This window comes from Mesoplodon mirus (genome assembly GCF_964341445.2).
Source record: "Mesoplodon mirus genome assembly, chromosome: 3".
In the NCBI taxonomy this organism is placed as follows: Eukaryota; Metazoa; Chordata; class Mammalia; order Artiodactyla; family Ziphiidae; genus Mesoplodon; species Mesoplodon mirus.
This window is the reverse complement of record NC_138978.1, coordinates 113,166,563-113,228,858: the sequence shown is the minus strand read 5'-3', so window position 1 is coordinate 113,228,858 and position 62,296 is coordinate 113,166,563. Positions and strand designations below refer to the sequence as shown.

The following is a 62,296-nucleotide window of genomic DNA, read 5'->3' as shown; positions in this document are numbered from 1 at the left end:
CAAGGAGGATCAAGGAAGACACGCACCCCACCTTCGTTCCCGCGCTAAAATATTGCCTTTTAAAATCCTGTGTTTGATTGAGGAAATAAGATATGAATAGGACATGTCACTTGTGTTTCAAACTAAACAATATTAGAGATGACATACTGACTCAGATCAATGATCTATCCCAGAATATTTTCTGGAAGAACATGCTTGCCCCACAGACATTTCAAAATGTTAAGTAGCCCATAATCTCCTTAATCACTTTTTAATAAAATAGTGAAGTATTATTCACTATTTTATTTACTCCATTAAAAACTCATCCATATTTTAATCTCCCATGTTTAACGTATTCATGTAATTAATCATTAATTTACTGAGGTCTTACTGTGTTTCAGGTACTATATTAGGCACTAGGAACATACAGTTTAATTACAAAGTATCTTCCTCAAAGGAATTTACTAGTTCAAGGAGGAACTAGGTGAGAGAAACAATTGATATTCTATAGTGTGACAATGATAGTCACCAAATATAATTGAGCAATATACCAGGTGCAGTGTGAAGCATAAAGATAGGTCACCTATTTCATCCCGGAGATTTCTGGAATAGGTAACAGATTACGTGAATCTTGAAGGTGAAATAGGTTGGGCAAGTGGAAAATATAATAGGAGGATACAGCATGAGAATGTGTGTAGAAGCATGGAAAAACACAGCACTTTGGAAAATTCCAAGTAGCAGCCTGGAGGATGTTTGTATAGTATTATACATTATATTACTACTGACAAAAGTAACCATGCACAGATCCAGTATTGAGTAAAATTATCTCATTTATGAATGTACTTGTTATTAATATACCATACATTTTCCTAGTGGAGACTATTGGCCTAATGTGCTCAGCTATAAGAAAGAACTTACCTACGTATTTTAAGAAAATGTGTCTTTTGACCTCATATTACCATTTTCTCCTCTCTACAACTGTAGTCTATACTTATTCAACAAAGGAACAAAATTGCTATAGTAAGTAATAGTATGCTTTATTAGAAGAACTTAATTTGTAGAGTAATCAAGGGAAAAGATAGTAATTTAAATGAATGGTACTATCCAATATTCTTCCTCCTCTGAGAAAATTCCACTAGACTATGCCTCTGGGTCATATCCTGAACCAAAAGAATATTTTTTTTAATAATTTTAAAATTTTAGAATAGTTTTAGATTTACAAAAAATTGGGAAGATAGTACACAGTTCCTGTATATCCCACACCCAGTTTATTTTATTGTTCACATCTTACATTACAGTGCTACATTTGTCACAACCAATAAACCAATCAGTACATTGTCATTAACCAGAATCCATACTTTATTAATATTTCTTCCATTTCTATTTAATGTCTTTCTATGTTCCAAGATCCCATCCAAGATACATTACATTTAGACATCAGGTCTCCTTAGGCTCCTCTATACTATGACAGTTTCTCAGACATTCCTTTTTCTTTGATGAGCTTCACAGTTTTGAGATGGTCAGGTATTTTGTAAGATATTCCTGATCTTGGGTTTGTCTGATGTTTTCCTCATGGTTAGACTGGGTTATGGTTTTAGGGAGGAAGACCACAGAGGCAAAGTACCCTTCTCATCACATCATATCAAGAGTACATACTATCCACATGACTTTACTGTTGATGTTAATCTTGATCACCCAGCTGAGGTAGTGTTTGTTAGATTTCTCCACTGTAAAGTTATTTTTCTCCCTTTACCGCTCTTTGGAAGGAAGTCACTCTATGCAGCCTACACTTAAGGAATGGGGAATTTCCTCCAACTCCTGGAGGGCAGAGTATTTATATAAATTGTTTGAAATTCTTCCATATGGGAGTTTTCTGTATTCTACCCCACTTATTATTCAATCACTTATTTATACCATTATGGACTGATGGGTATTTTTTATACTTTATATTATAATGCAATGCTAGGCTATTTATATTGTTGTTCAAATTGTTCCAGCTTTGGCCATTGGGACCACTTTCAGTTGGTTCCTGTGTCCCTGTGACATATCCCCCATCAGTTTGCTTTTTGAGCACTTCCTTACTTTCTGGCACTACAAGAAAGCATTTTTCTGTATAATATAATTGGGGAAATGATACAACCTTTTAATATAATTACAAAAGCAAGATGTGGTAAATTGATGAATATTAATACACATTCACCAGTAGCTAGGGCTTTGTATCTTGAGTTGTTTTGAGTTCACTTTCCTATTCACATCCTACTTTTAGCTTGGATTAGAATTTAACCAATGATTTTTTTTTTTTTGGTAACCTCTCATATTATAAGTAAAATGAGAGAATCAATGAACTTAGAATTACATGCTTTTTATTTAAAGAGGAAACTGGGGTACTTATTGCTGATAACTAGGAATTACATTATCATAGGACTTTAATTCAACAGACTTACATGCTGAAAGAGGGATATTTATTTGTTAAAAGAAGGAAATGAAAAAGAAGCAGCTTTCAATTTACCTTTGAATTAGAAGAGTCTGCAGATTCAAAGATACTAGGTCCATTTCAATAGAGGATAAATCCCCAGTATCACAAGGATTATGGAAGAAAAAAGACCTTCTAATTCTCAAAAAGCATTTCCACAGGTGAAATTAGGTGAAATAGCGGGGAATTGTACAAATAGTTACATGATTAGGAGGAAGTTGTAGTTCTCACATTTCTGGTTCTCTTATTTATTGTACATTGGGAAAGATAACGATTTCTAATGTTGTTCTTCCAGTTGTTCAAATTTATTTTTTGGTTAAGCAATAGGTAGCAATCCCAAATGTATTACACCACAGCTTATTTATGAACACATTTGGCTGGTACATCCAGTTCCTTTCTTCATGAAATTAGGTGTGCCAGACATCTAACATTTAGTTAACTACTCTGACAGACAAGAAGAGAGCAAAACTTCTAGGGATGAGGAAACAGAATCAACAGCAGCACTTGGACATAAACTGGAGTCCTTGGTTTCATTTCATTTGCTTTGTTTTCCATAACTACAGTGTGCGACATAAGAAGAACTATTATAAGCAGAATACCCCTACATTTAGTTGTTATCAATCCTAATTTATTACATAACTGACCTCTTTGAATACTTATTACTTAGGCTCTCTGTGTGGGAGGGTGAGGAGGGGAGAAAGTAGGAGGTGGGAGGAGAAAATCCAATCACATTTGTAGGCCACACCACAGCAGTTGATGACTACTTATCATAGTTCTAAGATAAAGTCTTGTATCCTAATACAGGAACTAAGAGATCAAAAAAGACTGGACAGCTCATTTAAAATCCCAAGTTTTCCAGCTAAGTTGAACATGTTGGCAGCTGCTAGATTGTTAGAATGATCCATGAGCCTAGAAAGTTGAAGGTAGTTTCTTCATTGAGAAAATAGAGATGTTTTGCTTAGAGGAAAAGAGTGAAAATGACAAGGTATCAGACACCCTAGTGAACAGCTAGTGAAACAAAGTGTTTAAGTATCTATATATCTTATCTTAGATATATACAACTGTTATAAATCCATTATTTCCCTTATCTCTCAGGAAAAATACATTTAGTTACAATATTAAAAACAAATAAATTGATTCCTTCTAGAGTATTTTTAATTTAATCTTTAAAAAAGATTAAACTTCCAGTGGAAAACCAAATACTGTCAGAAGCACAGTTACATGGAGTCACCCATTTCTTATGTAGATATTGGCTTATGCTCCCCACCATAATATTTGATAAATGACAGCAAACATTTATTAAGCACCTACCACAAGGGTGGAGTCAAGATGATAGACTAGGAGGACGCAGAATTCGCGTCTCTGCACAACTAAGGCACCTACCAGGTACTGGTGGGGGACCACGGACACCTAAGGGGATGGGAGGAACCCCCAGCCACCGGGAAGGATGTGGGGCATGCGGCATGTGAGGGGTGAGGAGAAGTGGAGGCAGGACGGGACTGGCACTCCTGAGCGGTGGCTGGGGGAAGGGAAGGGATCCCACTCCTGCAGGGGAAAATTGGTCATTGGGAGGGCAGAGGAGCAAAAGGGAGAATGCCCAGGTTTCCCCTGCCCACTTGGGCCCCCAGGAGCCTGCTGAGAAACCGGGCCTGATCCTCTGCTCACTGAGGCCCCCTCTAGCCATGCAGGTCCTGAGGGAGTGGGAGGGAGGGAAAGGGGAGAAAAAGTAAAGGCTGGACCTACAGGACTGGCACCCTTGAGGGGTGGCTGGGGGAGGGGAGGAGTCCTACACCCAGTGGGACCCACCCACGGTTAGGGGTCAAGCGGGGATGGGGGAGAGCCTGGGGGAGACCCGGGGAGAGGGGGTGTGGAGGAATGGAAGGGAACCCGGCCAGTGTTTTCCCTGTGCACTTGGGCACCGGGGAGCTCCCCAGCCTAATCCTCTTCCCTCGGAGCCTCCCTCCCACCACACAGAGCCCAAGCCCCACCCCTACATCCTGCCCAGGGCCCTACCTCTACACTCGGAGAGCCCCTCTGAGAGCCCCTCCAACCACGCTGGGTCTAAATCCCATCCATAGGCCCTCACCCAGGGCCTTACCTCCAAACTTCGGAACTCCACATTCCGAGGGCCCTCCTTTGGAGGTGCTACCTCTCCCCTTTCACGGGCAGGTCCTAAGCAGGGCTCCACCCCACGCTTGAATGTCACCCTGACTAGGCCCTGCCCCATGCTCAAAAGTCACCCTCACCACTGCCTAAGTTCCACCCCTGCCTAAACTCTGCCCCCCATAGCCAAGGCTTTTTTTTTTTTCTTTTTCTTTTTCCTCTTTTAGATTGGGGTTCTGTTTTACCTTGTTGTTGATTCATTTATATTTTTATTTTTTCTAATAAATCTTTTATTTTTCTTATTTTATTTTATTCTTTTTACTTTGTTATTGTTCTACTCCTTTTGGCTTGTTCCCCCCTCTTTTTTTTGTTTTGTTCTGTTTTTATTTTTATTTTTTTGCGGTACATGGGCCTCTCACTGTTGTGGCCTCTCCTGTTGCAGAGCACAGGCTCCGGACACACAGGCTCAGCGGCCATGGCTCACGGGCCCAGCCGTTCCGCGGCATGTGGGATCTTCCCAGACCGGAGCACGAACCCGTGTCCCCTGCATCAGCAGGCGGACTCTCAACCACTGCACCACCAGGGAAGCCCCCCCGTCATTTTTTTTTCTTTCTTTCTTTTTTCTGTTGTGGTTTTGTTTTACCTTGTTGCAGTTGTTTCAATTATATTTTTATTTTTCCTAATACATTTTTTATCTTTCTAATTTTATTTTGTTTTTTATTCATTGTTATTGTACTGTTCCTTCTTTTCTCTCTCTTTTTTTTTTTAACCATGCCACGATTTGCGGGATCTTGGTTCTCAGGCCAGAGGTTGGGCCTGAGCTCCTGTGGTGGGAGCTCTGAATCCAAACCACTGGACTAACAAGGATCCTCAGACCCCAGGGAATATTAATCAGAATGAGGCCTCCCAAAGATCCTCATCTTGGCACCAAGACCCAGCTCTATCCAACTGCCTGCAAACTCCAGTGCTGGACGCCTCAGGCCAAACAACCAGTGAGACTGGAATACAGCCCCACCCATAAAAAATAAATATGACAAAGATATGTTGCAGACAAAGTAGCAAGGTAAAAACCTACAAGACCAAATAAATGAAGATGAAATAGGCAACCTACCTGAAAAAGAATTCAGAGCAATGATAGTAAAGATGATCCAAAATCTCAGAAACAGAATGGAGAAAATACAAGAAACATTTAACAAGGATCTAGAAGAACTAAAGAGCAAACAGTGATGGACAATACAATAACTGAAATTAAAAATACTCTAGAAGGAATCAATAGCAGAATAACTGAGGCAGAAGAACGGATAAGTGAGCTGGAAGATAAAATGGTGGAAGGAGCAGAATGGTGCAGGGAGCAGAAAAAAGAATGAAAAGAACAGAGGACAGTCTCAGAGACCTCTGGGGCAATATTAAACACACCAACATTTGAATTAGAGCGGTCCCAGAAGAAGAAGAGAAAAAGAAAGTGTCTGAGAAAATATTTGAATAGATTATAGTCAAAAACTTCTGTAACATGGGAAAGGAAATAGTCAGTCAAGTCCAGGAAGTGTAGAGAGTCCCATACAGGATGAACCCAAAGAGAAACATGCTGACACACATATTAATCAAACTATTAAAAACTAAATACAAAGAAAAAATATTGAAAGCAACGTGGGAAAATCCACAAATAACATACAAAGGAATCCCCATAAGGTTAACAGATGATCTTTCAGCAGAAACTTTGCAAGCCAGAAAGGAGTGGCAGGACATATTTAAAGTGATGAAAGAGAAAAACTGACAACCAAGATTAGTCTACCTGTCAAGGATCTCATTCAGATTTGATGGAGAAATCAAAAGCTTTACAGACAAGTAAAAGCTAAGGGAATTCAGCACCACCAAACCAGCTTTACAACAAAAGGCTAAAGGAACTTCTCTAAGCGGGAAACACTAGAGAAGAAAAAGACCCACAAAAACAAACCTAAATCAATTAAGAAACTGGTAATAGGAACATACATGTTGATAATAACCTTGAATGTAAATGGATTAAATGCTCCAACCAAAAGACACAGACTGGCTGAATAGATACAAAAACAAGACCCTTATATATGCTATCTACAAGAAACCCACTTCAGATCTAGGGACACATATAGACTGAAAGTGAGGGGATGGAAAAAGATATTCCATGCCAATGGAAATCAAAAGAAGGCTGGAGTAGCAATACTCATACAAGATAAAATAGTTTTAAAATAAAGACTGTTACAAGAGATAAGGAAGGACACTACATCATGATCAAGGGATCAATCCAAGAAGAAAATGTAACAACTATAAATATTTATGCACCCAACATAGGAGTACCTCAATACATAACGCAAATATTAACAGCCATAAAAGGGGAAATCAACAGTAACACAATAGTAGTGGGGGACTTTAACACCCCACTTACACCAATAGGCAGATCATCTAGAGAGAAAATAAATAAGGAAACACAAGTTTTAAAAGACACAATAGACCAAAGAGACCTAATTGATATTTTTAGGACATTCCACCTGAAAGTGGAAAAATACACTTTCTTCTGAGGTGCACATGGAATGCTCTCCAGAACAGATCACAAATCAAGCCTTGGAAAATTTAAGAAAATTGAAATCATATCAAGCATGTTTTCCAACCACAATGCTATGAGATTAGAAAGCAATTACAGGAAAAAGAACAGTAAAACACAAATACATGGAGGCTAAAGAGTGCGCTGCTAAATAACCAAGAGATCAATGAAGAAATCAAAGAAGAAATCAAAGAAGAAATCAAAAAATACCTACAAACAAATGACGACAAAAACACAATGATCCAAAACCTATGGGACACAGCTTAAGCAGTTATAAGAGGGAAGGTCATAGCAATTCAAGCTCACCTCAAGAAACAAGAAAAATCTCAAATAAACAATCTAACCGCACAACTAAAGCAACTAGAAAAAGAACAAAGAAAACCCAAAATTAGTAGAAGGAAAGAAATCATAAGATCAGAGCAAAAATAAATGAAATAGAAACAAAGAAAACAATAGCAAAGATCAATAAAACTAAAAACTGGTTCTTTGAGAAGATAAACAAAATTGATAAACCTTTACCCAGACTTATCAATAAAAAAAGGGAGAGGACTCAAATCAATAAAATTAGAAATGAAAAAGGAGAGATTACAACTGACACCACAGAAATACAAAAGATTATAAGAGACTACTACAAGCAACTCTATGCCAATAAAACGGACAACCTGGAAGAAATGGACAAATTCCTGGAAAAGTACAACTTTCCAAGATTGAACCAGGAAGAATTAGAAAACATAAACAGACCAATCACAGGTTATGAAATTGAAACTGTAATTAGAAATCTTCCAACAAACAAAATTCTAGAACCAGATGGCTTCACAGGAGAATTCTGTCAAACACTTAGAGAAGAGTTAACACCTATCCTTCTCAAACTCTTCTGAAAAATTGTGGAGGGAGGAACACTCCAAAATCTCCCAAATCATTCTACAAGGGCCTCCATCACCCTGATACCAAAACCAAACAAACATATCACAAAAAACGAAAATTAGAGACCAATATCACTGATGAACATAGATGCAAAAATCCTCAACAAAATACTGGCAAACAGAATCCAACAACACATTAAAAGAATTATACACCATGATCAAGTGGGATTTATTGCAGGGATCCAAGGATTCTTCAATATATGCAAAACAACCAATGTGATACACCATATTAACAAATTAAGGAATAAAAACCATATGATTATCTCAATAAATGCAGAAAAAGCTTTTGGCAAAATTCAACACCCATCTATGATAAAAACTCCAGAAAGTGGGCATAGAGGGAACCTATCTCAACGTAATAAAAGCCATATATGACAAACCCACAGCAAACATCATTCTCAGTGGTGAAAAACTGAAAGCATTTCTTCTAAGATCAGAGACAAGGATGTCCACTCTTGCCACTATTATTCAACATAGTATTGGAAGTCCTAGCCACAGCAATCAGAGAAGAAAAAGAAATAAAAGGCATACAAATTGGAAAAGAAGTAAAACTGTGACTGTTTGCCGATGACATGATACTATACATAGAAAATCCTGAAGATGTCACCAGAAAACTACTAGAGCTAATCAATGAATTTGGTAAGGTTGCGGGATACAAAATTAATGCACAGAAATCTCTTACACTCCTATACACTAACAACAAAAGATCAGAGAGAGAAATTGAGGAAACAATCCGATTTACCATCACAACAACAACAACAAAAAATACCTAGGAATAAACCTACCTCAGGAGGCAAAAGACCTGTACTCAGAAAACTATAAAACACTGATGAAAGAAATCAAAGATAACATAAACAAATGGAGAGGTATACCATGCTTCTGAATTGGAAGAATCAATATTGTGAAAATGACTATACTACCCAAAGCAATCTACAGATTCAATGCAATCCTTATAAAATTAACAGTGGCATTTTTCACAGAACTAGAACAAAAAATTCCACAATTTTATATGGAAATACAAAAGACCCCAAATAGGGCTTCCCTGGTGGCGCAGTGGTTGAGAATCCGCCTTCCGATGCAGGGGACATGGGTTCGTGCCCCGGTCTGGGAAGATCCCACATGCCGCGGAACGGCTGGGCCCGTGAGCCATGGCCGCTGAGCCTGCACATCCGGAGCCTGTGCTCCGCAATGGGAGAGGCCACAACAGTGAGAGGCCCGCGTACCGCAAAAAAAAAAAAAAAAAAAAAAAGACCCCAAATAGCCAAAGCAATCTTGAGAAAGAAAAACAGAACTGGAGGAATCGGGCTCCCCATCTTCAGACTATACTACAAAGCTACAGTAATCAAGATAGTATGGTACTGGCACAAAAACAGAAATATAGATCAATAGAACAGAATAGAAAGCCCAGAGATAAACCCATGCACATAGGGTCACCTTGTCTTTGATAAAGGAGACAAGAATATACAATGGAGAAAACACAGCCTCTTCAATAAGTGGTGCTTGGAAAACTGGACAGCTACATGTAAAAGAATGAAATTAGAACACACCCTAACTCCAGATACAAAAATAAACTCAAAATGTATTAAAGACCTAAATGTAATGCCAGACACTATAAAACGCTTAGAGGAAAACATAGGGAGAACACTCTATGATATAAATCACAGTAAGATCCTTTTTGACCCACCTCCTAGAATAAGGGAAATAAAAACAAAAATAAACAAATGGGACCTAATGAAACTTAAAAGCTTTTGCACAGCAAAGGAAACCATAAACAAGATGAAAAGACAACCCTCAGAATGCGAGAAAGTATTTGCAAATGAAGCAACTGACAAAGGATTAATCTCCAAAATATACAATCAGCTCCTGCAGCTCAATATCATAAAAACAAACAACCCAATCCAAAAATGGGCAGAAGACCTAAATAGATATTTCTCCAAAGAAGACATACAGATAGCTAACAAATACATGAAAATATGCTCAATATTACTAATCATTAGAGAAATACAAATCAAAACCAAAATGAGGTATCACCTCACACTGGTCAGAATGGCCATCAGCAAAAAATCTATTAACAATAAATGCTGGAGAGGGTGTGGAGAAAAGGGAACCCTCTTGCACTGTTGGTGGGAATGTAAATTGATAGAGCCACTATTGAGAACAGTATGTAGGTTCCTTAAAAAACTACAAATAGAACTACCATATGACCCAGCAATCCCACTATTGGGCATATACCCTGAGAAAACCGTAATTCAAAAAGAGTCATGTACCACAATGTTCATTGCAGCACTATTTACAATAGCCAGGACATGGAACCAACCTAAGTGCCCATTAACAGATGAATGGATAAAGAAGAGGTGGCACATATATATATTGGAATATTACTCAGCCATAAAGAGGAATGAAATTGAGTTATTTGTGCTGAGGTGCATGGACCTAGAATCTGTCATACTGAGTGAAGTATGTCAGAAAGAGAAAAACAAATATCATATGCTAACGCATATATATGTGATTTTAAAAAGCGGTACAGATGAACCTAGGGGCAGGGCAGGAATAAAGACACAGACTTAGAGAAGGGACTTGAGGACACGGGGGGGAAGGGGAAGCTGGGATGAAGTGAGAGAGCAGCACTGACATATATACACTACCAAATGTAAAATGGATGGCTAGTGGGAAGCTGCTGCATAGCACAGGGAGATCAGCTCGATGCTTTGTGACAACCTAGAGGGGTGGGATAGGGAGGGTGGGAAGGAAGCTGAAGAGGGAGGGGATATGGGGATATATGTATACATATAGCTGACTCACTTTGTTGTACAGCAGAAACGAACACAATATTGTAAAGCATTTATACGCCAATAAAGATGTAAAAAAAAAAAAAGAAAAGAAAGTGCCTACCACATGTCAGGAACTCTGCTAAGGACAAACAAAGATGACTAACAGAGTACCTGAGCTCACAGTCCAGGAATTACTGGAAGGAAAAAGTGATGGGTCATAAGAGTAAGGGAGGCAAGTCAGTACAAATGAAAAGCTGAGATTTCACTGTAGGGAAAAGAGGAAAAAGGATTAATGCTTTGGAAAGAGAAATAAAAGTAGATTTCTGGGCAATGTGAAGCTGAGAGTTGTTCAATCTTGTCAGGTTCTAAAGGCGTCTCCAGATCCAGCTTTCAAAGAAAACTGGGACAATGACAATGGAACAGCTAAAAATAGGTCATAATTATAGCAAAGAAAGCCACAGCCAGCATAAACCTGGCCACTGTTATTGTTGAAGTTGTGGAATTGCTGCTTTCAGTTACTCTTGTCATTAGCGGCTTCCTGATACGATCTTCTGTGGTGAGGATAGCTTTTCGAGCTCCATCCCACTTTCCAGGGCCCTGTAGCCGATACTGGATTGACGTACAGGGTCCCCAAAATAACTGTAATGCCAATTTGGGGTCAGTGAAGGCCAGGGACAGCAGATTGGGCCTGACGCCCACCAGATCAGCAAGCTCATCCATGGTATCTATGTAGTCTCCCTGAATGGTATGGCGTTGGCTGTCCACGTACCTGAAGCAGAGGAGATAGAAGCCATGCCTATTAACAATTCAGTCAATCCATCAATTAATCAATGCTTTCTATCTGCTCTTGGCTCAATATTGGGCTAGGAGCTGTAGAAAATAGAGAAGACACTGTCTCTATCCTTAAGGGCCTTATAGTCCACTGGACTAGATAAGATAGATACACATGAAACAGAGAAGAATATAAGACTTTTGGTAAATCATGTGGTATTAGACTCCTAAATAGAAATGTAGAAGAGGGTAGTTAAAATCGAGGTATGATAAGTTCTTGAAGGATGTGGAAGAAATAGATAAGCTGAGAACAAAGAGGAAAGTATTACAAGTCAATATATGTAATGTAGATTATATTTTGTAGGAGTTTGGCAGTGAAAGGAAGGAGGAAAATAGGAAAGCACCTAGAAAGTGTATCAGGGTTAAATAAAAAATGTCTTTCTCCTCCGTGCAGAAGGGAGAGTTATGCTGGTATAATCAATTGAAGAAAACCACATCTTTGGGCATGGGATGATTGTGCCTCTGACTTTTCCACAAAAATTTAGGAACTTCATCAACAGACTTTGTTCAAATAAAGATCACCAAGTGAATAAACACAAGTTCTGAAATTCAGATTGCTAAATGTGTCCACCCAAGCACTAAAATATTGGCTGATGGTACCACCTTCCCAGATCCTATAGATTACTCATACCAAGAGCCACTGTGACCTAAGTACACTGTCACATGACAGCCAGCAAAGTGGCCTCTGCAGATTTGTAATCTACCTACAGATTTGTAATTTAACCATATCTACCTCTCATTAATTCATCACTGCCTTTCCTTTCTCTGGCAGCTCTAACAGCCCTTCAAGTAATCCTTGCCAAAATAATATACCTGGTTTTCTCTCCATGTGCTTTTTCCTACTTGACTTTTCTTTTAGGCCCTAAACATAGAATGTTCTTAAGCTTTTCTCTCCTTTCCCATCCATATTCAAACCACTTGGTGGTATTTCTCTATTATATTGTCACAAACTATTATTTCCTTTTCCTCCAAAATATAATCTAAATCCTTAAACAGACACGAGGACAATAAATACAGTACAACATTGCTCTTATTAAGAAAGAAGTGGGAAAAAGTAACCATCTATCTTCCTAGGAGAATTCTTACCTTTTGGCCATATCCTCTCGAACCTTAGCTATTTCTTTTATCATTTCATTTTGTGAGGGCAATGTCTTTACCCCTAAAGAGAAAAATTGAAATTTTAAGTGTAAAATTAAAATTACCTCAGTATGAACACTAATCCTATTAACAATTACCATGTTATGGAAAATCCAAAGGAATACAGGCTAGTTGTCTGTACCAAGGAGGTTACACCTACACTTGATCACCTTAGCCTACCACCACCAGAATATAATCATATTAACCTCAGTATCTTACTCTTTTCTACTTTGACTTTGGAAGATATTTCTCCTGATCTGCTTTCCAACCAATACCTGCCTCCTCCCTAACATAGTCTTTCAATTGGGAAATGAAATATGGACATGAGGAAATGATAAATGGCCTTAAAAGTATACGGAAAATGAGGTGCAAAGTAAAAGGGTGGGGGGAATATGGGAAACACACCTGTACTTGTACTCTTATTAACAAAGAGGCTTTATACCACAGGGAGAAGGAAGTAAAAGTAAACTCTCAGTCCTGTTGTATGCCTACAGTTCCATGGAAGATAAGCCTTACCTTCTAAATTTTTTTGTTTACTGAGAGTGAGGGTAAGGTCAAGGGCAACTCATAATATCCAATCTTAAGAGATAAATTTAAGCACCAATGAACAGTTCCAGTGGCAGGAATTTAACACGAAGGACATGGCTAGACAAAGGTAGAATAGTATTTAAGTTGACATAGACAACTCTCAATTTATATGATTAGCTTAATGCCCAGATTAATAGGCACTATGCCATGTAGAAAACTTTAGCCACACCCAACTCTAAAGTGTTACTCCACAATATTCTGGAACGTGTAATTTTAGAATGGGAATATATCTTACCTAATACAATCCTTCTCTCTACAAATACTCTCAAGGGGTTATCTCATTCCTCCTTAAATATCTCTGGTGATGGGGATCTCATCACCTGAGGAGATGATTTAATTGTTTGGCTGCTCTACTTGCTGGAACATTATTCTTTTCATTGACCTCAGAACCTGGCTCCATGCAACTGGCACCAGTGGACTTAGCTCTGCCTTCTGGGGCTAAGGAGTTTAGTATTAACAAATGACAGTGTTTGAACCATTTGATAACAACTGTCATAACTTCTTTAAGTCTTTTCATTATCAGCCTTAAAACCTTAACAGTTCCCCATATAACAGGTTTCACGTTCTCTGCCCCACTGGTTGCCTTTTTCTGGGCACACTCTAGTAACTATCCTGGTGTGTCCCTCTTAAAACATGAGACTCAAATTCAACACCCAAGAAATAGCCTTTTGTGTTTTGTCATGTGTTCTTTTCATTTTAGCCTTGGGAATTATTACGTATGTTCATAACTCAATGAGGAATCACTGAAATGCTTCATTTGAAGTTAATCACAGGTCTTAAGATGCTCATGAAACACAGTTTGAGAGTTGATTTCCCAATTATTTCTCATAGAACCACCGTAATTTTTACTTCTCTTAACTAGAAACATTATGGAGAAGGAGGTCATTTCTTGCCTGTGACGCAGCCAATTCATCCAAAAAACAAAACAAAACCAAAACCCAATCAAACAAAAAATCACTATAAATTAGATAGGTAAATAGATAGGAATATATAAAGATGTGTACTGTATCCGGTGGTGCAGTTCTTAATTCATTGATACTGTTGTTGCAGTGTTTCCTCGTTCAGGCACATGTCATTTTTACCATATGTATCTCCCTCCTTCCTATCTTGCTCCTCCTCTTATATTACCAGTTTACATCAATGGACATAGCCCCTGAGCAGATTCTTTTTCTCGCTTTCATCTCCAACATATATTCCATCCAAATCTTTTCAAATTCACCAATGAAATTTCACTCAAATTTGTCTCCTTGTATTCCTTTACCTTAGTTTAAAGCCCTCATTACGCCTTTCTTGGACCTTTGTCACAGGCTCACAACTGACCTATTTCCCATTTCATTTCCCCCTAACACATCTTTTGAATTACAAATCTGATTTGACTCTCCCTCTCCCAGTTAATCCTTCAATTGTTTTCTGTTGCCTACATTGAATGTGAACTTCTTGCATGGCACCTAAGGATTTTTCTTGGTTTTGCTTCTATAAATATCTCCAGCTTCATTTTCTTTAATTCCTATAATACTTTATTTTCCAGAATTCTGAACTCCTTATAGTTCTCAGGACTTGGTTTATTTTGTCATTTTCTCTAACTTTGTATAAATATTACTAATTTTTCTCTTCTCTGTTATGGTCAAGATGGCCTTGTCCTTTTAGTAAACTCTTATTTTTTACAGTGTATTTGCAGTTGTAGGGAGAATTGGGTACTTATTCCTTTCTGCTCCCATAGCCAGCTCCTCTACATTGTTATCTGACCCTTGTTTAGGGTATAGTAAATATCTGCTGAATGAATGAACACATTAAATGTCTGTTTACTTGTCTGTCTTCCTTGCTTGACTCTGAGTTCCGTAGAGATAGGAATTTTCTGTGTGGTAATATTTGCATCTCCAGCACCTAGCAGAGGGTCTGGCATATACTAAGAGGCCAGTAAATGTTAGCTGAAGAATGTTGTTGAAAAACAGTGTGGAGGGCTTCCCTGGTGGCGCAGTGGTTGAGAGTCCGCCTGCTGATGCAGGGGACACGGGTTCGTGCCCCGGTCTGGGAAGATCCCACACGCCGTGGAACGGCTGGGCCCATGAGCCATGGCCGCTGAGCCTGCGCGTCCGGAGCCTGTGCTCCGCAACAGGAGAGGCAACGACAGTGAGAGGTCCGCGTACCGCAAAAAAAACAAAACAGTGTGGAACTGAAGTTCAGAGATTTCCTAAGCGTTCCAAGACAAGGTTCAAATGGGGTAAGCCTGAATTATAACTCTGTGGAACTAAGTCTTTCAGTCGGCTCTCAGGCCTAAGGCAGATTGTATTTATGTAGTCCTGACTAGTCCCTGCACGTTTAATGTAAAGATAATGTTACAAGAGAAGGAGGTGTGGCTGCCATTCTGCTCTTTCAGTCCAGTCCAGCCTTTTACCATGACTGGAAATTGAGAAAGTAGTTCATAAGCTGAGATCCTCAGATAAGAACTTTCTACTATCGAGTTTAAAAAACCTCCAAAACTAAACTTGCAGTCATTGAATAGAGATGTATTAGCTACCTCCCATGTGCTAGGCACTGGTCTAGACTTGGAAAACAAAGGCAAATAAACATGATTCTTTTATTTAAAGAGCTTTCAATATACTACAAAGAAAGGGAGGAAATAAACAGGCTTTTTCCACACAAATAATGAGTAAAGGGGAGGCATACCAGGCAGAGAGAACAACAGAAGCAAAGGCATAAGGTACAAGAGTACCTGTTGTGTTTGCTGCATAGTGGGTAAGTCATTCAGTGCATCTAGAAGATTGTAGGATGGATGGTAAAGACTAGTGAAAGGTGGGCCTGAGAAAGCAGCCTGTATCCAATTTGTGGAGGAACGTGAATGCCATGCTATGACATAATGCTTCCTTGTGATCCAGAGAATTGGTATCATTTCATACGGTTTGCAAGGGAAGAAAGTTACTAAATGAAAGGGGAACACTTGCAAGGACTCTTGAGAGGGCTACGAATGAGACAAAAGAAAACTAGATTTCTGTCAAGGCAAGCAAGTGGGTTCAGTGTTCTAGAAAAGGGTGGAATATTTTCTTGACAAGAGAACAGTAATCCTAGAGGACAAAGGAAGAAGGGAAATGTGGCTTGGTGGGTAAAGGACAGGCCAGGGAAGAGGACAGGTTGAGTTGGGCAGGTGTGAAAGAATGGGAGAAACTAGCTGATTCTAAAGTCTTAAAATTGGCACAGTGAAAGCAGAATTCAGAGATGAGAAAGCAAGGATTTGGTAAGCAGAGAGTAGAACAAAAAACTCAGGGTTCCTTTTGGAAACTTGATAAATTTATAAGGATTATCTGATGATTCCTTCCTTCCAAGTGTTAGAAGAAAGCTAGAGGGATTAGCACTAAGATTTGCTAGCAGAGGAAACTGGGCTTTTTGTGCATTTCCCCTAAGATCCCCTAATCCCATAGCCATAATGCAGAATCTTCCAAATACTCATTTTCCCTAATCCTCTCAGTGGTTCACTTGGTCCTGGAAAAGAGTCTCAATTGTTCAAAGTGTACAAGGTGCTGTGGCCTATTTTAATGCAACTTTTTCCTCTTACTTAATTGACCCAATTAAAAGATCCACTTTATTTGACTGGAATTAAGCCAACTTAATGGGTTACTTGCATTGGATTGCTGGTCCAGTGCTCAAGGAGTACATGATCTACTGGATAGAATTAAAAGGAATTAAGAAATGAAAAGAACTTTGGGACTTCCCTGGCAGTCCAGTGGTTAAGACTCCATGCCTCCACTGCAGGGGGCATGGGTTCGACCCCTGGTTGGGGAACTATGATTCCCACATGCACCACTGCACAGCCAAAAAATTTAAAAAAAAAAAAAAAAGAAATGAAAGAACTTTGGGGAAATTTGGAAAAGTTTTTTATCTATCAACTCTAACATCATTGCTATTTTTTCCTCTGCTGCCATGAGGATCTTCAATAGGTAAAAAGAATCTGTAATTTCAATAAGAACTCTTTAAAAACATATTTATTTATTTACCTGGCTGCGCCAGGTCTCAGATGTGGCATGCAGAATCCTCTTCGCAGCGTGCTGGATCTTTAGTTGAGGCATGTGGGATCTAGTTCACTGGCCAGGGATCAAACCCAGGCCCCCTGCATTGGGGATGTAGAGTTTTAGCCACTGGACCACCAGGGAAGTCCCTCAACAAGAACTTTGAATAGTTTTAATTAAACATTAGTAATGGTACAAAGAACTTCTTTGTTAGAAGGAACCTTAAAAGTCATTTGATTTCTCCCTATTCTGAGGCTTGAGTCTACTCCATACTGGCCTGGCCAAAGTTTATTTTTAATGTTAAGCTGATATTGTGCAAAGCCTCAAAATTTCACTCCTTGGTTCTGGTTCAACCCTTTGAAGTGATACTAAGCAAATATATAAAACCTTCTGCCATGGGGCATCTCTTCAGGTATCTGAAGGGAACTTCCATATCTCCCCTAAATCTTATACTCTCCAGGCCAAACCTTTCCAGCTCCTTTAGTTGTACTTCAAATGGCACATTTTCAAACCCCTTAACCACTCTTGTCTCTCTCCTTTTAATGTACTCCAGATTCATTTTTAAAATGTCTGTGGGTGTGGTCTCACCAGTTCAGGGAAGAACAGCTGTAAATTCCAACACATTATAGTTTTTTAATGATGCCAGATATAGTTAAGTCTTTTGGAAGCCACATCATTCTGCTGATTCATATTGAGCCTACTATCCCCAGCCCCAAAGTTTTTTCTCATGTTTTCCTAGCCAAAACGTTCTGAAAGGGGGAACATAAAGGGGAGAAAGTAAGACTTTGAGTGGCTGAATCTTCTTCATTCTGGACTAGTCTTTAACCAGCTCTTAATTTTTGTCTGAAATGAAATCACAGTACTTCTATATGTGAATTTCTCTAACTATAATGAAAGAAGATTAAATTCTTTTGCTTCACAAATATGTACCAGTTGTCTAAAATCTAGATGAGTGGATTTTAATCTAGAGTGCACATTGGAATCACCTGGGAAACATTTTCTCAGCACTCTTATGTCAGTCCCACACCAGACTTATTAAATAAACACCATCAGGAAAAGCATGTCTGTTTTTGGGGAAACTTCCTAGGAGATTCTGCTATATGTCTGTGGTTGTAAATTACTACTTTATATTCCCTCAAAAATTAATTTTTGAGCACTAATTTTGTGCCAGGCACTGTTACAATCATACATACTGTCTCAGCTATTTATAAGCAAGAACATAAACATAATTAAACAAACCACTAAGTAATTAGGTAGTCATCTTGCATGGTCACTTACCTTTAAATACTTGAGTGACCCAGCGTCCTTGGAGCTCTGAAATGGGCATAATGGCACCCAAGGGCTGGATCAAGCCTATGATTGCAAGAGTTGGCTTTTCTAGGTTAGGAGGGAAGACCTTTTTATACAGAGATATCTTGTTTTTGACTACTTTGACAGAATCTTCAAGAAAAGGAAAGGCAAAGCTATAGCCTGTAGCAAAGATAACAGCATCAATGTCATCCTCCCTGGAGCCATCGTCAAATATGGCCGCTGTCTCTGTGAATTCCTTCACATTTGTTTTCACCTTCACCAAGCCAGAAATTATACAGTTTGGCAGATCATCATTTATGGTTGGTTGCTGACTCAGAGCTCTGTGAAAGATGATAAAGAAGGAAAAACGAGAGAGATCATGAGAGAGAGAGAGAGATCATTGCCATGTAAATAAAATTATATTTTGATTGAGGTGGTTAATCAATATGCCAATAGTCTCCCTTTATTCATGAAATTTGGGAAAGGTCTGATGTATATCAGCTTGATAAAGATAAGGATCTCAGAGTAAAAGTTGGACCCTGGGGCTTCCCTGGTGGCACAGTGGTTGAGAGTCTGCCTGCAGATGCAGGGGACACGGGTTCGTGCCCCGGTCCAGGAAGATCCCACGTGCCCGGGCTAGGCCCGTGAACAATGGCTGCTGAGCCTGCACGTCCGAAGCCTGTGCTCCGCAACGGGAGAGGCCACAACAGTGAGAGGCCCGCATACCGCAAAAAAAAAAAAAAAAAAAAAAGTTGAACCCTGGATGACATTGAAAGAGAAGCTATTGGAGAAGTGAGGGAAGGATTGTTTTATTTGCAGAGTACATGCATGTTTTCTCAAGGACTAATAATTTTCTCAGTGATATGATAAGGCTACAGTCTAGTAACTTCTACCCATATGTCAAGAAATCTGCAGAACTGGACTATCAGCATTCTGTTGAGTCTCTTTTCCGCTTCAAAGGCCCAAGAGCTAGGTTTGGACCATCATTTTCCAAAAGGTATAATAAATTGCATGTGTATAGTGACTTACAGTTATAAACTGTTTTTACATACATTAACGTATTTGAGTCTCACACAAACCCAACGAAGGAAGCAGGACAATTGTCATTATCCAGGTTTTATAGATGAGGAAACTGAGGCCTAAAGAAGTTAAGTGGCTTGCCCAAGGTCACACAGCCTAGGATTTTAGGATTTATATCAAAATGTTTATTCATGAACTCCCTTGAGATACTCTAGGCATGGTAAGTAGTGTTTCCTCTAAATAACATAGGATAAGGTGCAGAATCTTAGACCTTTCTAAAACAGTGTGAATCCTTGGATCCTGTGTTAACAGGCTCTGAGAATCCTCAACCCATCATGTTCAGACAGAGCTGGCCTCTTCTTAGGAACAAGATATGTTTAAACAGTATTACTGGTTTGCTGCATTTAGTAATTCTTTGACACAAACCTTTAGGTACAGATTCTGTTCTCATTGCAACCTCATCATTTCATCTTTCTCTCCAAACTTACTCCTTTCCACTAACAGTACCACCATCCGCATTGTTGCCCAAGCCACAAAACTGTGAGTCTTAACATCTGGTCACCAAGGCCACGCTTTCTCCTCTTAATACCCCCAGAAGAGTTTTACTTGTGCTGTTTCACCTGGGCCATTATAGCTGTCTCTAGGGCCTCCTGCTCCATCCCCTTTCAATCTATCTTCTACATCATTTTTGGAGTGATTGTTCCAAAATGTATTTATTATTATGTCACTCACCTGCTTAAAATCTTTCAGTGGCTCTGGGCTGTCTTCATTCTAAACATTTTATTTAGCAGAGCATACAAACATTTTCATATATCTGCCCAGTGAACCAGGAGATATACTCAGTCATTCTTCCATCTTTGCCTGTAGTCCAGCCAAACCAAACTATGTTCAGGTCTCAGAGCATAATGTATTTTTTGCTATTCCAAGACCTTGTATTTATAATTAGAATGCTACTTCCTTACCCTATTTGTTTGACTCTCTTCTATTATTCCATATAACCTCAATATATTTTGTGATCACCAAAGTTATGGATGCTACAGTTTCCATAATTGGGTGAAATAAATGCCTGAAAGGTTGTTGGCAGACACAGTCTCAAAATATCACCCCACTGATTAATTTCAAAGGAAAAAATATCTTTACAGTAAAGAAACCTAGTAGATACCACCTAGTCCAAGTGATCAAATTTTACATCATTAATATGCAATAAACTGCTATCATACAGCTCCTGATGTGATCCACCAAGAAGGCACAACATAACATATGAGTATTCACACCAAAATTGTTTAACCTAAATAGAGGAAGAACAACTATGAAAGTCCAAATTTAGAGACTTTCTGCAAAATAAATGGCTTCAATTCTTTAAAAAAAATCCATGTCAAAAAAAGAGAGAATTATTTCAGACTGAGAGATTAAAGAAATATGACAACTAAATGCAATGGTGTAATACATGACAGGATCTTGGATTTAAAAATAAAAAAGCTACAGGTAATTCCCTGGCAGTCCAATGGTTAGGACTCTGCACATAAGCCACATGGCATGGCTAATAATTTTTAAAAGCTACAATATTATTGAAACAATTTCGGAAATTTGAATATGCAATATATTAGGTAATGTTATTTTTATCAATGTTAAATTTACTAAGTGTGATAATTATGTTTATGTAGAAGAATGCCCTTTTTCTTAGGCAATATATGCTAAAGAATGTAGGGTAAAATGTCTTACTGACTGCAGCTTACTCTCGAATGGTTCAGAAAAAAAAAATGTATGAATACATGTATGTATATATGGATGCCATATATGTATGGATCTATCTATCTCCAGAGAGAGGGAGAGAGAGAAAGCAAATATAGTAAACTGTGAATAATAAGTGAATCTAAGTGAAGGGTATATGGGTGCTTATTGTACTTACTATTTTATAGCAAGTAAACCTAAACATTGGACTCCCTGTTGGCGCAGTGGTTAAGAATCCACCTGCCAATACAGGGGACACAGGTTCGAGTTCAGGTCCGGGAAGATCCCATATGCTGCGGAGAAACTAAACACGTGAGCCACAACTGCTGATCCTGCATGCCACAACTACTGGAGCCTGAGCGCCTAGAGCCCATGCTCCGCAACAAGAGAAGCCACCGTGATAAGCCCAAGTACCATAACAGAGTAACACCTGTTCACCACAGGTATAGAAAGCCCACGTGCAGCAACAAAGACCCAACACAGCCAAAAATAAATAAATAAATTTATGAAAAATAAAATAAAAGTCAGAAGGGAAAACAGCATTTAAAATCAGCCTTTGGAAATGCTATCACAGTCTACCTTGTAGGCTGTGTGAGGACTCCTATCCTTCATACTCTCATAGGACTCCATGCATTTCTTTATCATATTCTATTGTCTCTTTTCTTGTTAGAGTATTAAAGGAAATATCCATTTCTCGAGTCTGTCATTTATTACTTGTGTGATCTTGGGCAAATTAGGTTCTCTAAGTGTCAATTTTTATATTTGCAAAATGGAGATCAAAATAGTACCAACCTATAGGGCTGCTGTGAGGATTAAATGAGATAATGCATGTAACTCATTTAGCACTGTGCTTGTCTTATATTAAGTCCTCAAAAAGGTAGGGTGCTATCATTACTATTAGTATTACTACTAGGTCTTTAGTCTCAGTATTCTCATGCCAGTATAACGCTTGGCTCATAACAGATGCTCAGTTTGTTGGATGAATGAATGAATGATGCCCTGCCCTCTATTACCATTTTGTTATTGCTATTGGGCATCATGTAAAAAGAACTGGTACCTCAGGGAATAATAAAAATGGTTAATGCCAAGGAGAATTACAGCCTGAAAATTGCAGGCCAGTAGATATTGGACTTCTGTGGGGGAAAGGTAGAAATCTAATCTCAGATTCTGTGGACTTGCTTAATGTAAACATAGAGGTAACCCTACTATTAGCCTATGTGAACAGTCCTTATTCTTTGCCTTGGCTGTTACTGCCCACCTCCCCGCCTGGGAACATACCTGTGTTTAGGCTTCAGGCCAAACATTTCATGATCAAACCTTTGGTTCATCTTTTTTTCCAAAAATATATTTGCTAATGATTGACCAAAAATCTTCTTCATAAAATATTGAAATCGAGAAGTCAACAACACATCAAAAGGATATCCATAGTCTCCGACACGATTGAAAATCCAAGCTCCTCTTCTGGTGCTGAGGAAAACCTGAGGCATGGGGAAAAAAATGTTTGCTTTTGCCATTCTCTGACTCATTTCTCTGAAGGAATGGGAACCCAGTTTCTTCAAGATGAAGTTTAAACTCATTAGTCTGTCTTTTTATTCCTTGGCAATATATATATTTTTAAATTTCCTGCCATTTTCTTCTCAAACACTAAGCTTACAATTAAACTGTTGTAGTCACTGACCAAGACTATGTCTTGCTCTCAACCACCAGTGCATTTCTGTTTAATGTCATTATGCTTCCTTATCCCCTTCATTCTCCAAAGCCTATTCATTCTTAAGATCCAGATCAAGTCTCCCTCCTCCATGAAGACACTACGGACCGTTCTGGCTAATAATTTTCTCTCCATCTTCTGAACTTCTCTAGCACTTGTCACCTGTCCAACTCATTTAAAATCATGGAGCAGTAAAGCTGAAAGCAACTGGACATCATTAATCCAAAACCTTCAGTCTTTATTTTGCCTTTGACATTGTTTACATTATTACAAAAAACTTATTTATATTGACATTTAACATTATATATTCTTATTTTTTATCTTTCCAAATGTGTTTTCTCCAAGGTGGGAGGTAGAGCATATACATCCTTTAGTCCCCAACCTATCATCAGCATCACTTCCTTTTATTGAGAATTGTAATCTGTAAGTCGCTGTACTAGGTCCTTTATCTATATTTTTATTTAATCAGTACAACAACCTCTTGAGGTAGGTATTGCTATGTCCTTCTTATGGATGAGAAGCATGGAGAGGATGAATAACTTGCCTGAGGTCATATAGCACTAAGTGGTAGAGCTGAATTTCCGACCTAAGTCTGACTGACTCCAAAGCCTGTGCTTAAGTAATGTTTCATCGATTATTTAAGGGAAAAACTGAAGATTGCAAGTAGAACAACAGGGAGCTGGTCTGTCTTTCTGTGTTATCTGCTGGCTAAAGTCCACATTCAGATAAAAGTTTTGTATTCAACTACCTGGCAAAAGCATCACTTTCTCTATATTATAAAACCCTCTGGAGATAGTTTCCCGGGTTGTAAGCTATATAAGTACATTGTTTTATGGTGTTTTGTCTAACACTTCATGTTAAAAGGTGACCTGTCTACAGAGGGATAATCATGTACTTCATACATATATTCTCACCGATGGTGACCTTAACCGCTATCATAAATAAGCACTTTTATGTGTCACAATTGAAAGAGCCTGCGTGGTCTTAGAAATCAAATGGTTTTGTGTGCAGTCTATATAACTTTTTAAATATAGGTTATGAGTAATGTAAATGCTCAGAGTTTCAGTTAAAAAGTTCTCTATGTACAAAATAGTGACAAAAATACATATGTCACAAAGCTTTCTCAGACACAACCACCTTATCTCCACCAGCTCTTGCTGCCTTGTACTTTGGCAATTTACAATTCCTAACTGCTTGTAAGGCTCAGCTCCTCTATAACTAACCATTTAACAAGCCAATGGTATTAACGAAAGCTCATGCCTTTGGTCCCCACCACATACCTTGTACATTCTTTTATCATAGCACCCATACCCTTTATTGTTTATATACCTATTTCCTAATAAATCTTGTTGAATTAATTCATGGAATAATATATGAAATCAGTTTTGGAGATAGACCTGGGAAGTGCTATTGAATGGAGTTTGTGGGTAAAGTTCATTTAACAAAGTTGTGGCCTCAAACTTCTATTTTTTTTTTTTTTTTTTTTCAGTACACAGGCCTCTCACTGTTGTGGCCTCTCCCGTTGCGGAGCACAGGCTCCGGACGTGCAGGCTCAGCAGCCATGGCTCACAGGCCTAGCCGCTCCGCGGCATGTGGGATCTTCCCGGACTGGGGCACGAACCTGTGTCCCCTGCATCGGCAGGAGGACTCTCAACCACTGCGCCACCAGGGAAGTCCTAAACTTCTATTTTTTAAAATAATTTAAGAACAATTTGTGGAGAAGCACAGCTTAATTAAAGTTACTGAAGAACAACCAGGCATTTACCTATTGCCAACAAAATTATGATTCAATAAAGACACGAATAACAAAATATATTAATGATGTCTGTTTCTAGGAATTTATAATGAAGATACTTTTTTCCCAGTTCAAAAGCTATGATACAGGGCTTCCCTGGTGTCCCAGTGTTTAAGAATCCGCCTGCCAATGCAGGGGACACGGGTTCGAGCCCTGGTCCGGGAAGATCCCACATGCCACGGAGAAACTAAGCCCGTGGGCCACAACTACTGAGTCCACCTGCCACAGCTACTGAAGCCCACGTGGCTAAAGCCCGTGCTCCACAACAAGAGAAGACACTGAAATGAGAAGCCTGCACACTGCAACGAAGAGTAGCCCCCGCTCACCGCAACTAGAGAGAAAGCCCGAGCGCAGCAACAAAGACCCAATGCAGCCAAAATAAATAAATAGATAAATACTAAAATAAATAAATTTATTTTTTAAAAAAATCTATGATACAAAAAACAAAACAAGGAAACCAAAAAACGTCAAGGACATAGAAATTCCTTTAGAGTAAATGTTATTCTGTGTTACCTAATTGTATGCAAAGGATGGGGAGAGCTGCTTGCATGTGCTACAATGTGGATGCTGTTCATACTGATATCCATGTTGTCTTTAGAAGGATTAGAATGCTTCTGTTTTCCATTTGGGGAGTGAAGAAGAATGAAGAGGAAAATTCCCCAAACATCCTGTGAGTGAAAAGCTTTCAATGACTGAGTACACTTTCCTTCAGATAAGAGCATAGCACTTCTGCTGGCCAACAGGTGATCCACACTCTGAATGCTGCATTCTAACAAGCTCTCCCAGCAATCACTTGGTCTTAAAAGCCAGAGGCACACTCTGAAGGGACAGCTGAGTGAGATTATGAGCACAGTTTGTGGTCATGACTAAATTCCTTAGTGTGAGGCCAAATGAATGATGGGAATCTAACTTGTAACCTTGGCTCCATCACATCATCAATCAAAATGTTGCCAACTGAGGCAGTGAAACCAAGCCCTGCATTTGCCATTGGCACTTTTGGGCTGTGTGCAGGTATCCATACTCTGTTGGGTCCACCTGCAGCTTCCTTGGTGAAGCAAAGTAAATAATTTACTAATTCAAACCTGCTTGGCTGTATGGCTAATTTCCACAGCCAGATCGCTTCCAGAATTCCCAATGCCAATTATAATGACTCTCTTTCCAGTTAAACTCTCTGGATTCTTATAATCTCGAGTATGGAAGTACTGTCCTTTGAACTTCTCAATTCCTGCAAGAGAAGGGAAAATTATTACTGGGTGATGGTTTATCTGATATCATTTGTTAAATCATTCATTTTTTTGCAGTGTGTAGAGTTTATGCATATATTCTCCATATGTTCTGCTTTTACTCAGGTGCACTGTTGCCTTTCTGAATATTTTGCCTGTTTTCTTTTCCCATAGCCTCAGAGTGGAACCTTGTGATTTCCTTATTATAAGTAGTCTGCTGAACTCAGGATCTGTTAGTATTTTAGACCTGTGGACTCACAAATCCAAACTGCTTCCAAAAACCTCCATTCTCTTTTGTCTTTTCATCCTCTTTATTTTTTTTAATTGAAGTGTAGTTGACTTATAATATTATATCAGTTTCTGATGTACAACATAGTAACTTGATATTTATATAGATTATGCAACATACAAAGTTATTACGATATTACAGTCTTTTGATTATATTCCTTGTGCAGTATATTACAACCCTGTGACTGATTTATTTTATAACTGGTAGCTTCTATCTCTTAATCCCCTTCACCTATTTTGCCCATCCCCCACCCCCTCTTTTCATCATCTGTAAATACCTACTTCTATTCCAGTTGGAGTATATATGTTCTTATATACTCTAAACTATACACAGAGTGCTTTTTTCCTCTCAGAATGAAAAGCCAGGCCAAAGACTGTAATTAAACTCTTTCTTTAAGATTTATTTTCTTCCTCAGAAACTCAATATTTCTGTTTATTTCCTCGATTGCTAAAAAAACCCTCATTCAGGTTAAAGAAGATGTGGTAAATATAAACAATGGAATATTACTCAGCCATAACAAAGAATGAAATAATGTCATTTGCAGCAACATGGATGGACCTAGAGATTGTCATACTGAGTGAAGTAAGTCAGAGAAAGACAAATATCATATGATATTGCTTATATGTGGAATCTAAAAAAAAATGGTACAAATGAACTTATTTAAAAAACAGAAATACACTCACAGATGTAGAAAACAAACTTATGGTTACCAGGGGGGAAATGTGTGGGGGAGGGATTAACTGGTAGACTGGGACTGACATATACACACTACTATATATAAAATAGGTAACAGATAAGTACCTACTGTATAGCACAGGGAACTCTTCTCAGTACTCTGTAATGACCTATATGAGAAGAGAATCTAAAAAAGAGTGGATATATTTATATGAATAACTGACTTACTTTGCTGTACAGCAGAAACTAACACAACATTATTAATCAACTATACTCCAATAAAAATTAAAAAAGAAAAAATCCCTCATTCAATCTAATGCAGATCAACCTTTATCCTTAAAAAAACTAAAATTATTGTGAAACTAAATATAGAGCCTTCTAATTTTCCTCTAGCCCCCCAAATTACTGTTATCTCTACCTCCTAAATAGCATTAATACAAGTTATCCCATCGCCTTTTGGGAGAATATGCAGAATTAGGATAAGCCTTATTTCATCCCAAGATAGGAATCACTCAGACAACAATCCTCCCATTCTTTAGGGATCAGGTCACAGGCATACTTCAAGTGTCTTCCTTCCTTGTAGGCTACTTACCAGGGAAGCTTTCCAAGGGTAAGTGAGCATTGGTGTGATGGCCAGTGCAAACCATAACTCCATCAAAGACATTCACCTCCTTTTCCCCTTCAGATTCCGTGACCACCTCCCATTGGCCTGAAGTGGAGAAATCAGGCTGCTTCTTCACACTGCACACGGTGGTCTAAAAAGAAAAGGGATAGCCACAGGGGACTATAACCACAGTCAATATAGTGGACATTTTCCCTGACAGGACTCTCCTTGCAGAGGGTTACACAAACGGCTGATACCACATAACAGGCCTCATGCAGGGATATTTGATTTTCATACTCCACAAATCAGAACTTTTTTGTTTGGGGCTGTGGTCAGAGTGAGAAAACTTCCATGAGGCAAGCTAAATAAAACAGAGTTGGCAGACTAATGTTGCACTCTACTCTGCTTCTAGAAAAGTGCAAATTACTAGTTCTCTTGGACCATACCCTAAGGCAATGTGATACTTGAATAAAGTTTGGGCTTCTCTTGTGCTTCTGAGACACTCCATGCACTAAATGCCTATTCCTCCCCATACCCCCAGACATCCTGAGACCCTCTGATGCCTTCTTACCTCAAGTCCTGTTCTCACTGTCTGGCCTTAAACTTGTGACTGAGCTAGAGGGCTCCCTTTCCTAACAGAGTAGATAAACATCTCAGTGGCTCATATTTTATGTAAATGAACCTCTCTTTGACTCCCATAAATGCCCATTTTACAAGTAACTATAAAGAAAGAAAGTGTGAGATGGGATAGTCAGTGGCACAATTTTTAGCTTTAAAAAATAATAATAAATATGGGTTACTCTACCCAGGTTAAGGAAACATTAAGAATGTGTTCTATGTGCTTCTAGGGTTTATGACCATAATGTCTTGGTTGACTAATAGAGATACCCCTCTTGTATACCCGAGCCATCCTATACTATTTATTCTTCTTCTCTATCATGTTCTTACTTTTACACAGGCTGGTGATTCTGCCTGGATCATCCTTTTATTCTTTCTCCATTTGGAGATACTCACCCTTCAACATTTAGCTTGGTATTATCTCCTTTAAGAAAACTTCCTTGGTGCCTGATGGGTTAAGCAACCCTCTTCTGAGCTGCAATGCATAGATTTCAGTGGCATTTATCACTAACTCTTCATTTTTAATAATTATGTTTACAATGAAATTTCTCTTCATTTTTCTATCTCTTTAACTAGACTGTGATATCACTAATTTTTTTTTTGTTTTTGTGTCTTCACTGCTTATTATGGTAACAAACCTGTTCAATAAGTGTTTAAAGAAGTGAAGAGAAGCACCACTAGGCTGTAAATGACTGACTTTGGAAGTCGTCACTGGATATTGCCATTTTAAATTTGTTTTTAAAGAGAACGGGTCGTGATTTAGTAGAATGATCAGAAGGTAGAAGATTTGGGCTTTTTGCCAGCTGTCAGAAGTATTGATTCTTTTATGGTCATGGTTTAGAATGATAGGAATATCACGGAAGACTCTACATCAGGAAGGAACCAATGAAGTGATCTAGTACAATCATCTTGTTTTACAAATAAACTTAAGACACATTGGCGTTGAGGAACTTACTTGTCTGAAATCACAAGTTGATTAGTGGTAGAGCAAAGACTAGAACTCAAGTTTTTGCTTCCCAATTCAGTGTTCCTCCCTCTACGCCAAAGTTAACTTATTTGCTTCCTCACTGGGTTGTTGTGATCACATAAATAATGCACTGGAAAGCACTTCAGAAAGTACAAAAGGGCTAAGCAGCAAGTTGTGGAAACAGAAGGTTTTAAAGTTCCCATACCTGTCAGTTCCCCTCATTGTTTTATTGTAATCAAATGATATAGAATGAAGGCAATGAAACGAAGGTGGCTTCCTGGATCTGAAGTCAAAATACATAGAAGAGGGACCTTTCCATGAATATTTTGAGACACAGAGAAGACACAGAGTGGAGTCTGGATAGGATAGATACATGAGCATATCAAACCAATCTAAGCACTGGTAAATAAGACCAGTTATTCATTTACTTGACAAACAACTCAGAACACAGAGATACCCACGAAATTCCCTACCTTAAATCGAATGTACTTTAGAAGGTCAAATTCATTGGCATACATCCTGAAATACTCCAGGACCTGGGAGTTGTGCATGAAGTTAGGATAGTGATCTGGGATGGGATAGTCACTGAAGCACATCATCTCCTTAGAAGTGTTGATGATCACTGACTTGTAAATACTGGCCCTTCCTTCTTCAGGTTCTTCCTGCAGTAAATAAAAAGCATTCATAGCAACTTGAGAATTAAGGTCATGGATTATAAACAGCCAACAAACATTTGAAAGTGTTTTCTGAAAGAAATGCCAATTAAAAAAAGTCCCCTCCCCACAACCCTTCACATCTCCCAGTATTTGTGCCCTCGTGCAGTCTCTTCCCCGTGAATCTAAGCTGTCTTCATGGCTTGCTTTTGACCAACAGCATGCAGTTGGGATGATACTGAATGGCTTCCAAGACTAAGTGATAAGTAGTCTTGCAGTTTCTGTCTGGGTCTCTTAGAAAGCTTGCTCTGGTGGAAGTCAGCAGCTACGTAAGAAGTACAGCTACCCTGAGACCACCATCCTGTGAGGAAGCCCGAGCTATCCACATGAAGAGCATGTTTGGGATAGAGAGATGTGCAGCCAGCCCCAAGAAGTTCTAGTTATCCCAGCTGATGTTCTAAATATGTGAGCAGAGAGGTCATAGCACACGTCCTGTTCCAGCTGTCACCTGATTGCCATGACATAAGACTCCAAGTGAGAACTGCCCATCTGAGTAATAGTCTTTTAAATAGTATATATATTTCAAAGCCTAGGGAAGTTTCAAGAGTTTCATACACTTACCACATTGTTCTCCAGGAAACACTGTACTAACTTACACTCTGTCCACTATGTGTTCCCATTTTACCTCGTTTTTACTAAATTACAAAGACAATTACTCAGTGTTAGCAAAAATGAGGTGAAATGAGATCTTAGTACAATGTTTTCTGGACAGCAATGTGGCAAGAATATGAAACCCTTGCAACCTAGCCTTTTAAAGAAAGATTCAGCATTGTAGACAAAGATTTATGTTTAAGGATGTTAATGACAGCATTATTTATAACATAAAAATGAAATAAGCTAAATGCCTGCAATATTGTGATTTATAGGAAATATATATTTGGTTATCCAGTTGGTCAAAATATATTTCTCATATATGGTCTTTCTCCACAGTCCCTGTCTCAGAGCTCCCAATACTCTCCTAATTTCCTAACTGTTGAGAGTGATAGGAAGTGTCTTTTATTATGTTAATATGGTGACCTTTAGAAAGCAACTAAGGATGTGGGCTGGTTACCAATGGAGCAAACCCTGTGATTAGAGGGTTGTAACTTTCAGTTGCCTATACCCTGACCTCTGGGGAGGCGACAGGGGCTGGAAGTTGAATCAATAGCAATGCCCAATGATTTAATCAATCATGCCTATGTCATAAAGCCTCCATAAAAACCCAAAAGAGGGCTTCCCTGGTGGCGCAGTGGTTGAGAGTCCGCCTGCCAATGCAGGGGACACGGGTTCGTGCCCCGGTCTGGGAAGATCCCACATGCCGCGGAGCGGCTGGGCCCGTGGGCCATGGCTGCTGAGCCTGCGCGTCCGGAGCCTGTGCTCCGCAGCGGGAGAGGCCACAGCAGTGAGAGGCCCGCATACCGCAAAAAATAAAATAAAATAAAACCCCAAAAGAGTGGGGTTCAGGGAGCTCCCAGGATGGTGAACCGAAGAGACTAGGGTAGAGCAGTGTGCCTGGAGAGGGCATGGAAGCTCAGTGTCCTTTTCCCTATGTACCTCTTTCATTTGCCTGTTCCTAAATTATATTCTTTTATAACAAACAAGTTACCTAGTGAATAAATGGGTTTCCTGTATTCTGGAGCTGCTCTAGCAAATTAATCAAACACAATGGGGGGGAGGGGTTCGTGGGAATTTCTGATTTATAGTCAGTTGGTCAGAAGTATAGGTAACAACCTGGACTTGAGAATGGCAACTGAAGTCCAAATTCAAGGAGGGGGTCGTTGGAACCTCCAATCTGTAGCTGGTTGTTCAGAAGCCCAGGTAATAACCAGGGCTTATGACTGGTGTCTGAAGTGGAGTCGAGGGTGCAATCTTGTAGGACTGAGCCCTCAATCTGTGGAATCTGACACTGTCTCTGGGTAGATAGGGATCAGAATTGAGTTGAATTCTTGGACATCCTGCTAGTGTTTGAGAATTGTTTGCTGGTGTCTGGGGACCACCCGCCACCCACATACACACACTGGAATTGGTCTCAGAACCATTTAATGCCCAACAAAATTCACTGCAATTTTGAGGAGCACTGCTCCAGATCCTTGCTATCTAAAGTAGGATCTGTGGACTAGCAGCAGGGCATCACTTGGGAGATTGTTAGAAATGCAGAATCTCAGCCCCCACCCCAGACCTACTGAATTGGAACCTGTCTTTTAATAAAATCCTCAAGAGTTTCAGACGCATCTGAAAGCAGAGAAGCATTGCTTAGCTGACATTAAGCCCCAGTTCATTGTTCTTTCCCCATCAAGGTTATCTTCTTTGCTTCCTCAAAAACTTCTAATAACTACCCCATGGGGGTGTTGTATTGATCACATAAAATAAAGCCATAGCCACCCAGATTGTTATGTTAGCCTCTCACTGAGATATCATAAATGATGACTTTTCAACTCTACTAGAATTTTTAAAAATTGTTTTGATTATGGAAAATTACCTTAACCAATTTGGACCCTCTCTTCTCTTTTTATTCCAGAAAAAGATATATGGATATTACTGAACATTAAATGGCCACAAATGAGAGTGTTCATTGGTTTTGCCCACATTAGAGATGATTTTCCTCCCATTTTTAGAGAAGAATTTTTCAATTTCAGAATCCTGAATAGATCATTCCCATTTCTCTGCCCCATACTTCAAGATCTCATTCCCTTTGGCTGCTAATAATGTTTCCACAGGTCTCTTCTAATCTATCCTACCTATTTCAACCGAAGTGTTCTTTCTAGGGTATGGTTGTATCTCTGCCCTAATTAAAGTTTTAGATGCTGCCCCATTTTCTCTAATTTATATTTTTCAACTTAGGATTCAAAGACCTCCATAATGTCTTGGAGTCTATTCTTTATCTCCCCAACTAGATTGTAGGCCCCTTAACTTGTATTCATGATCTTTCCCACAGCATATAAAATTATAAATAGCACTTAGTAGATATTTAATAGATGTACATTGAATTATACTGAGAAAGGTACATATAGAAAAAGGAAATAAATTTCACAAAATGCATAACAAACTAATGAAATACATCAAAATTCATTGCAAAAACAGTTGAGTAAGATATTTTTATCTTATTCACAAAAATTTGCTGTAAGGAAAATTGCAAAATAATATAAAATCAAATGCATAGATATATTCATTTTACAGTATTTAAAATAGCTATTAATTAGAAACCACTTAAAATTCCTCCCTACCCCAGTAGGAAAAGGGTTTAGTAAATTATGGTATCTCAATATGATGCAGAATTTACGTTTCACACCACTTCTTAAGTATCCTGCTAAACTCAAAGCAGATCCTGTCAACCCACTGCTTAATGGCTTCAACTGATTGCACTTGGAAAACCAAATTTCCTATTTTGAAACTCAGCATATTTCACAATCCATCCCAGTCTATTTTTTATCTTCATTTAGTGCTCTCCTCAGTTAATTTCAAGCTTCTGAGTCATTAAATTGTTGTTGAAACATTCCAGACTCTTTCACAACTTTAAACTTTTGTAACACTATACTACTGCATCTTCATTTGGAAAATTCCTATCTATCATTCAAGAGTCACATCAAATGTCATTTCTTTTTTTTTTTTTTACAACTTTATTGGAGTATAATTGCTTCACAATGGTGTATTAGTTTCTGCTTTGTAACAAAGTGAATCAGTTATACATATACATCTGTTCCCATATCCCTTCCCTCTTGCATCACCAAATGTCATTTCTTTGGTGAAGTATTTCTTGTTCTCTCCACTGAGTCAAATGCCCCATTCAACCTCCAAGCTGCCAAAACTCTCTGCTCAGATTGCCCTCAAGGCAAATTAGAACACACAATATTCTGCATTTGTTTCTATGACTGTAAGGTACCCGAAAATAGGATTTGTGTCTTATTTTTTGCATCTCTGTCATCAAAACAGTACCTCATATATAGTGGATGTTTAATAAATGCTTTGAAATGAATTAATGAGTGAATTATAGAGATTGAATTTGGAGATACTTAAAACTATGATTTTGAAATCTGTATAGGAACACTGAAAATGGCCTATGATATAACTTTAAGCAGAAAGTAATATTACAAAATTAAGGTCACATTCTAATCACCAAATATATAATATTATGTATGCCTAGGGCAATTGTATACCTATGTCTATCAATGTCTATATAATTATACATTGTACAATCTCTCCCCTGTTATATGAATATATTTTATTTATTTTAAATCAATAAAACTTGAAAGTAGGAAAAACAAATTGATTTATTAAGGAGGTAGGATTTTTTCTTTTATTTTTGTAGGAATGTTGTTTATACTACACCTTGATGATAAAAAAAACTTCAACAAACAAGGAATAGAGGGAAACATCTTCAATTCAATAAAGAACATCTACAAAATACCTTCAGCTAACAGCATACTTAATAGTGAGAAAATGGACAATTTCCTCCCCATAAAATTGAGAACAAGGCAAGGATATACTCTCTTACAACTTCTGTTCAACACTGCACTAGAAATCCTAACTAATATAATAAGATAAGAAATGGAAATAAAAGTATACAGCCTGGGCAGGAATAAATAAAATGATTTTTTCTTTTTGCGCTACACGGGCCTCTCACTGTTGTGGCCTCTCCTGTGGCGGAGCACAGGCTCTGGACGCGCATGCTCAGTGGCCATGGCTCACAGGCCTAGCCGCTTCGCGGCATGTGGGATCTTCCCGGACCGGGGCACGAACCCATGTTCCCTGCATCGGCAGGCAGACTCTCAACCACTGCGCCGGCAGGGAAGCCCAATATAATATGATTTTTATTCACAGATGATATGACTGTCTGTGTAGAAAATCTCAAAAATTAAAAAAAAAAATTCCTGGAACTAATAAGCAATTATAGCAGGGTTGCAAGATACAAGGTTAATATACAAAAGTCACTTACTTTCCTATATACCAGAAATGAAAAATTGGACTCTGAAATTAAAAAAACAGCATCATTTATAATAACATTCCCCCCAAATTAAGTGCTTAGGTAAAAAATCTAACAAAATATGTATGAGACTTATATGTAGATACCATAAAACACAGAAGAAGAAAATCAAAGATATAAATAAATGGAAAGATATGCTGTGCTCATAGACTGGAAGATTCAGTATTGTTAAGATGTCAGTTTTCCCAACTTGATCTGTAGATTCAACACAATCCCAATCAACATCCCAGCTAGCTATTTTGTAGATATTGACAAACTGATTCTAATATATATGTGGAAAGTAAAAAGGCCTAGAATAGCCAACTTTGTCCTTAAGTGTGGACTGTGCCTAGTGACGTTCTTGCAAAGATTATAGTATGACAAGGGAGAAAAAAAAGAGCAACTTTACAGTGGCAAACCCTGATAAACACCATCTCAAGCCAGGTCGTCAAGGTTAATATCAATCGGTGTGATAAGTTTGATAGTGTTTACCGTTGATATGATGTGATGAGAACAGACCCTACCTTTAAGGCCTTCCTCCCCAAAATTCATAACCCCAGTCTAACCATGATGAAAACATCAGGCAAATCCCAGTTGAGGGACATTCTATAAAATACCTAACCAGTAATCCTCAAAACTGTCAGGGTCATCAAAAACAAGGAAAGTCTGAGAAATTGTCACAGCCAAGAGGAGCCTAAGGAGACATGACAACTGCATGCAATGTGGTGTTCTGAATGGGAACTCCTGGAACAGGAAAAGGCCGTTAGGAAAAAAAACCTAAGTAAATCTGAATAAAGCATGGACTTCAACTAATAATAATGTATCAATACTGGTTCATTAATTAGGACAAATGTATCATACTAATGTAAGATGTTAATAGTAGCTGGGCATGTGGTATATGGGAACTCTGCACTATCTTCCTATTAATTCTGTAAATCTAACATAATTCTAAAATTCAAAGTTTATTTAAACATGTTGTTTGTACATAGCACATTTTTTCAAAAAAAAATTAAATTAATGAGTGGTAGGGTCCTTTTGGAATGAAGATGTTTGAGGGGGCAGGGGTAGACACATTCCTAACTATTAAATTCGACTTCATTCATTCATTCAGTAGCTATTTCTAAAGTCTCTCTGTAATAAAAACACTATATTAATGCTAAAAAATCCAAGTCTGTCCCTGTTTCCCAAGGGTTGAAAGTTTAGTACAAGGAGTAGAGCCATGCTTTCCACAGCAGGTGTGTTGGGGTCACTGAGCTAAATGAATCACAGATCTTACCCCTGTGACAATAATCATATATTTGTATTCTTTTTCAAGTAATTAAGACAACAAAGTGTTATTGTGTGTCAACAAAAACCTTCAAGCCCTTCTAAACACCTGAGTGGATCCTAGGTGGGGTTCATCACTGTCAACTCACTGCTTTATAAAAGAGAGTGAGGGCAGAGCAGTACTGGGTCAGTGAGTGGGAAAAGAAGCTTCTGCTCCTGCATTTTAGTATTTCCTACCATCGGCGAATAATCTGCCCTCTAGAGATGTATCTTGATTCTATTTCCTGCCTAAGCACATGACTCGCATTGAGTAGGAAGTCCATATGAGAAAAGAGAGAACCAGGGCTGTAGCGTAGTGTAATTGGAACTGAATGGATTGGAGGCAATAGCAAGGGCAGAAGAAAGGAGAAAAATGACTCCCCTTCAGTGGGAGGAGTGAGAACAGTGTGGATCTTCTGTTCCTTTGACAGACTCTCAGAATCCCGTGGGACAGAAGCTGTCTTAGGACTGTTGTTCTCAGAGTTGTCTTCACACTGGACTCATCTGGGGAACTCTAAAATACTAATGCCTGGTCCTTACTCCCAGAGACCCTGTTTTAATTGCTCCTTCTCTAATGTGTAGACAAGGTTGAGATCTGCTGGTAAGAGGTCGTGTGGTGGCCCCGGAAAGCTCAGGGCACCAGAGTTTATCCCATCTACCTCAGAAGTCTTTTCTCCACACATCCTTAGCTAAACTGCAGAATGCCTGAGGGCAGTGGCAGGAAGTTATATAACTCTGTATCTCCACACCATCTAACAAAGTCTGAGCTTCAGAAATGTTTGTTCAATGAACGGTTATCGATTTTGTTTTCAACGTGCAATGTGATCCTCATTTATCACCTGGGAAAGCTGGGGTAAAAGCTGAAGGGCAAAGGTTTCCATGTTGGCTGTGCATTAGAAATAACTAGTGGAGAGCTTTATTGACACCCCAGGCCAATAAAACCAGAATCTGGATGGACTGATATCAGTATTTGTTAAAGTTTGTTAAAGTTCCCCAGGAGATTGTTCAGTGTTGCAGCCAAAGCTGACAGCCACTGCTCTACAGTTACCCTCTTTTAAGTATTTTTGTATCCATTCAGTTTTCTTTTTTGGGGGGGAGGGTGGTTGATATTTAAGAATTAAAAACACCTATTCAACTAAGGGTGTTTATTACTTAATTTCACATTTTAAATTAAAATGTATTAAATATGCCTCATTTTACATTATATTATATCCATATGGTACCTTTGTATCACATATACACTTTAGAACCTCACTATGTGAACTGTAATTATCAGATCAGCAGCATCAACATCACCTGGGGCTTCACCTGAAATATAGAATCTTGGCACCACCCCAGATTAATGAATCGGAATGTACACTTCAGCAAAAGCTCCAGTGATTCATGTGCACATTAAAGTTGGAGAAGCACTGCTTTGGTATACTTTAAGGATTTTTAAAATTCAGATTGACTAAAGAATATTAAAAATTATTTTCCAGCATTACATACTTCTTAAAACCTCAGCATTTCATAAGGAATTTATCATTTTAAGCTATTTTGTTCATAAAGTAATATTGCAGTATGAAAATTAAAGTGATACGTCTCACATTACTACCGACGTTTCACCATCAGTCTGGTCTAACATTAATGAGGAGATCAAGAAGAAAGAAATTTATACTGAGTCCCTGAGAACTGTTACAAGAAAGAGAAAATGGAAGCCCTGAGTTGCCAGTGGCTTACTGGACACCCAGTAGCAATGGTGGAATTCCAAAGTGCTTGGGATGCTCCTATATATGAAACCCCCAATGAATTACAGAAAATTTAGGGGGGTAGGATGGGGGAGAGCAAGACTCCAAATAACAAGCAAGGGGGTCACAGAAAAGCAGATCTCAGAGGCAATTCTTGAGGAAACCAGCATCAGCATGTAAAACATGTTTAATCTGCAATTAATGGATGTTTATAATACCTCAGGCTCCACAACTGTGTAACTGTGGAATAAGTGAGAATGAAGGTCTCTACTTCCACAAACATTCTAAGCAGCCACCCAAGATATTTTGCTTCTCTAGGATTCATTTATATTGGTGCCTAATATATGCCAGGCATCCCCCGTGGCTCTAGAAATATAGCGGTGTTTGTGTGTGCATTTATAATATAGGTAAAATATATGTATGCTATATATAATATGATAGACACAGATGTGGTCTGTCTTAACAGCAGTCAGAGCATTATGATGAAATATAGCTTATTTATTTTCAAGAAATCAGTTTATAAGGTGCTGAAATTTTGCCAAGAATATAATCAGAAAAAACTCCAAATTGGGTCTTTAACAGAGAGGAAGTTTAAACCACTTTGGAAATAAAACCTGATAATCAGGTAGGATGGTGGACCCTTCACTAATTTCATGCCTGGTCAGTAGTTGCCAGACCTGGCTAGGATGCTTACCAGACACCACATGTGTGGGCCACACTCTAGGCCTACTGAATAATAATTGATGTTTAGCAATTATTGTGCCATTGTTATTAGTGATGACATAATTATTCATTCACTTAATCCCCACAATAACTCTATGAAGTGGGTGCCAGTATTATCTCCTTCTTAAAGATGACAACACAGAGGTACAGATGGGTTTAATGGTTTTCCCCAAGGTCATAGTAGGATTTGAACCCAGATGTGCTCTTAACGTCTACACCATGTTGTGGATTTCAAAAGTAAAATTTCCTATTGATTACAAAAGATTTATTAACAGTCTTTTCAGCCCATGCCCAAGACTGATTATGACCGAGGCATGGGTGGTGTGCTAAGGAGTATCCACCCTAGATCGGAATAAGGACGATTGTCAAATAGAGTTAGTCCCCAAGACAGAGCCAAGATGTAAAACAACTGTACTGCTGTTCTACTAAGGAATGCTATGAATGAATGAAACCACTTTTAAGTAGCTGGACAACACCGTGTTGGTTTTGTGAAATATGAAGCAAATCTGGACACCTTAATACACTTAAAATACTGGCTTAAAAAGTGAGTTGAAAAGCAAACCCAATGGATGTTGCTTTGGAGATCAGTCAAGGAGGGTGATATTCTTTGACATATAATAAGCTTAACTATCATTTAAGTAAGAAGATACCTTAACTGTTAGTAACAAGTTGCAGGGCTGGGTGTGCATATTAAAGCAACTCAACTTTAAAACTGAGTCTGTGCAAGGACAAGAAAAGCCAGTTGCAGGTGCCCTCTGCCCTTCCCTGAAGATGGGACTACTGCTTTGATTTCTCAAGTGAAGGAAAAGTGCAAAGCAAGGAAGGCGGCCAGATTTTATATCCTATTCAAGCACTAGAATCATTAGAGAATTGTCTAAAGTAAAGAAGGAAGGAAGCAACGAAGGAAGGAAGGTAAGAAATAAAAGAAAAAAAAACAGTAAGAAGAGATTGAAAAGGGGGATTCCTGGAAGGAGTTGTAAGCCGTATTCTAGATCACTTACCGATGAACACAGACCAAGAGCAACCACTTTACATGTCTGCCATTCTGTTACACCCCCCACCAAGATTGTTACCCTTTTCTGGATAGCAGCAAAACTCATTACAGACAGTGCCCAACTTGTGATTTTTTGACTTTACAGTGGTTCAAAAGCAATACACATTCAATAGAAACCACACTTCGAATTTTGAACTTTGATCTTTTCCCGGGTTAGCGATATTTTGTAACATACTCTGGTGATGCTGGGCAGTGGCAGCTTCCAGTCAGCTGGAAGGATCAGGAGGGTAAACAACTGATAGACTTACAACCATTCTGCAACCAAACAACCATTCTGTTTTTCATGTTCAATATAGCATTCAATAAATTACATGAGCTATTCGACACTTTATTATAAAATAGGCTTTGTGTGAGATGATTTTGCCTGACTGTAGGCTAATGTAAGTGTTTTGAGCACGTTTAAGGTAGGCTAGGCTCAGCTATGGTGTTAGGTAGGTTAGGTGTATTAAATACATTTGTAACAGGATATTTTCAATTTACGATGGGCTTATCAAGATGTAACCTCATTGTAAATCAAGGAAGATCTGAAAATGAAAATGATCTCTGTGCCATTTTCACAGACATCAGTAAAGGAAAAAACGAGTGATACCTGCGTCCCATTTTGCTGCCAGCGTAGGGAAAGAGAACCTGCATAGAACCTGAGGTGATGGCTGCTGAGAGGAGGTCAGCAGGTTGAAGTCTGGCAGGTTTAATCACTGTGAAGCCCGTCATACTTCCTGACACGAGGTAAAATATCTTATGCACCTAGTTACGGCGAGAGTTCCAAGTATTAAGGAACCAGGAGATTTACCTGAAACCTCCACAGCCCTCCGATGTCATCAGTCCCTTCAAAGCAGACAGGCTCCAAGCCTTCTTCCAGGCAGCACTTGATAGACGTGAGCCCACTCGCTCCTCCCCCAATCACAGCAATTCTTTTCTTGGTCATGGTCTCCAGAGATCTTCACCGGGCTGGGTCAGTGTAACCTGTCCTAAAGAAAGGATGACAAAAGACAGAAAGCACACATCAGTTAACACCTTTCAAAGAAGAGCTTGAACGTGGCATTTAGATAAATGCTGCAGCAGCAGGTGCCTTTAGGGAAGCCAGATTCCATTGTCCTCGTGGACCACCGGGAACTACTACACCTTGGATAGGTGAGCCCTGTGCCTGGAAGACCCAGAGCTGAGACCCAGAGCTGAGAGCTCTGCTGCGGTACCCGACCTCGCTGCCTTTGCCCCAATACTGGCAGATCCTTCAGCTGCGATCTGGAGGGCACTGCACTTTCAGCTCTTTGCAAAGAAATGTAAAGCAACAAAGTACAAACAGCAGCAATAGCCAATGTGGAGGGGCTGTTCAGCTCCACCTCCTTTCAGGCAACACACCGCCCACTCAGCAGCACCCATTACCCCCACAGAAGGGATAAAATGTGGGCCAAACCTGCTCTGGGCAGAAAAAATTAACCCTATGACCTCTCTGTTTTTCACCTGCAGTTGCCCACACTCTCAGCTACTCTCAGGGGAGACCCTAGGGGTCGGAATCTCCATCACCCGCCCTTCCCATTCACTTTTAACTTCCTGGTGTTGTCTTATAGTGACAAACTCCTACTGGTGAAGGGAAACTGTCACCAACAACCCCGAAGCAAGTCTTGCTCCAAAAGCTTATGCAGAGAACATCTGTCTTTCAGGAGAACTGTCAGAACACATCCCAGCCCCTCATCCACCTCTCCAAGCCAACCCCCAACCCCACAAATCGGATCTTTGGTTCTGTGCTACAGGAAGAAATTTACTTTAAAATACCCATGCACTGAGCTGGGTGCTGGGGTACAGTGGGGAGTGAGGGGATTAAGTTTCCTACTTAGAGGAGCTTATAGTTCAGTAGAGAAGACTGATACACAGATAATTTCAAAAACATAAAAATACTGTAAAAAAGAACTTTCCTCACACAGCTACCTGTGTGATTACAAACACAAAATATCCACTTTTAAAATGTAACAAATTTTTCAAATTATTCGGAAAAGACCAATGTAATGGATATAGGATTTCATACACTGGGTCAGAATCAGGGCTCATTCAACCCAGGAGTCTATTTTGACAGGTGTAAGGGGTTCTGGGAGAGCTGGGTTGTGAGAGATGCCATGCATCTTTGTGCACCTTATACTACTCCCTGAGTCAACCTTGCTGAAGATGATTTGATGCCAATGATTCCAGCCCAGGGCTTTGACTTACTAACATCACCCCAAAAGTATCCTTCCCAGACCAATCGTTATTTCTCAAGGGTTTACCTTATGTGGTACAAAAGATACAATAGGAATGGACACATGTAATCCTCTCAGCAACCCCAAGAAGAACATACTATCAACTACTTCTTCTGCAAGTAAGTGGAAAGGCAGGGAGGTACACCTGGCAGTCTGACTTCAATCACTATATATACTGCTCCTTTATGAGGATATTTTTACGTCTTTTTTAGCCACAGGTCCTTTGTCTATTTCTCAGCTCTCTATTGCATCCCCTTTCTTTGCCTAACTCCTGCCTTTACAGTTTATACTTTAGTTGAACTGCTTTTAGCTGTTGCCTTATCTCAACTACTTTAAAATATGTTTAAAAATTGATCTTTGGTTTTGGAAATCATTTGACTTCATCAGGAAGTCTCCTGTTCAAAATATGGTCTGAATTATATGAACACACACACACACACACGTAAACATACACACAGTGGGGAACACATGACATCAACATAGCCTAATGGGAGAATAAAGAGAAAGAAGCTTAAGGATGGAGTTATATATATTTCTCAGTAATTAAAGTATTTTTGTGTTTTGATGTGGTTCTGTCTTTTTGTTATGGTTCTTCTTATCAAAATGTCATTAATCTCTCAATAGTCATCTTAAGACAAGCTAATCAAAAAGTTCATATTTTTCTTTTAAAAAAAAAGCTACTATTTACTTTTGTTCTGGATTCTCTTCTCACTTTGCTCTGGAAATCCCTTTAACTAGTGTACTTACTGTGAAATACCATGAAATAGAATGTCTTTTGTCACCAAATATCTTTTCTTCTGTCTAAAGCTACTTTCTCTTAGAAAGAAAAAGCAGGGTTTTTTTTTCCAGTTGCCTAAATGCATCTCCCTTCAGATTTCAAAAATATTAACCTCTTGTGTTATCTCTCCCCAAGATTTATGGCAGCAGAAGGGCCACTGAATAGTAAAGAACAAGAAGTTCTCATATAATCATCCTGTTTCTATTACACCATGGTTTATTGGGTGTTGGAGAAGTTAGTGACTTCCTTTGAGTTAATGAGTTGCTGGACCACAAAAAGCCAATCTGAGTCTGAGGGAGATGATTGCAAGTCACCCAGAGATCCCAGAATTTGAGCTGGATGCAGCACCTGGATGGAATTTGGAGTTGTCTCCCTTGGGGAGGGGATGAGCATATCAGGAGAAGGATGAACACAGAATTCTTGTGGCTAGAGGGGTGTCAGACACTGCTAACTCTTCATTTAAATCTGTTTTCCTCCTATTACAGCATTATAGGACTGGAGCTGGGATGGGGCTGCCCAAATAGCAACAGTATTTCCCAGTTTCCCTTGCAGCTGCACGTGGACATATGACTAAGTTCTCACTGAGCTCTGTCTAACCCATTTAAAAGGCAATGGTTTTCCCTGGACTTCTGCCCACTCTTCTTTCCTGTAGCCTAGAATAATGATAACCAGAGAGATGTTTGGGAACTTTGTATTGAAGTAGGTCCACCATCAGATTGGGGCCCTAAATGACTGGATCTTCTAATCTGGATCTATTAATCTTGGACTCTTACATGAGAGATAAGTAAATTGCTATTTTGTTTGTGCTATCGAATTTTTAATTTTGCGTTTTACAGCAATTTAGACAACCCTAATTAATATTAGTATCAATATTCTTTGGACCTGTAACTTTTTAGACTGATAACTTTCATAAAAGTTTTCAGTTATAAATGTGAACTTATGCTATAATAGTACTTTTAAAAATAAAATTCTGAAAAGAGTGTTTTAATGCAACCATTTTACATATTGGAAGTTTAACTTATAAATGAATTACTTGTAAACTGGATAATTCTGAATGTACTAGAGATGCCTAGTTATAGGAAAACTGATGAATACTTTTATAAACTGAATATTAATGTCTCCCTACTGAATCTGTTTTAGAATTTCAGAACAATACAAGAATTACTTTTAGGGCTTCCCTGGTGGCGCAGTGGTTGAGAGTCCGCCTGCCGATGCAGGGGACACGGGTTCGTGTCCCGGTCTGGGAAGATCCCACATGCCACGGAGCGGCTGGGCCCGTGAGCCGTGACCGCTGAGCCTGCGCGTCTGGAGCCTGTGCTCTGCAATGGGAGAGGCCACAACAGTGAGAGGCCCGCATACCGCTAAAAAAAAAAAAAAAAAAAAAAAATTAAAAAAAATTAAAAAAAAAAGAATTACTTTTAAAACTTAGTATTTTAAAATGTAATTTTAATGCTCTACTACTTTTTTTTAAATAAACTTATTTATTTTATTTATTTATTTTTGACTGTGTTGGGTCTTTGTTGCTGTGCGTGGGCTTTCTCTAGTTGCCGTGAGTTGGGGCTACTCTTTGTTGTGGTGCACAGGGTTCTCATTGTGGTGGCTTCCCTTGTAGTGGAGCACTGGCTCTAGGCATGCGGGCTCAGTAGGTGTGGCTTGTGGGCTCTAGAGCACAGGCTCAGTGGTTGTAGCACACAGGGCTTAGTTGCTCCGCGACCTGTGGGATCTTCCAAGACCAGGGATCGAATCCGTGTCCCCTGCATTGGCAGGTGGATTCTCATCCACTGTGCCACGAGGGAAGCCCTGCTCCACTACTTTAATTGTGTTTTGTAATTAATTACTTTTAAACTTGGCAAATATGTTTTATGTTGTTTTTAAATTACTTGTAAAATGTTTTAAACCTTGAGTCAAATTTTCTCTCTGTTTAGGCTAACTGCAAATTTGCAAGTGAGTATATACAGGCTCAAATTTGACTAAAGTTCTTCTACAGACAAAAGGCAGGCAGAGGACATGGTGGGTGGGGGGAGGACCATAGCGTCCTGCTCCATTTCAGCTGTGCTTCCTGTGCATCCAGTTCTGCATGCCATTCTCTAACATACAAACACAAGTAATGGAAGAGCCTGCCCTTTGTGATTTTCAAAGATGATTGGAAATGCAGAATATAAACCCATTAAAAAGATTTAGAGATACTTAAAAATACCATAAAAAACAAGAGGAAAATCTCCAATGAAGAAATGACTGGGTTCTAAAAAGTTAATCAATTTTAACAATTTTAATCAATTGTTGAAAATCAGAATACATTTTCCCATAGAAACAATGTCATTTTCCATGGTTAAGGCACTGGAAATGTTGTAAAAACCAATTGAAGCACAAAAGAAAATCAGTTAAAATTATGGATCAGTAGGAATGGAAGTTTTGTGGTAATGGCTCATTCACATAGAGAACAACACTCATATCTGATGAGTCTCTGGGGGCTCTTGTCCTCCCATTCACTCCTCTGACACAGGATCCTTCTTGTGGCCTGCACATCAGAGACAGTTCAGACTTGGCCTAGAGTGGGGACAGTGGAGATCACGAGAAGAAGATGATTCTAGGTATGGTTCAGAGGTAGAATGACTGTAATGATGGATGTGGAGCAGAGATGTCATACAGAGAGTTTTCTTGTGCACTTTCCCACCTCCAGAGGTAAGCATTGTTTCCTTTTGTTTTTTATTACTGAGGTATAAATGACATGTAACATATTAGTTTCAGGTGTACAATACTTGTACATCTGCATATGATATTTATATATTGTGAAATGATAAACAAAATAAGTGTAGTTAACACCTGGTGCTTTTATTAATTCTCAAACTTCATATAAATAGAATTATATAGTATGTACTCACTCTCTGTGCTTGGAATCGTTACACAATTTAGTGATTTTAAGATTTATCCAGGTAGTTGCATGTATCAGTAGGTTGCTCTTTTTATTTGTATGAATCTATAATTTGTTTATCCATTCTCCTATTGTTGAATATTTGGATTATTTCCACTTTTTGGTGTAATGAAGGTGTTTTATTCTTGAACAAGTCTTTTTTGTGGACGTCTCCTCTCATTTTTCTTGTGTGCCTAAGAGTACAATTGCTTGGTCATAGAGTAGGTTTATGTTTAACTTTAGTTGAAACTGCCAAAAAGTTTTCAAAAGAGGTGCCATTTTATACACTCACCTGCAATATATAAAAGTTCCAGTAGCTTCATAGCCTCTCAACACTTGGTACTGTTAGTCATTCTTGTAGGTGTGTGGTATTATCTCATGGTGTTTTTGATTTGAATTTCCCTGATTACTAATGATGTTGAACGTCTTTCCATTTAATTTCTTGGCCATTTGTATATCTTCTTTGCAAAGTGTTTGTGAAAATGTTTTGCCCGTTTTTGAAAGCTGAGTGGTCTTATTATTGAGTTTTAAGAGTTCTTTGTTCTATCTGGTTACAAATCCTTTGCAGATGTATGTATTTAAAAATATTTATTTATTTATTTATTTATTTATTTTTGGCTGTGTTGGGTCTTCGTTGCTGTGCATGGGCTTTCTCTAGTTGCAGCGAGCAGGGGCTACTCTTCATTGCGGTGTGTGGGCTTCTTATTGCGGTGGCTTCTCTTCTTGAGGAGCACGGGCTCTAGGCATGTAGCCTCAGTAGTTGTGGCACATGGGCTCAGTGGTTGTGGCTTGCGGCCTCTAGAGCACAGGCTCGGTAGTTGTGGTGCACGGGCTTAGTTGCTCTGCAGCATGTGGGATCTTCCCAGGCCAGGGCAGGAACCTGTGTCCCCTGCATTGGTAGGCGGATTCTTAACCACTGCACAACCATGGAAGTCCCTCACTTTCTTAATTGTGTTTGTTGATGAACAGAAGTTTTAAATTTGGATGAAATGTATTTTATCTTTTCTTCCTTTATGGTTAGTACTTTTTGCTCTTTTATAAGAAATCTTTGCCTACACCATGCTCATATAGTTTACTGTGTTCCCAGCTAGAAGAATTATAACTTAGATTTCACATTTAGATCTGCAATCCATATTTTAAAAATCTATTTGCTTTATTTTTTGGCTGTGTCGGGTCTTAGTTGTGGCATGCAGGATCTTCATTGAGGCATGTGGGATCTTTTCCTTGCGGCACGGGCTGTTTGTTGTGGCGTGCGGGCTTTTCTTTAGTTGTGGCGTGTGGGTTTTCTCTCCCTAGTTGTGGTGCTTGGGCTCCAGGGTGTGTGGGCTCTGTAGTCTGCGGCACGCAGGCTCTCTCATTGAGGCCTGTGAGTGCAGTCGTTGTGGCATTCGAGCATAGTTGTTCCACAGAATGTGGGATCTTAGTTCCCTGACCAGGGATCAAACCCGCATCCCCTGCATTGGAAGGCAGATTCTTTACCACTGGACCACCAGGGAAGTCCCCTGCAATCCATTTGAAATTAATTTTTGTGAGTGGTATGAGTGTAAGAGTCAAGGTTTATTTTTTTCTATCTGGATGCTGTGTTCTTCCAACACCATTTATTCTAAGGTCTTTCTTTCCCCTAGAATTGCATTGGTGTCTTTTTCATTGGTCAAGTAACAATATGTGTGAGCCTATATCTGGACTCTATTCTGTTCCATTGCTCTATTTGTTTATCCTTATGCCTATACCATAGTGTGTTAATTACTTACCTTGATAGTAAAATCAATTTGAAAATTGGTAGCATAAATCTTCTATCTTTATGCTTTTTTTTTTTTTTTTTTTTTTTTTTTTTTTTTTTTTTTTGCGGTATGCGGGCCTCTCACTGTTGTGGCCTCCCCCGTTGCGGAGCACAGGCTCCGGACGCGCAGGCCCAGCGGCCATGGCTCACGGGCCCAGCCGCTCCGCGGCATATGGGATCCTCCCAGACCGGGGCACGAACCCGTATCCCCTGCATCGGCAGGCGGACTCTCAACCACTGCGCCACCAGGGAGGCCCATCTTTATGCTTATTTTAAAGATGATTTTGACGATTCTAGGTTTTTTTTGCAATTGCATTTAAATTTTAAAATTAGCCTATCAATTTCTACCAAAAAAGCCTGCTGGGATTTTGATTAGGATTGCATTGAATGTATAGACCAATTGGGGAGAAGTGACATCATAACAATTAAATCTTCCTCTGTGAAATAGGCTCTTTCTTCTTTCATTAGGTCTTCTTTGATTTCTCCTTGTTTTATGATTTTCACTGTAGAATCTTATGCATTTTATTTAGTCCTGTGTACCTTATAATGTTTTAAATCCTATTGTAAATGGTATTATTTTTACATTTTCATATTTCAATTGTTTGCTGCAAGTATAAAGAAGTACAGCTGATACTTGTATATTGACTTTGTATCACATGGCCTTGCTTAATTCACTTATTACTTCTAGTAGTTTGTACATTCCTTGGATATTCTATGTATACAATCATGTCATTTATGAATAAAGTCAGTTTTACTATTTCCTTTCCAATTAAAAATTTTTTTTTCTCTCCTTATTGCACTGGCAGGAACTCCAATACAATGTTGAATAGAAGTGGTGATAACAGATATCCTTGTCTTGTTAGGGCGAAGCATACACTATGTCACCATTAAGTGTGATATTATTTGTATGTTTTAGGTAAATAATCTTATCAAATTGAGGAAGTTTCTCTCTATTCCTAGTCAACTAATAGTTTTTATTATGAATGGGTTTTGAATTTTATAAAATGCTTTTTCTGTATCTTTTAAAATGATCACATTGTTACAATTATATTGAATGACTTTTTAAGTGTTAAGCCAGCTATATATTTCTGGAATAAACTCACAAGACCATGATGTGTATGGTTCTTACATAATACTGTATCTGATTTGTCAGTATTTCATTTGGATTTTTTTCCCACCTGTATTTTTAAGGGATATTACTCTGTAATTTTTTTTTTCTTGTAATGTCCTTGATAGATTTTGGTATCAAGGTTATGCTGGCCTCTCTGAAAGATTTTGTGTAGAATTGTTCATCTTTTTCCTTAAAAGTTTGGTAGCATTTATCAGGGTAGCCATCTGGATCTGGTGTTTTTGTTGTTGGAATGTTATAAATTATGGATTTAATTTCATTAAAAGATACAGGATTATTCAAAATTTCTGCAAGTTGTGTTTTCCTAAAAAGTTGCCCATTTCATCTAGGCTGTCAACTTTATTGAGATAAAGTTGTTTATGAAGCCTCATATTATTTTTTTAATGTATGTGGCATCTATAGTGATGTTGCCTCTGTCACCCTTGATATTAGGTATATCTGTTTTCTCTCTTACTCTTTTCCTTGATCAATTCTGTCAATTTTATTAATTTTTTCAAAGAATCATCTTTTGGCTTCATTGACTTTCTCTGTTTTTTTTTTTTAATTTATTTATTTTTGGCTGCATTGGGTCTTTCTTGCTGTGTGTGGGCTTTCTCTAGTTGTGGAGAGTGGGGGCTACTCTTCATTGTGGTGCACTTGCTTCTCATTGTGGTGGCTTCTCGTGTTGCAGAGCACGGGCTCTAGGCATGAGGGCTTCATTAGTTGTGGCTCGCGGGCTCTACAGCGCAGGCTCAATAGTTGTGGTGCACTGGCTTAGTTGCTCCGCAGCATGTGGGATCTTCCCGAACCAGGGATCCTACCTGTGTCCCCAGCACTAGCAGGCAGATTCTTAACCACTGCGCCACCAGGGAAGTCCCTGACATTCTCTGTTTTATATCTCTTTTCTATTTCATTAATCTCTGATTTTATTTCTTTCTTTCTACCTTCTCTTTTTCGTACCTTGTTGAGATAGATACTTAATTCATCAAATTTCCATCTAAGAGCTACTATAGCTGCATCTCACAACTTTTGATATGCTGTATTTTCATTACTGATACTTTCAAAATATTTTCTAATTTCTATTGTAATTTCATCCATGATGAATCAGTTACTTAGAAGTAAGTTATTTAATTTCCAGATGATTTGGGATTTTCTAGATATGTAACCAAACAGGATCCTATGGGTCTTTCCCCTAACAGACCTCTTCCCTATATCCTCTGATTTAGCTCCTCTGAAGTATTTTACTTAGATGATTGTATCTGACACACAGTTCCTGAGTTGTTTTATAAATGCTAAAACCACCACCAAATGGATGAAGTTAACTACTTGATGACTGTGAGCACATAGCTCACAGACCTACTGGAGCCTGAGGATTGATAATGTTAAGCCCTGTGACAGCGCCCTGTTACCTCACCATCAACCAATCAGAGAATTTGGCAGGAGCTCATCACATACACTGGGATGCCCCTCCCTTACCTTACCTTTAAAAATGCCTTTTTGAAACCCATTGGGGAGGTCAGGCTTTTTGAGCACTAGTTGTCCCGGGTTCCTTATATGGTGCCTTACAATAAATGCTGCACTTTCCCTCACCACAACCCACCAGGCGATTGGACCCATGTTTTGGTTTGGTAACAGATATCTTGTTATTGATTTTTGGTTTAATTTTTCTGTGGTTAAAGAACATATTTTATGTAATTTTAATCCTTTGAAATTGATTACTAGTTTTATGGCTCAGCATATGATATATTTTGTTCATTGTTCCATAAGCACTTGAAAAGATGGAGCAACCTACAGCTTTTGAGTACAGTTTTCTACAAGTGTCAGTTAAGTTGCTTAGTATTGTTGCTCAAATATTCTATATCCTTACTAATATCTTGCCTGCTTGTCTATTGATTACTGAGGAGATATGTTAAAATCTCCAACTTTAATTCTATATTTGTCTTTCTCATACAGTTCTGTCAATTTTTTGCTACATAAATTTTGATGTTATTAGGTGCATATACATTTAGAATTATGTATTTCTCCTATGGAATTGATCTTCTAATTATTATGAATTTCCTTTTATTCTCTGTTACTTCTTCCTTAACACCTCCTTTGACCATTAATAATATAGCCATATCAGTTTTTATATGGTTACTGTTTTCACGGACTATCTTTTCCCATGTTTTATTTCCAGTTACTTATATTTAAATCAATTATGTTGAAGTGTATCTGTTGTAGGCAGGATATTGTTGGTTGTTTTTTTTTTTAATATATTTTTTTATTAGTTTCTGCTTTATAACAAAGTGAATCAGTCATACATATACATCTGTTCCCACATCCCTTCCCTCATGCATCTCCATCCCTCCCACCCTCATCCCACCCCTCCAGCCGGTCACAAAGCACCGAGCTGATCTCCCTGTGCTCTGCGGCTGCTTCCCACTATCTATCTACCTTATGTTTGGTAGTGTATATATGTCCATGCCTCTCTTTCGCTTTGTCACAGCTTACCCTTCCCCCTCCCCATATCCTCAAGTCCATTCTCAAGTAGGTCTGTGTCTTTATTCCTGTTTTACCCCTAGGTTCTTCATGACATTTTTTTAAAAATTCCATATGTATGTGTTAGCATACGGTATTTGTCTTTCTCTTTCTGACGTGCTTCACTCTGTATGACAGACTCTAGGTCTATCCACCTCATTACAAATAGCTCAGTTTCGTTTCTTTTTATGGCTGAGTAATATTCCATTGTATATATGTGCCACATCTTCTTTATCCATTCATCCAATGATAGACACTTAGGTTGTTTCCAGCTCCAGGCTATTGTGAATAGAGCTGCAATAAACATTTTGGTACATGTCTCTTTTTGAATTATGGTTTTCTCAGGGTATATGCCTAGTAGTGGGATTGCTGGGTCATATAGTAGTTCTATTTTTAGTTTTTTAAGGAACCTCCATACTGTTCTCCATAGTGGCTGTACCAATTCACATTCCCACCAGCAGTGCAAGAGTGTTCCCTTTTCTCCACACCCTCTCCAGCATTTATTGTTTCTAGATTTCTTGATGATGGCCATTCTGACTGGTGTGAGATGATATCTCATTGTAGTTTTGATTTGCATTTCTCTAATGATGAATGATGTTGAGCATTCTTTCATGTGTTTGTTGGCAGTCTGTATATCTTCTTTGGAGAAATGCCTATTTAAGCCTTCTGCCCATTTTTGGATTGGGTTGTTTGTTTTTTTGCTATTGAGCTGCATGAGCTGTTTATAAATTTTGGAGATTAATCCTTTGTCAGTTGCTTCATTTGCAAATATTTTCTCCCATTCTGAGGGTTTCTTTTGGTCTTGTTTATGGTTTCCTTTGCTGTGCAAAAGCTTTAAAGTTTCATTAGGTCCCATTTGTTTATCTTTGTTTTTATTTCCATTTCTCTAGGAGGTGGGTCCAAAAGGATCTTGCTATGATTTATGTCATAGAGTGTTCTACCTATGTTTTCCTCTAAGAGTTTGATAGTTTCTGGCCTTACATTTAGGTCTTTAATCCATTTTGAGCGTATTTTTGTGTATGGTGTTAGGGAATGATCTAATCTCAAACTTTTACATGTCCCTGTCCAGTTTTCCCAGCACCACTTATTGAAGAGACTGTCCTTTCTCCACTGTACATTCCTGCCTCCTTTATCAAAGACAAGTTGGCCATATGTGCGTGGGTTTATCTCTGGGCTTTCTATCCTGATCCACTGCTCTATCTTTCTGTTTTTATGCCAGTACCACACTGTCTTGATTACTGTAGCTTTGTAGTATAGTCTGCAGTCAGGGAGCCAGATTCCTCCAGCTCCGTTTTTAGTTCTCAAGATTGCTTTGGCTATTCGGGGTCTTTTGTTTTTCCAAACAAATTTTGAAATTTTTTGTTCTAGTTCTGTGAAAAATGCCAGTGGTAGTTTGATAGGGATTGCATTGAATCTGTAGATTGCTTTGGGTAGTAGAGTCATTTTCACAATATTGATTCTTCCAATCCAGGAGCATGGTATATCTCTCCATCTATTTGTATCATCTTTAATTTCTTTCATCAGTGTCTTATAATTTTCTGCATACAGGTCTTTTGTCTCCTTAGGTAGGTTTATTCCTAGATATTTTATTCGTTTTGTTGCAATGGTAAATGGGAGTGTTTTCTTGATTTCATTTTCAGATTTTTCATCATTAGTGTACAGGAATGCCAGAGATTTCTGTACATTAACTTTGTATCCTGCTACTTTACCAAATTCGTTGATTAGCTCTAGTAGTTTTTCGGTAGCATTTTTAGGATTCTCTATGTATAGTATCATGTCATCTGCAAACAGTGACAGCTTTACTTCTTCTTTTCCAATTTGGATTCCTTTTATTTCCTTTTCTTCTCTGATTGCTGTGGCTAAAACTTCCAAAACTAGGTTAAATAAGAGTGGTGAGAGTCGGCAGCCTTGTATTGTTCCTGATCTTAGTGGAAATGGTTTCAGTTTTTCACCATTGAGGACAATGTTGGCTGTGGGTTTGTCATATATGGCCTTTATTATGTTGAGGAAAGTTCCCTCTATGCCGACTTTCTGCAGGGTTTTTATCATAAATGGGTGTTGAATTTTGTCGAAAGCTTTCTCTGCATCTATTGAGATGATCATATGGTTTTTCTCCTTCAACTTGTTAATATGGTGTATCACATTGATTGATTTGCGTATATTGAAGAATCCTTGCATTCCTGGAATAAACCCCACTTCATCATGGTGTATGATCCTTTTAATGTGCTGTTGGATTCTGTTTGCTAGTATTTTGTTGAGGATTTTTGCATCTATGTTCATCAGTGATATTGGCCTGTAGTTTTCTTTCTTTGTGACATCCTTGCCTGGTTTTGGTATCAAGGTGATGGTGGCCTCGTAGAATGAGTTTGGGAGTGTTCCTTCCTCTGATATTGTTTGGAAGAGTTTGAGAAGGATGGGTGTTAGCTCTTCTCTAAATGTTTGATAGAATTCGCCTGTGAAGCCATCTGGTCCTGGGCTTTTGTTTGATGGAAGATTTTTAATCACAGTTTCAATTTCAGTGCTTGTGATTGGTCTATTCATATTTTCTATTTCTTCCTGATTCAGTCTTGGCAGGTTGTGCATTTCTAAGAATTTGTCCATTTCTTCCAGGTTGTCCATTTTATTGGCATAGAGTTGCTTATAGTAAACTCTCATGATCTTTTGTATTTCTGCAGTGTCAGTTGTTACTTCTCCTTTTTCATTTCTAATTCTATTGATTTGAGTCTTCTCCCTTCTTTTCTTGATGAGTCTGGCTAATGGTTTGTCAATTTTGTTTATCTTCTCAAAGAACCAGCTTTTAGTTTGGTTGATCTTTGCTATCGTTTCCTTCATTTCTTTTTCATTTATTTCTGATCTGATCTTTATGATTTCTTTCCTTCTGCTAACTTTGGGGGTTTTTTGTTCTTCTTTCTCTAATTGCTTTAGGTGCAGGGTCAGGTTGTTTACTCGAAATGTTTCCTGTTTCTTAAGGTGGGATTGTATTGCTATAAACTTCCCCCTTAGAACTGCTTTTGCTGCGTCCCATAGGTTTTGGGTCATCGTGTCTCCATTGTCATTTGTTTCTAGGTATTTTTAAATTTCCTCTTTGATTTCTTCAGTGATCACTTCGTTATTGAGTAGTGTATTGTTTAGCCTCCATGTGTTTGTATTTTTTACAGATCTTTTCCTGTAATTGATGTCTAGTCTCATAGCATTGTGGTCGGAAAAGATACTTGATACAATTTCAATTTTCTTAAATTTACCAAGGCTTGATTTGTGACCCAAGATATGATCTATCCTGGAGAATGTTCCATGAGCACTTGAGAAAAATGTGTATTCTGTTGTTTTTGGATGGAATGTCCTATAAAGATCAACTAAGTCCATCTTGTTTAATGTATCATTTAAAGCTTGTGTTTCCTTATTTATTTTTATTTTGGATGATCTGTCCATTGGTGAAAGTGGGGTGTTAAAGTACCCTACTATGATTGTGTTACTATTGATTTCCCCTTTTATGGCTGTTAGTATTTGCCTTATGTATTGAGGTGCTCCTATGTTGGGTGCATAAATATTTACAATTGTTATATCTTCTTCTTGGATCGATCCCTTTATCATTATGTAGTGTCCTTCTTTGTCTCTTGTAATAGTCTTTATTTTAAAGTCTATTTTGTCTGATATAAGAATTGCTACTCCAGCTTTCTTTTGATTTCCATTTGCATGGAATATCTTTTTCCATCCCCTTACTTTCAATCTGTATGTGTCTCTAGGTCTGAAGTGGGTCTCTTGTAGACAGCATATATATGGGTCTTGTTTTTGTATCCATTCAGCCACTCTGTGTCTTTTGGTGGGAGCATTTAGTCCATTTACATTTAAGGTAATTATCGATATGTATGTTCCTATTCCCATTTCCTTAATTGCTTTGGGTTCATTATTGTAGGTATATTCCTTCTGTTGTGTTTCTTGCCTAGAGAAGTTCCTTTAGCATTTGTTGTAAAGCTGGTTTGGTGGTGCTGAACTCTCTCAGCTTTTGCTTGTCTGTAAACGTTTTAATTTCTCCATCAAATCTGAATGAGATCCTTGCTGGGTAGAGTAATCTTGGTTGCAGGTTTCTCTCCTTCATCACTTTAATTATGTCCTGCCACTCCCTTCTGGCTTGTAGAGTTTCTGCTGAGAGATCAGCTGTTAACCTGATGGGGATTCCCTTGTGTGTTATTTGTTGTTTTTCCCTTGCTGATTTTCATATGATTTCTTTGTGTTTAATTTTTGACAGTTTGATTAATATGTGTCTTGGCGTATTTCTCCTTGGATTTATTCTGTATGGGACTCCCTGTGCTTCCTGGACTTGATTAACTATTTCCTTTCCCATATTAGGGAAGTTTTCAACTATAATCTCTTCAAATATTTTCTCAGTCCCTTTCTTTTTCTCTTCTTCTGGAACCCCTATAATTCGAATGTTGGTGCGTTTAATGTTGTCCCAGAGGTCTCTGAGACTGTCCTCTGTTCTTTTCATTCTTTTTTCTTTATTTTGCTCTGCATCACTTATTTCCACTATTTTATCTTCCACCTCACTTATCCGTTCTTCTGTGTCAGTTATTCTGCTATTGATCCCATCTAGAGTATTTTTCATTTCATTTATTGTGTTTTTAATCGATGCTTGATTCATCTTTAGTTCTTCTAGGTCCTTGTTAACTGTTTCTTGCATTTTGTCTATTCTATTTCCAAGATTATGGATCTTGGAAATAGAATCTTGGATCAGCTTTACTATCATTATTCTGAATTCTTTTTCAGGTAGACTGCCTATTACCTCTTCATTTGTTAGGTCTGGTAGGTTTTTATCTTGCTCCTTCACCTGCTGTGTGTTTTTCTGTCTTCTCATTTTGCTTATGTTACTGTGTTTGGGGTCTCCTTTTTGCAGGCTGCAGATTCGTAGTTCCCGTTGTTTTTGGTGTCTGTCCCCAGTGGCTAAGGTTGTTTCAGTAGGTTGTGTAGGCTTCCTGGTGGGGGGGAATAATGCCTGTGTTCTGGTGGTTGAGGCTCGATCTTGTCTTTCTGGTGGACCGGTCCACGTCTGGTGGTGTGTTTTGGGGTGCCTATGGCCTTATTATGTTTTTACGTAGCCTCTCTGCTAATGGGTGGGGTTGTGTTCCTGCCTTGCTAGTTGCTTGGCATAGGGTGACCAGCACTGTAGCTTGCTGGTCGTTGACTGAAGCTGGGTGCTGGTGTTGGGATGGAGATCTTTGGGAGATTTTCGCTGCTTGATATTATGTGGAGCTGGGAGGTCTCTTGTGGACCCGTGTCCTGAAGCTGGCTCTCCCACTTCAGAGGCGCAGCACTGACTCCTGGTTGCAGCACCAAGAGCCTTTCATCCACCCGGCTCAGAATAACAGGGAGAAAAAGCAGAAAGAAAGAATTAGTAGAAGAAAGAAAGAGAGAGGGAAAGAAAGGAAGAAGGGAAGAAAGGAAGGAAGGAAGGAAGAAAGAAAGAAAGGAGGGAGGGAGGGAGGAAGGATGGAAAGAGAGAAGGAAAGAAAGGAGGGAGGGAGGGAGGAATGAAAGCAAAAGGAAGAGTGAATGGAAGAAGGGAGGGAGGGAGGGAGGAAGGATAGAAAGAAAGAAAGACAGGAGGGAGGGAGGAAGGAAAGAAAAAGAAAGTGGAAAGAAGGGTGGGAGGGAGGGAGGAAAGAAAAAGAAAGAAGGAAAGGAGGAGCGGAGGGAGGGAGGGAGGAAGGGAAGGTAGGAAAAAAAGAGCAGGTAAAGTAAAATAGAATAAAGTATGAAATATAGTAGCGTTATTAAAATTAAAAAGTAATTATTGAAAAAAAAAAACGGACCGATAGAACCCTGGGACATATGGTGGAAGCAAAGCTATACAGAGAGAATCTTACACAGAAGATTACACATACACATTCACAAAAAGAGAGCAGGGGGAAAAATAAAAAATCTTGCTCTCCAAGTCCACCTCCTCAATTTGGGATAATTCGTTGTAAAAAGAGGAAAAGGGCGAGAATTCTGAAATCTTGCTCTCTAAGTCCACCTCTTTAATTTGGGATAATTCGTTGTAAAAAGAGGAAAAGGGGGGAAAGTCTTAAATCTTGTCCTCAAAGTCCACTTCCTCAATTTGGGATGATTCGCTGTCCATTCATGCACTCCACAGACGCAGGGCACATCAAATGGACCGTGGAGCTTTAATCCGCTGCCTCCGAGGCTGCACAGAGAGATTTCCCTGTCTCTGCTCTCACAGCTCCCGGGTCTCAGCCTTGGACCTGGCCCCGCCTCTGCGCGTAGGTCGCCGGAGGGCGTCCGTTCTTCGCTCAGACAGGACGGGTTTAAAGGAGCCGCTGATTCGGGGGCTCTGGCTCACTCAGGCAGAGGGGAGGGAGGGGCGCGCAGTGTGGGGCGGGCCTGCGGTGGCAGAGGCCGGCGTGACGTTGCAGCAGCCCGTGGCGCTCCGTGCGCTTTCCCGGGAAAGCTGTCCCCGGGTCCCGGGACCCCGGCAGTGGCGGGGTGCACAGGCCCCCCGGAAGGCGGGGCGGACAGTGACCCGCGCTCGCACACAGGCCCCGCGGCGGCGGCGGCAGCGGCGGCGGCAGCGGCGGCAGCGGCAGCCCCAGCGTCCCACGCCCGTCTCCGAGGTCCGCGCCTTACCCGCGGCTCGCGCCTGTCTCCGGCGCTTCCCCAAGCAGCCCTCTTAATGCCCTCTCCTCGCGCACCAGGTAACAAAAGGGAAAAAAGTCTCTTGCCTCTTCGGCAGCTCCAGACCCTTTCCCCGGACTCCATCCGGGCTAGCCGTGGTGCACTAACCCCTTCAGGCTCTCTTCCTGCCGCCAGCCCCAGTCCTCTCCCTGCGCTCCGACTGAAAGCCGATACCCGAGCCTCAGTTCCCAGCCCCGCCCGCCCCGGCGGCCGAGCAGACAAGCCTCTCGGGCTGGTGTGTGCCTGAGGGCACCGATCCTCTGTGCCAGAATCTCTCCGCTTTGCCCTCCGCACCCCTGTTGCTGTGCTCTCCTCCGCTACTCCGAAGCTTTCCCCCTCCGCCACCTGCAGTCTCCGCCCGCGAAGGGGCTTGTAGTGTGTAGAAACCTTTCCTCCTTCATGGCTCCCTCCCACTGGTGCAGGTCCCGTCCCTATCCTATTGTCTCTGTTAATTATTTTTTTCTTTTGCCCTACCCAGGTATGTGGGGAGTTTCTTGCCTTTTGGGGGGTCTGAGGTCTTCTGTCAGCGTTCAGTAGGTGTTCTGTAGGAGTTGTTCCACGTGTAGATGAATTTCTGATGTATCTGTGGGGAGGAAGGTGATCTCCGCGTCTTACTCTTTCGCCATCTTCCTCCGGGGCCCTTGTTGGTTGTTTTTTAAAAAATAGTGTGGGGCTTCCCTGGTGGCCCAGTGGTTGAGAGTCCGCTTGCTGATGCAGGGGACACGGGTTCGTGCCCCAGTCCGGGAAGATCCCACATGTCGCAGAGCGGCTAGGCCCATGAACCATGGCCGCTGAGCCTGCGCGTCCGGAGCCTGTGCTCCACAATGGGAGAGGCCACAACAGTGAGAAGCCCATGTACCGCAAAAAAAAAAAAAAAAAATATATATATATATATATATATATATATATAGTCCAACAATCTTTTTCTTTTAAAGAATGATTAGTCCATTTAATTTCTTGTGATTACTGATATAGTTAGCTTTAAGTATACCATATTTGTGTTTTAATTTGTTCCATCTGTTACTTCTTTCTTTGTTCCTCCTTTCCAGGTTTCTTTCAGGTTAGTCAAGTATGTTTTAGTTCTCCATTTTTCCTCTTTTATTGTCTTTTAACATATATTTCTTATATATTTAGTAGTTACTCTAATGATTACAATATACATCTTTAATTTATTACCGTCTATCTTGAATTAGTACCTAATTGCTTCACATACAATGAAAGAGCCTTACAACAGTATAATTACAATTTTATTTATCTTTCCTGAATTTTGTGTTATCATTGTCATATATGTTACTTCAAATGTTATGAACCCCATAATACATTGACAGTATTATTGTTTTAAGCAGCAAATAGTCTTTTAAAAAGAGTATGGGGCCTCCCTGGTGGCGCAGTGGTTGAGAGTCCGCCTGCCGATGCAGGGGATACGGGTTCGTGCCCTGGTCTGGGAGGATCCCATATGCCGCGGAGCGGCTGGGCCCGTGAGCCATGGCCGCTGGGCCTGTGCGTCCGGAGCCTGTGCTCCGCAACGGGAGAGGCCACAACAGTGAGAGGCCCGCGTACACCAAAAAAAAAAAAAAAAAAAAAGAGTATGAAGTGAAAATTTAAAAATTTTAAAATTATACCATTGATACCATATCAAGATATCAAATTCCTGGGAATAAACCTAACAAAAAATATACAAGTCCTCTATGTAGAAAGTGGGAAAAAATATTGGAAGAAATTAAAGAGACCTGAATTAATGGAGTGAGATACCATGTTTATGCATTATGAGTCAATATTGCAAAGATGTCAGGTCACTGCAATTTAGTCTTCAGATTCAATGCAGTGACAATCAAAATCTCAATGTGTAGACGTGTGTGCACATGTGTATGTGTGTAGCTGATTTTAAAATCTTAGCCAAGGCACCTGAAAAAGAACAAGGCTCACCAAAGAAGATATACAGATGGCAAATATGCATATGAAAAGATGTTCCACATCATATGTCATCAGGGAAATGCAAATTAAAGTGACAATGAGGTAACACTACACACCTATGAGAATGGCCAAAAACCAAGAACACTGATGACACCAAATGCTGTCAAGGCTATGGTGCAACAGATACTCTTTCATTGCTGGTGGGAATGCAAAATGGTATAGCCACTTTGGAGTTTTCTTACAAACTATACATACTCTTACCATACATCCAGCCATCCAGCAATTGTGAGTCTTCGTATTTACCCAAAGGAGTTGAAAACTTATGTCCATACATAAACCTGCACTCAGATTTCCATGCCCCACCACGCACCTTAATTGAAGTATAATTGATAAATAAAATTATATATATTTAAAGTGTACACCACAATGATTTGCTACATTTTTACATTTTGAAATGATTACCACAATCAAGTTAATTAACATACCCATCACCTAACATAGTTACCTTTTGTGTGTGTGTGGTGAGAAAGCTTAACATTTACTTCCTTAGCAAATTTCAAGTATCCAATACAGCATTATTAACTCTAGTCACCATGATGTACATTAGATCCTCAGAACTTATTCATCTTATAACTGAAATTTTATACCCTTTGACCAACATCTCCTCATTTCCCCTACCTTCTAGCCCTTGGTAACCACCAATCTACTCTATTTTCATGAGTTCAGCTTCTTTTTTCAGATTCCACATATAATAATTCCACATCCTACTATATGTGACAGCATACAGTACTTGTCTTTCCCTTCTGGTTTACTTCACCAAGCATAATGCCTTCTAGGTTCATCTATGTTGTCACAAATGACAGGATTCCCTTTTTATGGCTGAATAATATTCTATTGTATGTCTATATAACATAGTTTCATTATCCATTCATCTTTTGGTGGACACGTAGGCTGTTTTCATATCTTGATTATCGTGATTAATGCTGTAATGAATATGGAAGTGCACATATCTCTTCCAGATACTGATTTTGCTTCCTTCAGATACATACCCAGAAGTGGGATTTCTGGCTCTTATCGTAGTTCTATATTTAATTTCTTGAGGAACCTCCAATCTGTTTTCCATAATAGCAGTACAAAATTACATTCCCACCAACAATGTACAAGAGTTCCCTTTTTGCCACATTCTTGCCAACATTCGTTATTTCTTACATATATTACTTTTGATAATAGCCATTCTAACAGGTATGAGGTGACATCTCATCATAGTTTTGATTTGCATTTCCCTGATAATTATTGACATTGAGCACCTTTTTATCTATCTGTCGGCCATTTGTATATTTTCTTTGGAAAGATATCTATTCACATCCTTTGCCCATTTTTTAATCAGATTATTTGTTTTCCTCCTATTGAGTTACATGAGTTTCTTATATATTTTAGATATCAACCCCTTATCAGATATCTGATTTGCAAATATTTTCTCCCATTCTGTAGGTTTTCTTCTCATTTCCTTGTTTCCTTTGCTGTACAGAAGCTTTTTGGTTTGATATAGTCCCAGTTGTTTATTTTTACTTTTGTTGCTTGCGATTTTGGATGATCTAAAAAAATCATTGCCAACGCCAATGTCAACGAGCTTTTCCCTGTGTTTTTTTCAAAGTGTTTTATCGTTTCTGGTCTTACATTTCAGTCTTGACTCCATTTCAAGTTAGTTTTGTGAGTGGTATAAGATAGGGGTCTAATTTCATTCTTTTGCAATGTGGATATCTAGTTTTCCCACCACCATTTATTGAAGATACTATCCTTTTCCCATTTTATATTCTTGGCACCATGTCAAAGATTAGTTAACTGTATATGTATGCATTTATTTCTGGGCTGTCCACTCACTTCCATTGGTCTATGTGTCTGTTTTTTATGCTTGTATCATACTGCTTTGATTATTATACGTTTTTAATGTAGTTTGAAATCAGGACGTGTAATGCCTCCAGCTTTGTTCTGTTTTCTCAAGGTTGTTTTGGCTATTTGGAGTCTTTTGTTGATACAGATGTTTATACTAGCTTTATTTGTTTGTTTTTCATTTTTAAATTATTTATTTATTTTGGCTACACTGAGTCTTCGTTGCAGCACGTGGGCTCTTTGTTGTGGCATGTGGGCTTCTCTAGTTGCAGCGTGCAGGCTCTAGAGTGCGCAGGCTCAGTAGTTGTGGTGCGTGGGTTTAGTTGCAGTATGTGGGATCTTAGTTCCCTGACCAGGGATTGAACCCAGGTCCCCTGCATTGGGAGCATGGAGTCTTAACCACTGGACCACCAGGGAAGTCTCTATAGCAGCTTTATTTGTAATTGCCAAAACTTGGAAGCAATTTGGATGTCTTTCATCAGGGAAATGGATAAATAAACTGTGGTACATCTGGACAGCAGAATATTATTCAGTGTTAACAAGAAATGAACTACCAAACCATAAAAAGACATGGAGGAAACTTAAATGCATGTTACTAAGTGAAAGAAACTAAAATGAAAAGGCTACTGTGATGGTTAATTTTAAGTGTCAACTTGACTGGGCTAAGGTATGCCCAGATAGCTGGTAAAACATTATTTCTGAGTGTGTCTTCGAGGGTGCTTCTAGATGAGATTAA

At 39.1% G+C, this 62,296-nt stretch overlaps 1 protein-coding gene across 1 annotated transcript; it reads right to left on the bottom strand.

Annotated features, from left to right (window-relative positions):
* Positions 1 to 10,811: 10,811 nt before the first annotated feature.
* On the bottom strand, positions 10,812 to 40,974 carry LOC309799955 (flavin-containing monooxygenase 5-like). Its single transcript, XM_082613712.1, has 9 exons — positions 40,961 to 40,974; positions 40,553 to 40,730; positions 29,775 to 29,963; positions 27,705 to 27,867; positions 26,008 to 26,150; positions 22,701 to 22,900; positions 18,660 to 19,012; positions 12,742 to 12,814; positions 10,812 to 11,593 (listed from the first exon to the last, which is right to left on the bottom strand). The coding sequence occupies exons 2-9, from the start codon at positions 40,685 to 40,687 to the stop codon at positions 11,248 to 11,250; spliced, it is 1,602 nt and encodes a 533-aa protein (XP_082469838.1). The 5' UTR covers positions 40,688 to 40,730; positions 40,961 to 40,974; the 3' UTR covers positions 10,812 to 11,247.
* Positions 40,975 to 62,296: the final 21,322 nt, after the last annotated feature.

Bases quoted from the DNA above. Each gene is read 5' to 3' on its own strand.
- LOC309799955 (XM_082613712.1), bottom strand. From the start codon at position 40,687: ATGACCAAGAAAAGAATTGCTGTGATTGGGGGAGGAGCGAGTGGGCTC. The intron at 22,901-26,007 runs GTTTGAATTAGT...CCCATGCCTCAG, and splicing joins TTAGCCATACAGCCAAGCAG to GTTTTCCTCAGCACCAGAAG. The intron at 12,815-18,659 runs GTAAGTGACCAT...TTTTCTCTTTAG, and splicing joins GGTCACTCAAGTATTTAAAG to GGGTAAAGACATTGCCCTCA.